At 36.5% G+C, this 72,089-nt stretch overlaps 1 pseudogene; it reads left to right on the top strand.

Annotated features, from left to right (window-relative positions):
• Window positions 1-26,725: 26,725 nt before the first annotated feature.
• Window positions 26,726-43,502, top strand: LOC130041261 (60S ribosomal protein L32-like; annotated as a pseudogene).
• The last annotated feature ends 28,587 nt before the right edge of the window (window positions 43,503-72,089 follow it).

The raw sequence follows: 72,089 nt of genomic DNA, 5'->3' as shown, positions 1-72,089 counted from the left end.
AGGATTGGTGACTTTATTCAGTCTTCTAATACCTTTTCCTGAAATTCCTTCTCAGAGAGTCTAGATTTAATGTTTGGAATAGTGTCCTCAGTCTGGATCTGGGGTCTAGGAGATTGCTAATCAACCATACTTGGCCTTATGTTGTCTTGAAATTCAGTATTGAGTTTGCCCCTTTTCTATTTAATTCATTAAGCTTCATTTTTGTTTTCACTCTGCAATATAGCTACTGAGAGTATACTGCCCACACAGCAGAGCCTGGGAAGCTCCCGTGGTGTTTTCGATAAGCCAAAAACAGTAACAATAACATGTCTCGTTCCCCTGACTCTAAAAGAGCCTTCAATACAGAAACATTGGGAAAGATGAGTAAGAGAGGTTGCTAAAATCTCAGGGCTGGGACAAATGGAGATGTTTCTGGCATACGCTCGAGAAAATCAATGAACAACGGAATGACAGTGATGACAGGGGTGATGACTCTGATATATTTAATGTTTGCCTGATTATTTGTGAATTTAGAAGAATTTAAAAAGACCCTTCTTTAAAAATAATTTTTCTACCCTGTACACAGACTCATAAAAAGATTGTACAAATTAAATGCCATCCCAAATGATTCAGCTTATATATCCTCTAATGAATGTGCATTCTATTGTTTAAATGTAAATATAATTTTTTCAATATTTTAAAGCCATACATAAATAATGACATGTAAAATTGGCCATCTGTACAGCTGATTAACTGCATAATTGAACTATAAAATGAACCTTATTGCTAAAAATTTCTTAGGATTTATTAAACCAGTCCAGATTATTCATCCTACAGGCCTGAATATTACATATTCTATAATAGCATACAAACCTGCTTAAGAAAATACTAAATGATAAAGAATAGATAATATAACTAAATTTTAGTGACACCGCACACATCGAGGTAATATAAATCTGAAATATCTATCAGACTTCTTGAGATTTTTATAATGACATTTTTGACAAGTAAATAATAGAATTCCAGACAGATCTGGGTGCACTCAGATTTGCATTTATCAAACATGTATCATATCATGAGATGGTCTCTCCATTTACATTAGCAAATATTAAAGCTAATGAGTTTGATAATTATAGACAAACTTTTTTCTATGCCACTGTCTGTAGCACTGACCTCCCGTTGTTCATCAATTTGCTTGAGCAGGCTCAGTAATGTCTCCTCTGTGAGATTTTTTGTTTCTGTGTCTGGTATATCGAACACATCACTGGTAGCTTGCTGAGCTCTCCAGAGGGGCGGAGGAATCGAACCTGACTAGACTGCGCTGGCCGTGTGCAAGGCAAATACCCTACCTCTGTGCTATCGCTCTACCCCCTTTACCTAAAAATTAAAAATATCTCTTGCCTTATGGGTCGCGAATTTGAAGGACTCAATGAGATTGCAACCTTGCATGCAACTGACACAGGTTTGATTCCCGCATCCCATATGGTTCCCCGAGTCCTCCAGGAGTGATCCCTGAGCACAGAGCCATGAGTCAGCCATGTCATCAGCAGAAGAGAACCACGAACACCACATATAAGTATAGTAAGAACAGAGTCTTCATCTCCACAAACTGGGATGGGTGCTGTAGAGAATGCGATTTTCAAGTCCAGGAACCAAGAAGCACAGCAGTTTTTCTTCTTATCTATGCCATGGGCTATTTTTCAAATACAGAAATTTTGCTTAAAAATAGTAATGCTGTGGGGCTGGAGTGATAGCACAGCAGGTAGGGCATTTGCCTTGCACACGACCAACCTGGGTTCAATTCCCAGCATCCCATATGGTGCCCTGAGCACTGCCAGGAGTAATTCCTGAATGAAGAGCCAGGGGTAACCACTGTGCATCGCTGGGTGTGACCCAAAAAGCAAAAAAAAAAAAAAAAAAAACCTGAAAATTATGCAAATTAAGGTAAATACTGTGATATCTCTTTCAATTTTGAGTATATTTCAAATAGTCTCTTTTTGAAACACATACATTTAGACTCATGAAGATAGTTCAATATTGGTGTGGTGGTCCTGGTAGTCCCCGGCATGCCTGAAATAAAAAAGAACTGCATTGTCTGCAACTAGTCTTAAACTTCAGATCTAGTGGGCTATTTGGAAGAGCCCCTTGGTCTCATGAGCACTGTTTGGAGTCCACTTCCTCAGTTGGACATTTACATAAAAAATCAAGGAAGACAGAAAGGGAAAGAGAAAAAGAAAAAGAGATGAGAGGTTTAAAATATAAAGAAAATGAATAGTAAAGTGACAGATATAAAACTAGTCATATCAGCAATAATGTTTAGTATTATTAATTTGTGGTTAAATATTAGTTAAAAGTATTGATATAAAATCTTAATATTGTATAAAATTATTGGTTAATTATTATCTCCAATCAAAAATGCTGGAATTGGAAAACATAAAAATCGAAAGATCCAATTATATACCTTGTAAACTAAATATCATAAATAAAAATTAACACATCAAATTAATCAATCTTAAATGAATCAATTATAGCTTGATTTCTCTCATAAATATTTTTGGAAAACCTTAGAAAACCTTAGAAAATTAAATTAGTGGTATCAAAACTGGAGTTAAAATGATCTCATATATCTAAATCACTTTTGACAAAACTGTTGGGCAGAGTTTCAGAGAATAGAACTCAGAACCCCAAACATTTGAGGTATGTGCTTCATCACTGAATTATGTCTATAATCCCTATGTTGATTCTAATATTTTTGGAGAGTCCAACCTGCAGTGATCAGGGCTTACTTGTGGCTATGCAGTCAGGATCACTGCTAGTCGGGTTTGGGGAACTATGTGTGGTGCCTGAATTGAACCAGAAATCTGGTACAAGGCAAGTGCCTTATACACTATACTATTTCTCTGGCCTCCTAATTCTAATTTTTATATTCTCTTGAGTTTCTTTACTTTATTTTTAAAAAAAGAAATCGTTTTCTTAAAATATGTGTAGTATTGAAATAGTCATCAAAAAAGCTGGATTAAATGCTGTTTATCAGAGGCATTAACAAAATAATCTGTTGTTCATGAAAACTATACAATGATAAATTGTCTTTTTAATTGGAATATATGACAATTTTAAACTTATTGTTATAGGTTTAGTAACTCCAAATACAAATGAAGCACGATGATAAAATTAAAAGAAAAATTAGAAAATGTAACAAAATATGTTTAGGACTTAGGGAGAGCCTTATTCCCTACAGAAACTTGGGCAACTTAAGTAAAAATGAGCAAGACTTTAAAGCTTTGTGTTTAAGACTATAAAAGAGACCAAGTTGATATTCATAGAGCATCAACCCCAAAAGAAAAAACTCACACTCACAAGGAACAGAACTTAATAAACATTTTGTGCAAGAAAATATGAATTCTCAATATGTATATAATAATTGGATTCCTACACCATGGTCTTTAATTACAATGAAGTTAAATTAGAAATAATAATTAAAAGCATTATAAAATTCAAAGTTACCTGAAAATAAACATGCGCACTTTGAAATAATCAATGATTCAAATAATAAATCATAAGGGATATTAAGAAAATATTCTGAGTTGTGTAAAATAGAAAACAAGTATAAAAATTTACAGTATCTTGAACAACAGAGAAAATGTACAACTGAAGTACAGTTATTATAAAAGAAATCCATCTCAAATCTGTAATCTATATATTAATCTTAAAAATAAAAATCAGCACAAATTAAACAGAAGACATAGCATTAGAAAAGAGAGAAATGATAGAAACACAAAAATAATAGATGCTAAATCTTTTCATAGAAATCAATAAAATCGGGGCTGGAGCGATAGCACAGCAGATAGGGCATTTGCCTTGCACGCGGCCAACCTGGGTTTGATTCCCAGCATCCCTTATGGTCCCCTTAGCACCGCCAGGGATAATTCCTGAGTGCAGAGCCAGGAGTAACGCCTGTGCATCGCCAGGGGTGACCCAAAAAGTAAAAAAAACATAAAACAAAAACAAAAAACAATAAAATTAATTTAGTATATTTACTTAAGAATGGGGTTGGAGCGATAGGAGAGTGGGTAGGTTGTTTGCCTTGCATGTGGCCAACTTGGTTTCAGTTTCTCCGTCCCTCTCAGAGAGTCTGGCAAGCTACTGAGAGTATCCCGCCCACACAGCAAAGTCTGGCAAGCTACCCGTGAAGTATTTGATATGCCAAAAACAGTAATATCAATTATCAGAATGGAGTCGTTAGTGGTGCCCACTAAAGTAAATCAATGAACAATGGGAGGACTAAGTACAGTGCTACTTAAGAAAGACAAAAAAAAAAGGACAAAGAGTGGCTGAGTACAGCAGTTGAATGTTTGCCCTGCAAGTGGTTGCCCCAGGTAGAATTCCTGATATGCCATATGGTTCCTTGAACTAACTCCCTCGGAGTGATCTCTGAGGAAAGAGCTAGGATTAAGCCTTGGGCATCACTGAGTGTGGCACAAAATGCAAACAAGCAAAAAAGTTGACAGTAATCACAAACAAAATGATAAACTCAGAATACAGAATGAGATGAAAAATGGAGGTTGTCACTTGTAATTTTGTAAGGTTAGCACTAGTAAACTGGAGAATTTCATCACAGACGCAAACAATGGTATTATTTTGTGAACTTATTGAAAAAACTAAAAGGTAAATAGAAGTAAAAAAGTCTTCCTAAAACAGGAAGAGGTTGGTATTAACCTAGTACCATAACTAGGAGAGAAAAATAAAAGTAAAAGATAATGACACAGGACAAAACCTATGGAGTATAGCTCTTTAATAAAAGTGCAGAAATCTTCAACTGTTAACAGATAGGTTTAGCACAGAGAAAAGATTCTATACCATGTTCAAGAGGAATATATCTCAAGAACGAGTGGTTAATAAAATATCTAAAAATTTACTAATGTAATCCACCTACTAATTACTCTTAATCTTTAAATCACATGATCATGTCCATGAACGCAGTTGCATGACAATTATAACAAATCATGAGTAGAAAAACTTCCTCAAACTGCTATAAAAATAAACGAAGTCATATCACTATAGCTTTGTTCCTAATTTTTGAGGGAGAAACATTTGGCATTTTCCAACTGAAGTGAAAACTTAACAATAAACTAGCAAAAGTGGTGAAACACCAACATATTCCCTAGTGAAAACAGGCAGAAGTAGGGGAAAGGAAAGGATTCTTATTCCCTCTGCTTGTATTCAACATAACACTCACATTTTCGGGAATACAACTAGACAAATAATCACGCAGAGGAAGAAGGAGATAAATAAAAGCCTCCCGGCTGACTGTGTTTATTTGTGACCCGATCTTATAAGAAAAATCACTGTATCACTGTCATCCTGTTCATCGATTGCCTCGAGCAGGCCCCAGTAAGTTCTCCTTCATCCTTGCCCTGAGGTTTTAGAAAGTGCCACATTCCAGGCTCTTTCAGGGTCAGGAGAATGAGACCCATCATGTTACTGGTTTTTGGCGTATTGAATACGCCACAGGGAGTTTGCTAGACTCTGCTGTGTGGGCAGGATAAGAAAAATAATTATGAAAAGTAGACTTTAAAATGTTTTAAAGGTTTATTTTATGTTGATCCTTGTCTGATGTTGTGGTTGTTGTTGTTATTCTTGTTGTTCTGGAGGGCATCCTCTGTGTTCAGGGCTTACTCCTCTCTCTATGCACAGGGATCACTCCAACAGATATCTGGGGACCATATTTTGTGATCAAACTGGGGTGAACTGCATGCAAGATAAGCACCTTACGTATATGCTATATACTGGCCAAACTGAGAATTTTGAATAAGTAGATCAAGAATTTGTATTTTAATTTCAATATATGAACATTGATATTTACGCATTGGTAACAGACATGTAAAAACAGAGGAAGTGATCCTATTCATAATAGTGTAGCACTGTTCTCCCGTTGTTCATTGATTTTGCTCAAGCAGTCACCAGTAATCTCCATTGTGAGAGTTGTTACTGTTTTTTGGCATATCAAATATGTCACGGGGAGCTTGCTAGGCTCTGCCAGGCTGGCAAGATACTCACAGTAGCTAGCCAGGAAGAATCAAACCCCTGTCAGCTGCTTGCAAGGCAAATGCCCTACCCACTGTGCTATTGCTCCAGCCTCTCCCCCAGCCCCCCCCCCCCCCCCATAGAGTGGGGAGATTGCTCAGGGGAATGGACAGAATTAGGGAAGTTATAACATACAAAAAAGTGAAAACATACAAAAACATGGATGATGGTGGGGATGACTCATGTAGAAACCCCTCTGGGCTTGCTCACTGAGGCTGATCAGAGCTAAATTCCCACCTTCACAATGAGACAGGCAGACACAGGCGTGACAGCCAGGTGGCCCTGGAACAGAAAGCATTTTGGGAATCTGAGTTTTCTCAGCCAAGCACTTAAGGGACGCTAGAGTGGTCTTAAGCTGCTAAAAATTACGTTGGTGTTTGTTTAAGTCTTTATAAGCCAATGTTGAGGCAAAGTAAAGAACTGGGCTCAGAAGGGCTCTGGCTGTAGTTTGATTAAGCGGAGAACTTTGTCAGCAAGGATTTTATAGTGTTCTTTCAACAACTACATAAGAACCACTGATGAGAGACAATTTCTGAATCCTACTCAGGATTATTAAATTAAAATATGTTGAGGACAAAAACGTATTTTATATTTAGAAATCTCCCTGGCTGATTCACTTCTAAGTAAAAGCTTGAAAAATGCACTTGGAGGGTGATCCCAATTTTGGAAATGGATATAAAATACAATTTTCATGTTTCTTGGATAAAAAGAAAACTGTCTCAAATGAGCATGTAAAATTATAGTAAATGTGTATAAATGACTTAATATGTGTTAGACTTGCTTTAAGAATTTCACATGCATCAAGTCAATTACATATTACCTTTAGAATCTTCACTTACTTATAAAGAAAACTGTGCAGAGAGGCCAGGCAATTTAAGACCATAAAAGAGTAAGAATTTAACTAAAAAAATTAAGCCTCCAGAGAATCTAAAACATTATATTGTATATTTAAACTAACATTCTTAAGAAATGTGTCTATGGATATAGTAACACAGACTGACGTTTACTGTCAACTGACTTGTCAAGAAAAAAGAAAAAATAACTACATGCAAAAGCAGGACCGAAAAATAAAAATGATACCATTATCCTATATATTATGTAGAGAGAAAAAAGTTTAAATTGTATACATGAAAATAGTAAAAATATTGATTAGTAAAAATCTAGTTCATCTAATCAAGAAACACAAATGTGCGACATTTACATTATTAAAAAATAAAAAATTATCAATTGAATATAAATAAGCATTATACATACATTAGCAATTTTAACATATTATTAGAAAAACATAAAACATCAAAGTTGAAAGAATTACAAATCTCCACAGCACTACTTATTATAACCATTAAATTCATTCCTTTAAAAAATTCCCCAAATATACACTTTTGAATGTAAAAAATATAAAATATAATTGAATACAAAATTTTGCATTTTTAACATTATCAATTCACACATATAATTAGAAATATAATAGTATTTTAATTTGAATTTTAATAATATTTTAAAAAACCTGACAGGGATATTAGAAGCCATTTTTCATGTGAATTGCAAAATTTAAATAAAATAATTACACATCAAAATCAATAATATCAAAAGTGAGATTAAAATTGAATTGAAAGATATAATTATCTTAACTTGAGACTTTATATAGCTGTCAAAAAAACAGATGGATAGCTTATGAAGATGTAGTATGTATCCACAGTGGAATACTATGTAGATGAAAGGAATGATGAAATCATGCAATTTCCTGCAACATGGTTTGAACTGAAAGACATCATTTTGAATGAAGTAAGTCACAAGAGACAAGCACAGGATGATTGCTTTATCTATGAAATATAGACTATTATATGAGGAAATGTAGTATAGTAAAGGGGGGACACTTAGATCAGCCCCAATCCCAATGTTTAAAGACCAACAGAGAAGAATTCAAGTGGTGGTGAAGAGAAACTGTAATGAATTAATAGGCATTGGAACTTCAGTTATACTAGTGATATAAGTGAAGGGCATAGTATACACCATTCTATCTATCCATACACCCAAAACACAGATTCAACACAACTGTAAACATGAGATGAGTGGAAATTTATCTAATGAATTTATTGTTTAAATGGCAATCACTGAAACTTTGTAGTGTGCCTGTCAAGTTGACTGGTGGGTGTTGGGGTGGGGGGATGGGATGGGAATCTCTTCGGAAATATTGGTGATAGGAAGGTGACATTTGTGGAGGGATTTGTGTGTTAAATTGCTGAATGCCTAAAATGCAACTGTCAGTAATTTTGTAAATCATGAACCTTTAATTAAAATTAAATTATAAAAGAATTATTTCTGCAAAATTGGAACAATAACATAAAACTGAGATTTAAAAACATTTAGTTACTATAATTGCTGAATCAGCTAATATATTTCTATTTGCTTTTTGTGTCAAATAATTTCAATATGTTTTATTGATTAATATTTCTTTATTTTTTTAATTTTTAGATTACATTTTATTGTGCTTAGTACTTAATCCTGGAACTATTCTCGGAGATCACTCCTAACAGGATTGGGGCACTGAACTGCTAGGGACTGAACCACAATCAGTCATGTGGGAAGCAAGCACCCGACCTCATGTATTGTCATTCTGGTGTTAAAAATACTCAAGCAAAATGGCCAAGATAATTGCCTCATAACTTTCTTAAAAACATACCTTACTAAGAAAGATTCACATTTTTAATCTTTTCATCTTTGAATAGATGAGTTATGAAAAAATGCTTTCTAAACTGTTGGATAACATGGGTTTGTCCTTGCTCCTCCCTCAGGAAGCATAGGTTTATTGAGTTACTCTCACAACAGTGCCCCTGAGGCATACCTTGTTCCATCAAGGCACTAATAATCTTATATTGCTCTTCTCTTTCCTTTATGTCATTTGCATGGAAGACACAGGAAGACAGCTGGTCCTACCTATGCTTGTATAATATGGGAGTTAATTAATTCCAAATAATATTTACTCCTGGGCATCCATCATATTTACCTGACTTAAGTCTCACTTGAGTTTACTTTCTAACACCCTGAAAAGGAAGGTCCTGACAAAAGAACTGGATGGACCCAGGGCAAGCTGTAAGTTACCCTGGCATGGAAAGTGGACAAGCTAAGTGCCATAAGTAATAAGTTATGAGCCTGGTCATAGGACAAACTCTGCCATGACCCAAAAACAAATAACTGAATAAGGACTCTGCTGGGGTTAGGAAAAACTAACCTGGCCTAAGGACTGGAGTCTGCGATATAAAGAGAGATGTCCCTAGGAAGAGTCAACCTTTAAGATTAATATATCTCTTACTGTGTTCTTACAAAATGACTAAAAATATCATAAGAAGTTTACTATGATTGCTTAAATGGATTCCTAGCTGAGGAAAGGAGAAAGTGATACACCCTGGATGGAGTTCCGTCCTTGAGTAGATCTAGTAATCTAGAGTGCTGAACCCTCAGATGAGATTTTGTCCTTGAGTTAATCTCCTAGAACTTCCAGGAAGGAGTGACTTTCCCTTTGTTGTTATAACAGTGTTCAACTGCACCTATGTGTACCTCCATCTTCAAGATTTCTATATAATTATGCTGTAAGAAGAAATAGGGGGATATAATTGTGAAGAACTTTGAGTTCTGAGACTAGGATGATGGAACTATGATGACTGGGACTATGACCAAAATTATAACTACAATTGTGCTATAAAAGGGGAAATCAGACTATGCTGGGGAGGAGAGAGGAAAAAACTCACTACCAACAAGCCTGGGGCCCAGGCTCTGTTTCTCCATTCCCCGGTTCTTCATCCCCCCCGTCACCATCATCTGTCCTGTGGAGGTGGCTCTCAGTCAAATGCTCATGTCCCTATGTGCCCCCACACTCCTTTTGAAACTCACAGGAAGCAATAGTCTTCCAGATTAATACTGCATTTAACATTTGTCTAGGTGATAAAATTGTGAGAAAAAAATCCTGTCATCAAAATTATTTATAAACGGAAGTAGTCAAGAAAACTCAAAAAAATAATTTTTCTTTGCTTTTAGCATTTTTGATAATATAATTTTAGCCAGAGTATTCTCAGCCTCACACATGATATTGATATCACCAGAATGATAAGATTAACACAGACTTTAACCAAAAAATAATTTTGTTGGGGCTGGAGCAATAGTACAGCAGGTAGGGCATTTGCCTTGCACGTGGCCAACCCAGGACAGATTCCCAGCATCCCATATGGTCCCCCGAGTACTGCTAAAAGTAATTTCTGAGTGTATGAGTCACCCCTGTAACTTTTTGGGTGTGACCCAAAAAGCAAAAAAAAAATAAATTGTTGTATAGTAGAAAACATTAGAATGACTCAGGTGATTCATATATTCAGTGTGGAGAAAAATCCATTTTTTTTTATATTTTATTGTCGTCATGTTTAAAGTATAAGCTTTATTTCCATTTGTTTGCCAAATGAAAATTGACAGTTAGATTTTTAAGGATTTAAAATTATTGAAGTGCCGGTTGCTATATTGAAACATGTGTGAATCTGCATGTATTTTTCCTTTTAAGTATTTCATAATTTTCTACTAACTTCATGGTAGACATGGTAGTCAAAAACATCCAACATTTTTGAGACTCTTAGAAATGGAAAGTATTGCCAAAGACTAAAATTAAATGCCAATATAATATCGGTGCATGTGCATGTGTGTGTATATGCATGTGTAAAAGGATTTATATAAATTGCTCCTTGTCCGTAAACTTAGAAGCAAATTGATTGCTAAATATTCTAGTATTTATGTAATTAGTTGGTGAGCAACTGATCAGTAGTTTTTGAAGTTAGAAATGGACTTCATTTTCATTCCAAAAGATTAAGTTACATATCAGGTCAAAGACAATAATGAGTTTCACCTTTTTCGTTATCTTTTTATGAGTGTGATGAACTTGAGACATTAGCCACCTTCTGGCTTATTAAACTATGTTTTGGGACAAGTTTACAGCTTCAGAGTGAGTGGAGAAAGATAAAGGTAGTATTTGAGCTCTACAAGGTAGAACTTCTTTTTGGGTCATAACAGAGTTTTTCCCCTGGCCATGCTCTTAACTTATTATACTTATGGCACTTACCTTGTCCCCTTTCCATGCCAGGGTAGCTTACCGCTTGCTCTGGGTCCATCCAGTCCCTTTGTCAGGACCCTCCTTTTGAGAGTGTTAGAAAGTAAACGCAAGTGAGACTTAAGTCCGGTAAATATGATGGATGCCCAGGAGTAAATATTATTTGGAGTCAATTAACTCCCATGTTACAAAAGCATAGCGCCAACTGTCTTCCTGTGTCTTCCCTGCAAATGACATAAAGGAAAGAGAAAAGCAATATATAGGATTATTAGTGCCTTATGGAACTGGGTGTGCCTCAGGGGTACTGTTTCAGGAATAACTCAATAAATCTAACCTCCCTAAGGGAGAAGCAAAGACAATCCAATGTTATCCAACAGCAAAGGTAAGCAATTTGTGATAATAAGAGAAATTTCAGAATATAAGTCTGTGCTATAAGAAGTCAGAAAGCAAAATGTGTGTGTGTGTGTGTGTGTGTGTGTGTGTGTGTGTGTATTTAGTAAAGAATACTATTGATGCGCAGAAGATATTGATCACTCAGTGTTCAGAATTGACCACTGGCTGCACTTTGGGGACCATATGTGGTCATGAGGATAAACCAGGATTAAAAAAAACAGTTTCTATTCATAGAGAATAGAGAAATAGTGATTATTATTTTGAAAATAAGAATTAGAAAGGGGCAGGATGATAATCACATCACTTTTGGCAAAACTAATTTTAGCTGATGTTGCTATTTACAAAAAGACAGACAAGACATATAAGTATTACATCTCCTTGTCTATAATAAATAATACAAGTATTCAAAATTTGCTAAGTTGATTCCAAAACTAGACTGCTAACCACAACATTTTCCAGAAAGCTCCAGAGTCAAATATGCTCTTTTCTGTTCATTTAACCAAGAAATAGTTTCTACTGAGACTTGTCACACTTCACTGACTTGCCGTCACTGCAGTTGTTCCTCCAATTATAAGTAAAGGATGCTCCATGGATTCCAGCCTAACGCTGCTGACTGTTTAGTGTGACGCACAGACTTTCCTATGGAGTCCACACGATGAGGCTTTTGTTCTGAAAGGGCTTTCTTCCTTCAACTGGTCATTGCCTGTTCTACAGACCGTTAATGTCATTTTAGTTCTATTCCAGATTTGAATATTTTACCAAATCTTTTGTGAGCATTTAGTTTAAAAAATAATGTCAATTTTGAAAAAGAAAAAAATTTACTCAAATTGATTGTGTTTAAAATGCAGAGGTAAGCCAATTAGTATACATTGTAAAAAATTATCACAAATTTTAATAAAAGTATTAGTACACAGAGGACATGATTTTTCTATATTCAAATACATTGATATAAACCAAACTGTTGTCTACAGTATTTTTACTAAAATAATATGATTTTAGCTTTTTTTCAAATATTATACCTTTTATTTCTCTGATAATTTAATTTATTTTTTCTGTGAATTTTTTTTAATGAAAGCATTATTTTTATTAGTGTGGAGAAAGGGGAAAAGAAGACTTGTTTTGTTTTTGTTTTATAGCCACATCCAGCCTTGCTTAGGGTTTACTCTGGCTGTAACAGGGGTCATCATTGAACTGCTCAGGGGACCATATATAGTGCCTGGAACCGAACAGAGGTTGTCTACATTCCAGACAATGTTTAATTTCTGTACTATCTTTCCAACTTTCAAGTTTTAGGCATGTTTAATATAATTCACAATATTAAAATTGTCAAGTAAATAAAATTGCACAGTTATATCACAACTATTCAAGAAAATCCCCCTATAACGGCACTGCGATTTACATTCAAAGAAGAAAGCAAGCATAAAATTGATTTATAATTTTTAAAAAACAAATACCCTTAGTCTTAATATTTGCCAAGAGGATAAAAGTCAAACAATTTACATAGATTTTCATTGTATTTGAGCATCTTGACTAATAGTTCTTTTTTTATTTATAGTCGTAGCACTGTAGCACTGTCCTCTTGTTTGTTGATTTGCTCAAGCGGGCACCAGTGATGTCTTCATTGTGAGACTTATTGTTACTGTTTTTGGCATATTGAATATATCATGAGGAACTTGCCAGGCTCTGCAGTGCAGGCAAGATACTCTCAGTAGCTTGTCATGCTGTCTGAGAGGGACGGAGGAATAGAACCTGGCTCAGCCGCATGCAAGATAAACTCCCTACCCGCTGTGTTATCACTCCAGTTCCTTCCCTGTAACCCTCCCCTATAACCCTCCCCTTTATTCTCCCCCATAATCATCCCCATAACCATCCCCTGTATCCTTCCCTGTAACCCTCCCTGTAAGCCTCCTTATAAACCTCCCTTGTAACCCTCCCCCACAACCCTCCCCCATAACCCTCCCTGTAACCCTCTCCTGTAACCTTTCCCTGTAACCCTCCCCTGTAAACCTGTAAGGAGGGTTATTTATAGATATTGACTATAAATTGATAGAAGTATACATTTCCAATTTCAGTAGAATAACAATAATGATTTTTAATATTTGATTTTCATATGATTAAGTGATGTATAAATATATAAATGTTTCAATTAGAAATCTCGCAAATATTCAAATGTATTAAATCATTTCACCAACATCTACATGCATTTCATGGTGTAATTGTACTTCTTACTGAAACAACGTTTAAATTTACTTGGCTATAGTAAATAGTATTTTTGTTGTAATTCTTTTCAAAGTTCTTCACTTTCAGAAAATGAGGTATACTTTTATTATTAGTAAATAGTTTCATTTAAAATATGAATATGTTAAATTAACTTGAAATGTTTTTATTTATGGTTTAAGCAGAGATTAAAATAATTTACTGCTTTAAATGAAAAACCAATGCATCTCATGAAGAATTTTTTTTACGATTTTGAATTGTCATGTAACTATTACTAAAAAATGTCATTATTGCACACTTATTCTTACTCTATTAACATATATGCACCTAAATATCAGTATCCTTTTATTTTTTATTAACTAAAGCAAAACTATTTTCTTTGAGCCAATTTATTTGGAGTGATGTGAGGAGAGAGATGTTTACATGAAAAATACAGACTAAATCCAGATATATTTTATCTAGATTTAGTTCATTACTTTTAATTTATGCATTTGAAATATATATGAACTAAAACTTTAAATTATTTTTCATAATAAATATTATTCCAATATTTGTTTGCTGTACTGAATTCTTTATTTTTGGTACAGCAGGTGCATCATAAAGAAGTATTTTAATTAGTAAATAATATAACCTATACTAGATATGTGCATGTATGCATACTATTGTATATAAATAGTAGATTTAATAGTGTATATTGTATATAATCCTATGTAATATATATGGATGTATGAATAAGGCACACATATATAAGCATATATATGTATTATAATGCACTATGTAAGACAGTAATGTCTCTAATATAAAGCTTCTCTAAGTTATAGGTACACCAAAATTAGTTCTCAACCAAATGACACATCTGTAATTACAGGATATAACCCTGTGACCCTTCTAATATATTTTAACGGTACTTTTTAAAAATGGGCTGGAGTGAAAGCACTGCGGGTAGGGCCTTTGCTTTGCACACGGCCGACACTGCTGACCCAGGTTTGACTCCTCCACTCCTCTTGGAGAGCCTGGCAAGCTACTGAGATTATCTCACCTGCAAGGCAAAGTCTGGCAAGCTACCCTTGACGTATCCAATATGCCAAATACAGTAACAACAAGTCTCACAATGGAGATGTTACTGTGCCCGTCTCTAGAAAATCGAGGAACAACAGGAGGACAGTGCTACTTTTTAAAAATAGATCATTTAGATTAAAAAAACAAATAGTTAAATGTATTCATTCTATTCAATTCGCTATGATAAAATCACCTCTAGATAATCACTCTGTTGTAGTTTTCCTGTTTTATTTAATGTTCTTCACCGGAGCTGAGCCACATCTGTCTGAGATCACGGCTTACCCCTAGCTCATGGCTCAGGCATTATTCTTGGTGTGGTTCAGGCAACTAGATAAAGTACTAGAGATTTAACAGATTCACTATGTGCAAGGAAAGCGCCATGCCCTCTGCATTGTCTCTCTGGTCCCCTGATAACTTCTATTACAGAACTACAGCTGGTGTTCTGAAAAAGTTGAGTGGACCAGATTATTGCCTTATAGGTGATATACCTGTTGGATCCCCAGAACCATATTTGGTCATCTGAATATTAGCTGGAGTGATCCCAGAGTGCAAAGCCAGGAGTAAGCCCTGAGCACACACCCCTGCCCCCCAACTTCCACCCACAATAGAATCAAACCTCCGCCCCCCCCCCAAAAAAAAGCTTTATATCCATGGTTCTCACGTGATTCAGTGATGCTTTGCCTTGCTTCAAGGGCCTTTTTCCTCGGGTAACTTTTCCCATTGAAGGAAATGCCTCATCTTGCAGAAAACCACTGGTGTGACTCCTTACATGAGCATTTCCTAACTCCTACTTCAATGTCAAAATAAATATCTTCTTTTTGCCAAGTTCTCTCACTTTGCATGATCCCTCTACTTTTCCTGGCTGTTTCTAGATTTCTTTCTTACTTTTTTCTTCTCCTAGTGTAAAATATCCATAATCAGGGCCAGAGCGATAGAACAATGGGTAAAACACTTACCTTGTACACCTTGTACTCGGTTGACCTTTCAATCCCCTGCACCATATATGGTTCCCTGAACATCTCCAGGATTGATCCATGACCACAGAGCCAATAGTACATCCTAAGTATCACTGGGTGTGAAGCCAAAAAAAGAAAAAGTATGTGTGTGTGTGTTGGGAGGGGGGAGGTGAAGTGTCATAGAAAACATACTACATTTTATAAATTCTGACAATACTCCACAATATGTTATTCGCTACATTCAAATATGAAGCATGTTATAGGGGCAAAAAAATTCACATATTTAACTGGTTAAAAAAATTCACATATTTAACATGCTGCTTTTAAGTTAGATTTTCATCTTTTGTAACACTGCAACATCACAGTGTGTTTTAAGTATTCTTTATGTATTGTTTGGGGAATAGTACATTTTCTTTCTGAGTGTAAGGCTAAGCAAACAATAACTTTATAGTATCAATGACACAATTAGGGGACTGCACATATAATTCAACAATTACCCTAGATAAGATTGATAACATTGACTACTTTCCACCCCTCTCGTAGAGCGTGGCTACCGAGAGTATCACGCCCGCACGGCAAAGCCTGGCAAGCTACCCATGACGTGTTCGACATGCCAAACACAGTAACAAGTGTCACAATGGAGACGTTACTGAGCCAGCTCAAGCAAATCGATGAATCACAGGAGGGCAGCGACAGTGACTTACATATTATCCAGGACCAAATTGGTTTTATCTTTATCTACAATCACTTTACTCCCACAGATACATAAATGTCTATTTTTGCTTAATCTGATAATTTCAGAGTATTAACAGTATGTGTTTTGTTCTCATATGCCAGAGGAAGTTTTGGCACAAAAAGCAATAAGAATATATGCAGAATATTTTTGATAGCTTTCTAAGTGCATACACATCAAATAACATGAGTGTAGTAATTTTAAAGATACGGACATTGAAATGTACATGTTTAAAGTACCATTAATGTTCATTTGAGCTACAACTAAGTACTCAAACTAGTTTTACTTGTATGTAACACAGTGTTTGAATTATAAGATCATGGTTTGATCTTACAAATGGAGAGTTCTAAAAAGCAAACTTCTAAGTCATACAATTTATTAAAATAGAAGTAATTTGAAAGAGTCTGTTTCTTGTTAGTCTTTAAATATGCAAATAAGAAAGGCCATTCAATTCTTCCATTTTTATTTATGCCATTTCCAGATGGGAACAGAACTACTCATTGTAAATTCATTTCCACTTTCCAGCATCTTGACTTGCATCTTAGCTTTTAAATTGATGCTTAAATATTACAAATTGAATTTTAACTATTTTAACTAATCCCAGCCCAAGATGTTATAAATTTAAAATATCCTACAAGGAAGTATTGTCAAATTGTTGCCTTGTGGATTTTGTACTTATGGCTTTAATAGCCTTTACATCAAAATGTATAATAGATTTAAAAACAATAACTCAAATGTATAATAGATTTAAAAACATTAACTCAAATGTATAAATTAATTGTTTCACATATAGTCTTACATTTCACCTTGAACTGAAATATTTTGGAGCTCTTTTAAATGCTATAAAAATGAAGTAGCTATTTTCATTGCTATTACTTTTTAAATAAATATCATTTTTTTATTACAAGCGAGAAGTATTTAATCTTTACACACAGTTTTGGAGCAGAATTCTAATTACTTGAAAGAGCTTCTGCAGATATTTTGTTATTACATACTATTTATACATTTCTTGAATGAAATTCAGAATTCACAGGACAAGAAGGAAAATTAAAACACTGGAGAATTTGATATTATTTGTATTTATTCCTTTCAATCTGTTATCTAAATCTAATCTGAAAGTATCTTTTTTTGCCAATATGATTATTTATGATCAGCCAAAAAAACCCTACTTTGTTTAATATCTTCACTAATTTATTCAGACATTATTGAGTATTTTCTAAATGTCAAATGCTATTTATTGTCTCTAATTAAAAACATAGAATGAAAATATTTCCATTGGGCATAAATATTTCTATTGGACATGCATCTATCTTCTAACCTTTATTCTAAATCTAATTTTCAGCTAAACTTCTTGAAAACTGTCTCTATTTGCATTTTCAGTTCCTAATTACATTATTCAACCCATTTCCCCATGGTCACTATAGGTCAACTAAAGATAAAGGTGAACTAACATGAAATTGGATGCTGTTTATATTAGAGTGAATTTTGTAAACTAGAAGTTGTCTGTGGTACTTCAGTGAGTAAGAATGTCTCAAGACCCTATTTCTTTAATATCCTAAGACAATTTTCTGTTCATTAAGCATAGGGCACCTTTGTGACAAAAGGTCAGTAAACAATCAAGTAACAAATTATAGTCAAGTTCAGTTACGTGAGTTAGTACATAAGTTCATTTCTAATAAATGCATCATTATTGGCACATTCAATATGGTGGGAAATAATTGTATAATTGTGCTCTCATTCCTCCTCCTTACCATCAAATATATATATAGATATATATACATACATTCCTATATTTTACAGAGTATGAACATATACATATATATTCCTACATATACATATATACATATATATTCCTATATTTTCTCAGTATAAATTATAAAATAATTTGTGGTTGCCTCATATCAAAGTTGCTCAAGGTTTACACCTGAGCTTAAGAGGGTCACTTCTGGCAGTGCCTGGAACTCCTTATGAAGTGCCAGGAATTGAGCCTGAGGAACTTCATTTAAGGAAAGCATCTTTCCCACTGCACTATCTCTATGAGTCCAAATCAACAAGATTTTGTCGTTGATTTGTAAAGTTTTTCTTCTAAAATTAGAGTTTGCGATCCACCCCAAAAGGGCTTTTGTTATATGTTGTGAGCAAAGGGAGAAGAGACTTGAGAACTTCTGCGTTCCCACTTTTGAGGAAAGGTGGCCAAGACATCAGACAGAGGATAAATCATAAATACAAGCTGCTTTTATTTCTAAAAACATACTCTTCCTTATTAATATATGAAATGATCTAAGAAGCCTGGTTAGAGTATGATATAAAAATGTTAGACAACAAATTGAAATTGAACGTGATTTTTGATTATGCTACACAAAAACTACACTGGTCTCTTAAATGCTTGATATGCACTCAAAGTGATTACTACTGCATTTTGTGCTTTTTCTGTTTGCAATATGAGTAATAACATGCATTTTTCTCTATCCTGTTATAACTATAACTTATGTATTTTCAGTTTCATTTGGTTTTAAATATAATTTTGAGTTTTTTCTTTATATTCTTTTTTGAACTGCTGCATATATTTAAGACCAGTATTTCTTGCAAAGTATAAAGTTTTGATTCATTTGATTACCTTATACTCTTATATGATATACTTCACATATCATATAACATATGATATATGTTGACATCAACTGAGTCATCAGGAGTGATAGCACAGCGTTTAAGACATTTGCCTTGCAAGTGGCTGACATGACTGACCTGGGTTCGAATCCTCCACCCCTCTCGGAGAGCCCGGCAAACTATCGAGAGTATCTCACCCACATGGCAAAGCCTGACAAGATACCTGTGGAATATTCAATATATCCAAAACAATAACAAGTCTCACAATTTGTTGTGAGACATTACTGGTGCCTGCTTGAGCAAATTGATGAACAATGGGAGGACAGTGCTACAGTGCAATATATTTAATGTAAAAATAATACCTTATGTTTAAGTTTTACTATGCTCTATCATTTTTCTATTATAAATTAATTATTATTTTTATTGTTTCATATTTTTACTTCTCTATGACATAAACAGAATATTTACCAAAATTATAATATTCTTCCCCTCATCTGATACAGTAACAAAAACTCTGAATATTCTGGTAACCACTACTTATACTCCACATCTAAAATTAACATTACGAGGGGTATGGTGCCGCCAGCAGGTCAATCTATACCTGTGAGGCAAGTGTATCAGCAGCATGATGGTGCCTTCAGATTTCCAGATACCCCAAAATTGCTACTGTGCCTTTGGCCAGACCCCACAAACTTGGGGCAAAGTTTACCAAGAAAGTAAATGGTCAAAAGTTAGATATGTGGGAGACACACCCACAAACCACCTTGGGCTCAGCTATATAATTGGAGGCATGGCCTCTGTGGTTCCTGATCCAACTGCTTAAAGGCCATGATCCCAGAGACTCAGAAACAAATCTTGAAACCCAATGACTTTTGGCAGAAATGTGTCAGGTCCCTGCAGTAGGTTACTGGCGCTGGGCCACCCAGGTGTGAATAGGTTTCGTGCCTTGGCTTGTTTCCCCTGGCGGCCTGGTGGCCATCATTCTCCAGAGGCCACTGGACAATCAGTTTTGTACCTACAGTGACGAGACACACGGGGCCTCATGGGATGGGGTAGATCCAGCCCTTTCCTCCCCATTCCAACGAGACCCCGAGTTGCTGCCCACGAACAGCCTCTCTGGCTGCAGATCAAAGCTGCTTAATGGCCATGATCCCAGAGACTCAGAAACAAGTCTCGAAACCCAGTGGATTTTGGCAGAAATGTGTCCGGACCCCACAGTAGGTTACTGTCTCCAGGCCATCCCAGGGGGGGAAAGGGTGCTGTCCCTCTGTCTTGTCCCCATAGGCACCTTGGTGGCCATGATCTTCCAGAGGCCATTGGACAGTAAGGATTGAGTCCACAGTGACGAGACGCGCAAGGCCTCATGGGATGGAGGTGGAGCCAGCCCTTTCCTTCCCATCCCAAAGAGACCCTGAGTCACCACCCACAGATGGCCTCTCTGGCTCTGATCAATCTGCTTAATGGCCATGATCCCAGAGACTCAGAAACAAATCTCAAACCTAGGGGCTTTTGGTAGAAATGCGTCTGGACCCCGCAGTAGGTTACTGTCGCCAGGCCACCCCAGGAGGGAAAGGGTGCTGTCACTCCACCTGCTCCCCCGGGCAGCTCAGTGGCTTCCACAGGACATTGGACAGTCAAGTTTGGGCCCGCAGTGATGAGACACACAGGGCCTCACAGGATGGGGTTGGAGCCAGCTCTTTGCATCCTACCCCTGCTAGACCCCGAGTCGCCATGCACGAATGGCCTCGCTGGCTCCTGATCAAGATGCTCAACGGCCATGATCCCAGAGACTCAGGAACAAATCTCAGAACCCGGCAGATTTTGGCAGAAATCCCTCCAGATTTAGTTGTTAAAATTTTGGAACTACTGCAGCTATGCGACATCATATGTTATTCAAAACCAGCAATATAAAGCAAATTGTCTACTGTTGCCTTTTTGGCAGATGTGAGTGTCAGGGTATTATCACAAATAATTATGGTGGGTTTGGTGTCAAAATATTGAATGTAATAAAAGTAGAGAGAGAGTAATGTGGAAATCATTTGCCCCACAGGTAGCAGGAGGGTATGGGATGGGGTATACTGTGGTTTTGGGGGGTGGAGAATGGGCACTGGGGAAGGTACAGGTTTTTCATTGTATGAGCGAGACTTAAAGCCAAAAGCTTTGTGACTGCTCTCATGGTGATTCAATAAATAAAATTATGAAAAATGAAAAAAAAGTAAGGTGGAGTTCATGCCCAATTCAATCAGCCTAATCAGTGGCTGAATAAATAGCAATGCCCCTACATAAATAAATACAAAATTGATATTACATATAAATAAAATAGTTACTTCACCGTGAGATGGATAACTATACTATGCAGACACTACTCCTCTGTAATGAATTTAGTATTAAGTACTTTAAAATCGATTCTATTTTACTTCCATCTAATGTGAAAAATTTTCAAGGGATTTTACTTACTGTTTTTGGTCATGCAATAATATATAGAATTACTTCAGGATTACTTTGTATTAATTTTCTGAAACCTGAATGTGTGATCAATTAGGAGCCATGAATTCTCAGTGATGTTATTTACCACCGAGTGTCTTGAGACATATATTTGGTTTCCATATTTATATATTATATTCCTACAATATCATCAACCTCTCAGATTTCTGAAGAAACCTAATAACAATGTGTCATCTAATGACTTTCAGTAGCATTCAAAGTTTTAAATTTATGATTTAATGTTTTGTTTGTTGTTTTAGCTTGTTGATTGTTTTGAAGGCAGGATCTATGTCTTACTTCTGGATCTCTGTGCAGGGGTCACTGCTGGAAGGACTCAAGGTATAATATGTGTTTCTGGGAGTCAGAACGAGTCTGGTTGCATGAAAAGTCAGCTCTTATATTATAAAAATCTTTATCGATAGAATTGATAGGGAATATCTTTTCTCTAGCTTGAGTAGATAAATAATTGACTTGTTATTAATAGAAAAGTCTGTTGTTTTAGAAGTTAGGAAAAAGAAAATTTACCAAAATTAATTTTGTTGAATATTACAATCTACTACAAAAATAGGCAGTGACTTTTAAAAAAGTATTTGTGCCTAATTTATAATTTACAAGTTATATACTATATATTTTTTTCCTTTTGTCTACAGAGTCAAGAAATCTTATGAATAAGTCAATAAGTATAGAGTATGCAATTGTATTTTCTAGCAAACCATAATATGCCAAAGTATTAAATAAATGTTTCCATATAGACACATATATCTAAAATTGCTACAGCTCAATATACTTATTTATTAAATGAGAAATGCAAAAGAAGGTTCATAATTGGTCATAATCAATTTTCCTTTGTATAGACTCAACTGAAAACTTTTGAATGATATTGCTCATAATCAAAAAATGAATGCAAGCTTGATTATCTAGGGTTTTATGAATCCTATTTAAAAACACCATAATATAATCATGAAATGCAATTCAACTTAAAAATTATAAAAATAAAATTTGAATACAGGTGTAAAAATGATAATATGTTCAGAAAGTTATTTATACGAGTTTCAATTTTAAATACTAATCTACCTATGCATTTATGTTTGCTCACATTTTGTATACTTTATAAAAATTTTTATTCAAAAGTAAAAAAGTAAAAGTAAAGGCCCTCCCGTTGATCATCGATTTGCTCGAGCGGGCCCAGTAACGTCTCCATTGGAGACTTTGTTGTTACTGTGTTTGGCATATTGAATACATCAGGGGGAGCTTGCAGGCGAGATACTCTTGGTAGCTTAACGGGCTCTCCAAGAGGGGCGGAGGAATCGAACTCGGGTCGGCCATGTTGGCTGCGTGCAAAATTTCTTATTCATTATTTTTACGTAGTTTTCAATTATTGTTGGATAAAATTGATGTCTGGGTATAATATGATGAATAGGAAAATATGTTTAGCTAGAAAATAAGTAGAAATGTAGATGTGGAAGATGTTATATATGTGAAAAAATGTTTGACTAAACATTTTTTGAGCTCTGTTAATATTTGAAGTTCACAATTATTGCCTATATGTTAGTCATTCCTTTTCATTTGTTGATGAATATTGATTGACCTATTAGTAATATGAGTAGCCTTTAGTAAATATTTTGAAACGTGAAATATTTTTCCGTGTTGTGTCCCTTTAGTTATTAATTTAAAAGAAGATGATATAGTGGTAGACTAGTTATAAAACCAAATGTTTTACTTAATATATTGTTATGACTAATATACAGGTATGTATAATATTGCATACCAAATTGATATATATAACCATATGCGAAGATAAGTATATTTATAAAAGTTCTGCAAAATTTGGATATTCTATTATTAAATTATAAAAATAAGTTAAAGAGAAGTTATAATTCCTTTAAAATTCTTTGCTTTTTGAGACAGGAAGTACTCAGAGGAAACTCCCAAATGAGTGCTCCAAACAGTGCTCTGGTGACCATCTTGTGTGGGGGATCATAGGACTTCCACCTGCAAAGCATGCACTCACCATATTTGGAGAGTTCTTTAACCCAGGGGAACCTGAAAAAAAAATATTGAACCTTGTGATAATTATTTCAGTAAATATACACCCATAATATATATTTTTTGTGGAAAAAAAATTTAGTGTTTTTACTCATAAAGAAATCTCCCACGAATGATTCTGTTTTACAACATCCATCATAATTAATCTTAATACATTAAATTAACTTAATTAAAAGTTGTATGATAAAATTGCTTTATTTCCTTCCCTTATTGTGATATACTTTTCTTGGAAGAAAATTGATACATAACTACAGTGAAAGTTATAGTTGTTTTCAAATTTTGGCTTATTTGTTTCTTTGATAATCTTTATTTAAATGTTTCTTATTTTAACTTTGCTACTAGAAATAGTAAACGAAGAAAATTATACAGACAAAGTTTACAGTATACCATGAAATTAAATAAATTCCCTTTGGATTCTTCCATTTGAGATTAAGATTTGATATGCATTTTACTTTCCTTAAAAACTTTCATATTTAAAATAATATACAATCCTATATTTTCTGAGTTTACATAGTCTTTTACTTAACCAGGACAAAACTACACAATTGCCATTGCATGTGGTAGACTGAACAAAAGAGCTTATAATAGCCTAGAAATTAAACTAAAAATGCTCATTTAATCAAATAATTTATGAATATTTAGAGAAAATATTCTCTCTATAAGAATAATATTTGCATGTTAAAAAGTGCATATATTTAAATAAAATAGCTATTCCTCTGAGGGTTTTGAATTTACCATTTTATTCTATTTTAACAACACACACAGACATACACAAAGAAAATCTTGTTTCAGAATTTAAAGTGACTGAATGAGTCCAAGTTGAGATTTTGGAAATGCAGACATTTTATCATCAAGAATGAGAACAAAATAAATTAGATGTACCCATTTCAAACACTTAAGTATAACTTATCCTTAATAACATTTCATTTGCAATGAGGACTACTATTTTTCTTGAGCACCTTATTTTTAAAACATTAATCCCTTGTCACTTTTCTGGAATGACAGTTACAGTTCTGATTATGTGAGGAATGAAGAATATCTGGAAAAAAAAATAGTAGTTGGCAGCCAAAGATATAAAAGATAATTGCAAGAGAATTGTGAAAAGTATCTTAGATATCATCACCTTCACTTTTTTGTCCTCTTCCCTCAATAATTAACATGCTTTGTAGTGCTTGGAATGTTATTCAATAATGATTTGTTGAATTATTGTGTGGTTATTGCATTTCAAATTCTGTACTAGATGGTAACATAATCAAAAAATAGATTGTATATTTCTACAAACATAGCTCTACTCAGTAAAAATTATTTAGGAATATAATATCAAGAGAAATGAAGAGAAATGAAGAAAGAAAGGAGATGGGATATAAATTAATCTTACAATCTAGGTTTTTAGCAGACAGCTCCCAGACCTTTTTCCCGTGTACACATATAGAACAGACAACATATATATTGAACTTAGGATTTGGATTTTTAAAAGTAATATTCATTCAATTCAGTTTGCTGAATCCCGGCTGTGCTATTATCTGAAGCAGAATCATGTACAAAACACATTCATAAGCTAATGGGGTGCAAATATGCAAAAGTGTGTCTTATAAGGGATAATAAAACCCATGGTAGAGGAGAGGAATCAGAATTGCACAAAAACTATTGAATAAACTTCAGTTTTTCCCTATGAAAAGTAAAGTTGCTCATATGAGAAAAAAAGTCACTTTGAAAATACACAAACTACTATTCATATATTGGATTTTTAAAGAAAGATTGGCAATACACTAATTGAAAATAATTGAGGGAGAAGCTTTGGTTTGAGTCAGAAACAGACACCAGGAAGTTGACAACTCTTTGAGGGTTGCTGTGAATATCAATAATTGTATCCCTCCCGAGAGCATGGAGAGTTCATGAAGCATTTTGAACAGGAAGTGACATAATTAGATTTCTATTCTAGGAAATATATTCTGGTGATAGTAAGGGGTGGCATTGCACCTGGAACAAACAAACGTTTTATTTATTTATTTACTGAATCACAGTGAAATGCCAGTTATAAGGTTGATTGGGTTTTAGTCATATAATGTTTCAACATCTATCCATTTACCAGTGTACATTTCCCAACACCAGTGTTCTCAGTTTTTCCCCACCCCAACCCCTCTGCCTGTTCCTCTGATACACATATTTCTCTCTCTTTCTTTCTCTTTCTCTCTCTCTCTCTCTCTCTCTCTCTCTCTCTCTCTCTCTCTCTCTTTCACTTTTGGGAATTGTGCCTTGCAATACAGATACTGAAAGGTTATAATGTATTACCTTTTACCTACTATCAAAACTCAGTTCTTGTCCAGAGTGATCATTTCTAACTATTATTGTCATTAGGTAAAGGTAAAGGCCCTCCCGTTGATCGTCGATTTGCTCGAGCGGGCCCAGTAACGTCTCCATTGGAGACTTTGTTGTTACTGTGTCTGGCATATCAAATACTCTCGGTAGCTTGCCGGGCTCTCTGAGAGGGGCGGAGGAATCGAACTCGGGTCGGCCATGTTGGCCGCTTGTAAGGCAAATGCCCTACCCGCTGTGGCATATCGAATACGTCACGGGGAGCTTGCCAGGTTCTGCCGAGAGTATCTCGCCCGCACGGCAGAGCCTGGCAAGCTCCCCGTGACGTATTCGATATGCCAAACACAGTAACAACAATGTCTCCAATGGAGACGTTACTGGGCCTGCTCGAGCAAATCGATGATCAACGGGAGGGCCTTTAGCTTTTATTGTCATACTGGTCCTTTCCTATCATAACTGCCCATTGACCACACACACTTGTGTTGAGATCCCAAACAATCACAAGCTTTCATGAAAGTAACAGTTTATTTCTGCAATGATCACCTGTCTGCTCCTTTCCTTCTCATGAAGTATATCATTGTTTTTCTTTAACATACGTATATCCAAAGAACAGATCCATCAAGTTTACACCAAAATTTTTTTTTCAGAATTCCATTAGTAATTTATAAGCTTCTTCTGAGGTGATGTTTTGTTTTAAATATTATCCATGTTCTTCTATCCTCATTCAACTTTAAGAATTACTGGAAGATTGGCTGAAGTGGTAGTATGGAGGTAGGATGTTTTTGCCCTGCACATGGCCGACCCAGGTTTGCTCCTTGGCATCCCATAAGGTTTCCTGTGCACTCCAGGAGTAATTCCTGAGAGCAGAGCCAGTAGTAACCTCTGATCACTGCCAGGTCTGAACCAAAAAGTAAAAAAAAAAAAAATCACTAGAAGTAGTATTGAGAGATTAAATAGGATTAAATAGCAGCTCACATTGAATATCAGATTAACAGACACTAGTTTTCCCATAGGGAATAAAGAATGATGTTAATTTACATATTAACAGTAAACAGTATATATTAACTGGTATTATTCAAAGGATGAATAGTATCAGAAACTAGGGAGCCTAAATTCACATGAGTATGCCTATTACTTAACACATATTTGATTCTGCATGTAAATATAAGAATAAAATGAATAGGGGCTGGAGCAACAGCACAGCAGGAAGGGCATTTGCCTTGCACACAGCTAACCAGGGTTCGATTCCCAGCATACCATATGGTCCCCTGAGCACCGCCAGGGGTGATTCCTGAGTGCAGAGCCAGGAGTAACCCCTGTGCTTCTCCAGGTGTGACCCAAAAAGCAAAAAATAAATAAATAAATAAAATGAATAATTTTATACTTGAATTTATATTTAGGACACTTATCCTGTGAATAACCTCTGATATCTTAAATAGCTTGTGATGAAGTAATACTCATAATAAAAGAAGACATTGAAGCCATAAGAGACAAGATCCATTGTCTGAGAGAGATTAAAGTACACAGATTATTCAGCAAGTCATATTCACTGTTTGGATAGAAACTGGTGCCCAGGTAGATCAACTCATGAGAGCCACTTAGAAATCTTAAATCTCATATTTGTTATAAGTATTCTCGGTGACCAATCTTACCCCCATCCATCTTCCCATCATCCCTCTCTCCTGCCTGCATCCTAGTATAATCAGGAGCTCTGAGTTTCTGTGAAAGATGGTCCTTGAAACATCCACCCGCTATCCTTTCTAAACCTTTGTGGGAATAAGATAAATTATGTTCTGAAAGGGTCATTGTTATATTCAAAGAAGATATTTCATTATCAAGTTGAACTTCTGTTAAGATCATCAGGAGAGGAGAAATGTCAGATGAGGTTAAATTTAAAATATTTTTATAAATTGAGACCAGTGCAGTCTCCTGCCCCCGCGCCTGGCTGTTCCTCGCCGGGGCCCCTTGGAGGGGAACGGGTTGAGCTTTCCTCCCCACCCCGACCAGGGCTCTGGCAGCCAAAGACCTCCAGGACCAGCCACCACCATGCTGAGATCACTCTCTGCACACATGAAGGTACTGGCAGAGGGACAAAGCCACACGGGTTCCGGGACCGAGATCTCCAAGCCTACTCGGATTGGAGTCGAGCATCCTCCACCCAGATCCTCCAAATTCCAGTAGGCGGGGGTCACACCCACCACCTGGCCCCCTGGCGCCGTGTAATCCCATCAACAGCCAAGACTCAGAGACTATAAAATCCAGCTCCCAGAACATCTTATCAGGACATCTTTTTATGACATCTTATTATCTCATTCCTACTTTGGACAAACTTGCAGTCTATCGAATGTAGCCTGCCCACAGGGCAGAGTCTGGCAAACTCCCCGTGGCATACCAAATATGCCAAATACCAGTAACAATGATGGGTCTCATTCTCCTAAAGAGCCTTGAATATAATCTCAGGGCTAGGATGAAAGAGACGTTACTGGGGCCTGCTCGAGGCAATCGACGAATAACAGGATGATGAATGAATGAAATTGAATCTATTCCAAAGAGGAAAATTACTGATTTCTAATAGGACTGTAGGCTTTAGGACTGGGAGATAAATTATTTATTTAAACATTCTCTTCCTGGGCTGGAGCGATAGTACAGCGAGTACGGTGTTTGCTTTGCACCCAGCTGGCCTGGATTTGAAACCCAGCATCCCGGGCACCACCAGGAGTAATTCCTGAGTGCAGAGCCAGGAGTGTGACCCTGTGCATCACCAGGTGTGACCCAAAAAGAAAACAAAAAACAAAAACCAAAACAAAAAACCAACATTCTCCTCCTATGACTGCTAAACTTAAACCAGTAACAAATCTAAAGGTAGCATCTATTTTCAAAGTTGCTATCCTTTTAACAAAGTTGCATTACAAGAACTTTAAGGAGATAGAAGGATGACTCAAAAGACCACATTTCATGGTTAGCATGTTATGGCCCTGGGTTTAATCCTCTGTATCATGTGGTTCCCAGAGAAATACTAAGAACAATTCCATAACATATATCTAAGGCCAGCTCTAGGGCTGTCTGTGTGGTCCCCAAACAGAAACAAAAGCAGGAAAACACAAAGGTTATGAAGTCATTCTTTTAAGTAATTTCAATATATTTTCCAATCTTCTAACTGAATGAATGTGAACAAAGAAAGCGGCTATTAACAACTTGTATTCAAAAAAAATCATTTTCCTTAGACTAGGTTATCCCTTTTCAGCTGCTGAAATCCAGGAAGTTCACATGGCAAATACTATGGAGTCTGTCTTGTCCCATAGCACTTCATTTTAGGCAACATTCCAAGCATAATAGATATGACATTAGCAAAGCTGTTTTTCTGAATTTCTAGAATAAACATGCAGATTCTAATGGGCACGATTATTTATTAAGCACAAATCTAGCTGCAAACTTTACAAGCTTTTTTTTTTTCAAAGTAGACCCAACCTGGGAAGACTAATAACTCATAATGGGAAATGTTTTAAATTTACACTTGAAAATGACTATTGTGCTTAATGAAGCATGAACTACAGTATAATTTTATAGTATTGTTCGCACAAGGATGGATCACAATTGATTATAACTGTATTGCAAATACTAGTCCCCTCAATAAGTTACAGTTCAGTGCATCCATGAGTGTGTGGGAATAGATCCATGAGACTGGAGTCAGATAGGCAAGAAACAATGCTCATTATATGGAAGCCTGACAAATTAAACCAAATAAAACATTTGTTTCTCACTGGAATATTTCCTTACTACTACAATTTATAAGGCCACGATTTCCTATTTAAAAAAAAAATGAGGGGCCTGGTGGAAATATTGAAAGAAAAACCTTTCAATTACATTATATATGATGTGTGCATGATAAATGAACTCCCCTTTTGCATGCATGTCTATGAAATAACCTATAAAGTATCTTAATTTCTAAAAGGTTAAATAAATAAATAAGCAATACCTTGGTTTTGTTGATATTAAAGTGATCAAATAACCATATGTGATTTTATTGTTAATAAACATGGGGTTAGTCTCATGAAAAATTTCAAAGGAGCTGTTATATTCATGGCTTTAGTTCACTGTCACTATCACTGTCCTGTTGTTCATCGATTTGCTCGAGCGGGCCCAGTAACGTCTCCATTGTGAGACTTGTTGTTACTGTGTTTGCCATATAAAATACGTCACGGGTAGCTTGTCAGACTCTCCTAGAGGGACAGAGGAATCGAACTTGTGTGGGTGGTGTTGACTGCATGCAAGGCAAACGCCCTACCCACTGTGCTATCACTCCAGCCTGAGTCACGGCATTGTGGTGACAGTGGCTTTAGTTAGTAATTTTAATTTTGTGTAATCAACATGGTAAAAATTAGGCTTTGAAAATGGAATCTTGAGGAAAAGGGTAGCATTTGTTATTCTAATTATGTATTTATTATTAACAAATTAATAAGCGATCTCATATTTAAGACATTGAGCATAATATTTTAGAAAATTTTAAATGGTTATATAGAAGGTAAAGTTTAACTGAATTCCTTATTTCATTATTTGACTTCTCTTAAACCATTAATTGGAAACGTTTAAGCTAAGTCAATTCAGTTCTAGGATATACATATATAAAGTAATTGCACAAAAGCTGTATTATTTTGATAATTATAATTGTTGCACATGTTAAAAATGACTCTCTAATAACTTTCTTGACACCCAAAGAACAAATACTGGATTTGAAATGCTTATTTCAGATATTGATCTTAATGATGAAAGAAAAATTATATCGAACATTACAACCATAAGATCCTTTTCAGGAAAGCATGTATTATACTCTTTTGTTACTTCTGTAGTCTGTTGTCTGACATATGAGTTTGTATATATATACTACAGAGTCAAGTAAACAATCATCCCTACATTAATGAATGCCGTTCCCAGAAGCACTGCCTAACATATTCTCCTCAGGCAATCTCTTGTTTCATTAGATCAGCAAGGATGTGCGTTCTGGGTTAATTCATGGAGGTTTACAGCATCTGACTTTTCTATCTAAGGGTTCTAACCACTTGGTATATTGTATTAAGTAAATATATCTATGTCTGTGTATAAGATCATAGAAACTCCGTCTATACGTAGACATTCTCATATAAATTTCAAGGTAGTATTTAGTTATTTGTTTTTGTCTACTGATCTTCTCTCTGTTTTACCAGGAAATGTTTCATGAATTGAATGTCAGTGTTGCTTCGGTGGATTACATTCCCATACACATCTTTTAAAAGGAAAGTAACTCCTAGTCTTGTAACTCTTTGAGAAAAAAGTTAATTCTCTGCACAAAGGATACAAAACCTTCCAAGAACAAGTCCAATTTTTTCTTTATAGAATTGAACTCGGTCATTTTGTTTTCTAAAAGTTTAAGAGAAAAAACTCAAAACACTGAAGTCCAGTTCCTTGACATAAGCAGTTTCCCTAACTCTAACTCTAAAGCAGTCTCAAAGATTTTAAATCTTAGAGATATTTCCTGCTCCTTTCTGCTACATTCATATGATCCATACTGCATCTTGAAATTCTTCTCATTTTCCTTATGTGCACCTTAGATCAGTTATTTTGATTTGAGAGTTTATCAAGAAAAAAAATGCAATTTCCACCTAACAAAGAAATCTAAAGATCTGAATGAAAGCTTCAATCAGTGGTAGGGATATGGCTCACTGGTAAAGTTCCTCTTTCCCAAATGTGATGTTGGGTTTGCACTCTGATTCCATAATTTATATAACATGCAGAGTCAAAATAAAAAGATTAATGAAGAATCTCGGGATCTTTACTAAGAATTCAAAATTTTATTAACTCCTTATTGCCCTAAATTTGACACTCATATTAAATAGTTCAGTTAATAATTATCCCCTCTGTGTGTGTATGTTTGTGCATGTATGTATTCATATGTATATGTGTGTACATATATTTATTTATTTAAAAGGTAACAAACAGGCTCCGAAAAATTGTAGCATTAGCAAAATGCCAACAGTTGAGCAACTAGACTTTGTAAATCCATTATTGCTTTAAGAATAATTCAAATTCAATTTCTTCTTAGACACCTCTTAGGTTTGTTGAATCAGTGACATCCTTGTCTCTCTAAAGTTGTACATAGTCATGGAATAGTTAAGCAGAAAACCCTTACGCTGGTGTTGCCAGAAAAACAAAGTGCTTAATGAATGTCATGCAGAGAAGAGGGGCTGCCAAGGTTGCTTTCCAAAAGAGAATCTCTTGTTGCATTTGACCATAATCCTGAAGATGTCTTTTTTCTGCCAATTTTGGAGAAAGAAATGGTCCCCTTCGATACCTAAATTAAGTCAATATACACAGCTGTCTATTGAAGGAACAAAAAATTCTAGACTTATGAAAATAAATCTGAATAAATACTACTCCAGAGATAATTCTATGTGTCAACGTCTGTATTTAGGCACTTCATCACTCTTATTGTAGCTGATACCTGTGAGACTAAGAACTACAATAGCAATAGCTAATGCATATAGGGCTAACTGTTTTTCATCCATCCCAAACTATTGGGATACACAAACATAACTGATGCTTTGCTAATCATCAAATCCACCAGAGATATTAAATCAACAGCTATTTGTGTAGAAAAACAGGGATGTGGGTAATGACTTTGAGAAGGACATGAGAACATTAGCTCCTATGTTCTGCTTTCCTCATTTTTGTAATAACTGCACTAGTGCAAACAATGGATATTGGTGGTAGAAATGGAACTAGCCATGGATTTTCTGTCAACAAAAGCAAAATATACACCTCTTCATGGATAAACTCAACTGAGTTTATACAACTTTGGGATCAAAGAGAGAGTAGAGAGGTTAAGATGCAGATCACGTTAAGTGCCTGACCCTAGTTCAATCCCAGTAACCAAATCTCCTGGGGTAACACTGAAGGTCCCGGAGGACCACTGGAGTGGCTCAGGTAACTCCCCAAACACGAAGTGTCAGACACAATGCATCCTTCAGCTCTTGCATTGAGCCATCATTCAGTTAACAAAGTACTGCCAGGAAGTACCCATTTGGGTACTCCCATTTGGGAGTCCCCCTTCAAAACACAAATAATCAAAAAAAAAAAAAGGAAAGAAAACTATATAACTTGGATCCTGTATATTTGGTCTACAAGCTTCCATAGTAACTATGAGCTATATGGTCTTTATAATATGTTCCTTAAGTGTGTGTGTGTTTGTGTGAGTGTATGTGTGTGTGTGTGTGTGTGCACACATGCACATCTAGGACAAAGATGGACACTATTTTACTTGAAGATATTTTAATATAATGAATATATTTAGCCTGATAGGGCATATGCAGACATATTCTTTGTTATTGCCATTATTATAATTTAATAATTACTATAAATTACTTTTGCTGTGTTTTTCTGTTGTTTTATGGCTTTCAAGACACCTTATAGAATGTAAATCCCTTCTCTAATCTTTCAGTACTACTACTCTTAACCTTCATCTCTTAGTTACTCAATTCCAGCGTGCAGGAATTTTTATTTAGTGCTATTAATCTTTATGAAGCAAGCTATTTCTAAAAGACAGCTTCACAATGGTCTCTCATAGGACATTAGAAGAACTCCCAAACCAAACGTTACTACTGTCATTACTGTGTTTCACAGTACAAAGTGCAGAGGTTTCCTCCCAGTCTGGCTGAACTGGTCACAAATACCACATGATTGATGTGATCCCTAAGGTCCTAAAGTACTTAACTATTAGGAGAGAAGTGGAATGACCACTCTATAATGTAAATATGTTTGTTAGATAAATTAAAGTGAATTACAAATGATTTATTTAGCTTTTTATACTTGTTTTATTGAAATGGTTATGAAAATATGCCTAGGTATAGGGAGATAGTAGAGCTCTTGAGTAAACTGCATGCAAGATAGTAGAATTTACTTTTAGTCCTTAAATTCAAAATATAGATTCCCAAATCAAAATAAATAAACAAGCTAAGAAATATACACTCTCACTTGAAATCCAGTGGATTAAGTTCAACTCTAGTTTGCTTTTGTTAATCTTCTTTCTTACTTCAATAACTGGTCCATGTTATCTCTGTTTTGTTCCTATTTTTGGTGGGTTATGTTTGATTTTGTTTGGTTTTGGGTGCACACCAGTACTTTTCAGTGTTTACTTTGAGCTCTGCTCTCTGGGGCAACTTCGAGCAGAGCTCAGTAAATCATTTGAGTCTCAGGTTGGCTGTGTGCAGTGACTTACCTGCTGTACTATCTTGCCAGCCCCTGTCCTGTCCCTTTTGAGGCCACTTTGGACTTGGATTTAAGGGAAGACAGTAGAATTACTGCAACTTAACAAGATGTAGGCAGAGTGACTAAATGGGCATTTTTCATCATCCCCATTTGGAAGGGGGCATTGTGGTGAAGTCTTTCAGCAAGGGAACTGTGTGATCAATCAATGTCTAATTTTCTCTTAAACTGAAAAATCATTTCAAATACTTACTGTTTTCATGGTGTTGTATTCGCTTTGCTTTTGTGCACTTATATTAATCAAATTATAGTAGAAAATAGGTAGCCATGGACTCTGGCCTGACTTTTGAGTTGGCAGAATTTCAGACTTTAAAGTTCATCTCAACCCACAAAGATTAAATCAAGCCCAACCAGACCTTTTCAAGTGCAACTTGAAAAGTATAAGCAAGTATTATAATTAGTTTACTGATATTAAATTATAGGGCGTTCGCCTTACACGCGGCCAACATGGCCGACCCGAGTTCGATTCCTCCGCCCCTCTCGGAGAGCCCGGCAAGCTACCGAGAGTATTCGATATGCCAGACACAGTAACAACAAAGTCTCCAATGGAGACGTTACTGGGCCCGCTCAAGCAAATCGACGATCAACGGGAGGGCCTTTACCTTTACCTTTACCTCAGCATTGTTAATTATAGTCTCTTTTTTTAATGACTAGAGCCATGTGCATTATATTTTGCCAAGAGCCAGATTTCTCTCTCTGGTATTCCCATACTGAAAATATTTCCTTTGTTTCATCTATGGCTGGACTGTAAAATGTGGTCAAGAATATGTCATCTGTTGTCAGCACTACTGCAAAATTAGAGAATAATTTGCTCTCAGGTGTTTAAAAATTGGACCCAGTGAAAAGCTATAATTATCAGCTTGATCATTCAAATTTGATTAGAATATTTTCCTTGAGTGACACTTGATTTAACTAGATTGTAGTCATTAAACAGGAATGTTGGCATTTTACACATGTAGGCTCTAAATTCCAATCATTTTATAATATTATATGTATAAGATTTTTCAAATTTGCTTAGTCAATTTTTAGAAAAATGTTCGGGGATTGAGGGTTGACTCTAAAAATCATTAAAGATTGAATATTAAAGTTCTACTTTAGATTTGGATACTAAAATATTTAACCTGATATTCTTGCATTTGATTATTCTGAGAACCATTTTCTAAAACACACATATTTCCAAAAGAAGAAAACCAGTTAGGGAGTACATTTCAAAATATTTCAAGAATTTTCGTGAATAAAATTTTTAAAATCTAATAAGGAAGTTAATATGATTTATAAGAAGTAAATAATAGGGCCAAGGCAATAGTAAAGCAGGTATGGTGCTTGCCTTGCATGCATCCAATCTATATCCGGAGGCTAACAGAAGTGATTGATACCTGAGTGCAGAGTCAAGAGTAAACCCTTAGCATAACCAGGTATGATCTAAAACAAACAAAAGTGAACAACCAAAATAAAAGAAGTAAATAGTAACACAAAAAGAATAACAAAGCATAGATCATTTTCAGGAAAATTAAAAATTAAAATAAAATGAGTGACTAATCATTTTCCTTAAGACACAAATACTGGAGACACAAAGATAGTATTAAAGCCTGTATTTTGCATGTGAGAGATGAGGGTTTGAACCCTGTTACTGCATGATTTCCCCAGGAAAACTGTCAGGAAGAACCTCCACCCGTCGCCCCAACAAGCGCATAACTAGGAATAGCCCTCAAACAAAACTAGATGTGCCCCCCCTCCCAAATTAACAAATTTACTCGCATTAGACAAATGTAGCACAGCGGTAGGATATGCAGCGGGACCAGTCGAGCCGGGTTTGATTCCTCAGCCCCTCTTATAGAGCCCAGCAAGCTACTGAGAGTATCTCGCCCACACGGCAAAGCCTGGCAAGCTACCTGTGACATATTCATATGCCAAATCCAGTAACAACAAGTCCCACAATGGAGACGTTACTGGGCCCGCTCCAGTGATGAACAATGGAAGGACAGTGCTACAGACAATGTGAAGGATTTGTTACAAATGAGAAAATGTACCTGACAGCACATTGTGATGTTTTTAGATATGCGTACCTGGTCTCTTGAGAGAAGATTCACAGTCTGTAAAAATATTTCTGAAGTCAGCCTTTCTACTAATTAGAATTAGAATATCTAATCATTAGGAGAGTCATAGAAATGGAAAAATATAACAAGGAGCAATGGTAATCAGGGCTGTGGGTATGGTCCAGTTTTCAAACACAAGCTTTTTACAAAGGAGGTCCTGAGTTCAGTCCCTAGAACCACAGACAGAAAAATACCATAATCAAAGTGTTGACTGTGCGCCCACCAAATAGAATTTCCTAAAGTTTCTATCAATAGGGAAATTCTCCTAAAGATTATGAGTTTTAAGTACTGTAAATTATTATTCCGTTATTAAAAAGAGTGAGATACTTTTTCATGATTTGATAACCAAGTACAATTTCTTAAATTAATGTGTAAAGCACAGGCAGATATTACTATATGGTTCCTTTATGTTAATAATTCATATATTTGTTCAACATTAAGAAAATTATTTATTTTTTCCACTAGTAAATTATTTTTATTTTATTATTTTTTGTTTGTTTCAGCAATTCAAGGGTCCCAACTGACTTGAAAAAAGCATATTCAATGGTAGATTGGGTAGTAACCTATTTTTTTTATTTGTTTATTGAATCACCGTAAGAAAAGTTACAAAGATTTTAGGTTTAAGCCTTGGTCACACAATGATCAAACACCCTTCCCCTCACCAGTAATTATTTTTTACCACCAAGAACCCCGATATAACCCCCACCCCTCCTGATGCCTGTGAGGCAGATGATTTCTACGTAACTCTCTCTCTACTTTGAATACATTCATTATTTCGACAAAAGATGCACCATTATTGTTTGGAATTTCCCCCCACCAATCAGAACTCCTGAAAAGCCATTTGAAATAATTTGTTTTCTGTTGCTGGTTATGAAAACCATATGATGTTGTGCGACAGCAATAGCGGCCACGCGATTTTGGATTTCTGATGTTTTATTAAGTCGAGATGCAGTGACCTCTTACAACTCTACTCGGCCATGCACCCACCTCATCAAATCACATAATGAACATACTTTAGAGTGTAAGGAAACAAATGTATTGGAACAAGCTTTCATAAAACTAATAGAGTATGCTCCATTTAGTGTCTACAACAATTCCTCAGGCTCAACAATATTTTGAGTTGTAAATGTGAAAGAAAAAATTACATGAAAATATATGTTAGGAACGTTTGTATATTGCATCATTAAATGAAAAAATAAAATACTTGCATCTTTTTCAGATAATGCGTATTGTGACTAATTCAGCAAATGCCCATTTTAAGACCCACAATAAGAAGTATTGTGCTATGAAAGATACTTATGGCTAAATATATATTTAGAAAAATTATATCAATAAAAAGAAAGTGTAAAAAAAGTATTTTAAGTTTTACATTAGCAACATTATGTTTACTAAGAATTCAGTTAATGGTATCTTTTTATTACTTTTATTATTTTTGGTTCATGCTTTATATATACAAATGAAGGCAAAATATATCCATACGCTTAATCTAATAGCTATTCTCATTTACTTGCCTTCTTGAATTACTATTCAATTTGAAACATAAAAAGAACATTCAAACAATTTTGAAAAACATAACCATTTGATGTTTTGATTGCCTTTGATAGTTTCAGACATTCTTACTATTTCTCAGTATTTGTGAAGTAAATAGCAATCACAATTGATTCACATTCTTTGGCTTAAGTAAACTCCAAATACCTTAACTATGCTATGTTGTTTATTTAATGTAATTCTACTTAAGCTTTTAGTTTTCTTCATATATCCCCTAAGAATCTTTTAAGTCCCTGACTTCTCACAGATTTAGTAAGGCATTTTAAAATGTGTATTCAGAGTTTAAAAGTAGCAACAAAAATAGGATCTAGTGTATTATGAATATCAAAACTTAAAAATGGAAACTATTATGCTAATGCTTTAGATTTGGGAGTTGAAGACAAGTAGCTTTAGAATTTCACATCCACCAATACTATTATATACATGAACAAGTTTTACAAGTTTGCAATTTATTAATCACCTCCTTATTAATTGTCTTCTTTTTAGTATTAATTTCTTGTTTAGCAAGTTACTTGTTATTATATTATAATATAATATTATGTTTAGTGGTCTTTTACTAATCACATATTTCTCTAGACAATAATTTATCTTCATTATATGTGTACATGTAATAGATAAGCATGGATTAATACATTAGATGGATGGATATCAGACACGGTCCTCCTGTTGTTCATCGATTTGCTCGAGCGGGCCCAGTAACGTCTCCATTGTGAGACTTGTTACTGTGTTTGGCATATCGAATATGTCACAGGGAGCTTGCCAGGCTTTGCCATGCGGGCGAGATACTCTCGGTAGCTTGCCAGGCCCTCCGAGAGGGGCAGAGGAATCGAACTCGGGTTGGTCATGTTGGCTGCGTGCAAGGCAAACACCCTATCACTGTGCTATCGCTCCAGCCCAGATGGATGGATAAATAGCTGTATAATATGATATACTCAACTACAAGTATAGGTTATATATGATATATAAATTTATGTGTATATGTACAAAATGATAAATAATATTTTGGGGAAGGGGATGTTTTGTTGTTGTTTTGGGTCACAACCAGCAGTGCTCGGGGCTTACATTTAGCTCTGCATTCGGGGACCACTCCAAGTGGTGGTTATAGGACTATATAGAGAACATGGGAGTGAACCTGAGTTACTTACATAAAAGGTGAACTCTATAATAATTCGATTATCTCTACAGTCTCTGAAATGAGAGATGATTCATAATATTTCTGTTACCATAAATATTTTTAAATATCTCTTGAATCATGAGTACACAATTGTATTCATCTTATAAATTTAATCCAGTACTTGTAAAGCATTAAAAGTAAATTTTGACAACTTTTTCTCCTTTATAAAATGGATTATTTTCCTTCACGCCCTACCGAGGTCACCAGTTGGCCCCCCACGAGCGGCACTCTGGCACGGCCACGGCCCCAGAAGCACAAGTGCTTAACGCAGAAAACCAGCAGCTTGGAGCATAAAAGCGAATGGACTATGTGTTAAACCGTGCCAGCATGCCTGCCCGGAGGGGAAAGGGTGTTGCCTCTTTCCCCCTCTCCTCTCTGGAAAGAAAGATGGCGGCTGCACGTGAGCCTTGTGGACAGCAGGTTTGAGCCGGGGATGGGAGGCGGCAGGGACCTCATGGGAAGGGGGGCCGTTCTGTTCCGTCCCTCACGCCCTACCGAGGTCACCAGTTGCCCCCCACGAGCGGCTCTCCAACACGACCATGACTCCAGAGCACAGAAACCAATCTCTTAACTATCTAACTTTTAATAGAAATACTTCCAGGGTTAATAAGCAAAATAGCAGAAATCCAAAACCGCGCGGCCGCTATTGTGGCCGCACAACATCATTTAATTCTTAAACCCAGCTGTAGAAAGCAAATCATTTCACAACGCTTTTTCGGCATGTGTGATTTGGGGGGAGAGGGGGTCGTAAACTCTAAATAATAATGGTGCATCTTTTATCGAAAGAATGAATCTAGTCAAAGTAGATAGAGTGTTAACTAGAACTCATCTGCCTCACAGGAATTGGGAGGGGTGGGAGGTGGGGTCCTATTGGGGTTCACGCTTAAAAATAAGTATTGGTAAAGGGAAATGTGTTTGATATTTACATGACTGAGACCTAAACCTGAAAGCTCTGTAACTTTTCCCACAGTGATTCAATAAATAAATAAATTATAAAAAAGTAAATAAATAAAATGGATTATTTCTTCTCTAAGCCATTGTCACTCAGATATCTGTGGGTGAATATTTGCTTACGTTCAACAATGTTTGTTATCAATTATACTTATATTTCACATTTTCATAAATTAAATACAGGTTTTTCACATAAATGTGTAACTAAATTCACACAAAATGCATACAAATTATCACAATTAGAGTTTACAATTTCCTTTCAATAATCTATCAGCTAGACACTGATTTGATTCAATTATATTTTTGTTAAAGTACTCATTTTCAAAAAAACAATATCCAGGAACTAATTTTCTTAATTTGCAAAAATTAAAACCAAAGAAATTATCTCCACTGAATATAAACTAATAATTGTTAATTATACTCATTACTCTTAAACTCAGGGGCATCTAATTTAATTATGCATATTCAAAAATATTTGAGAACATCAATTAATATTTACTTGATTCTCATGCATCAATGTGATGTCTTTGGTAATGGACCATAATCTTGTAAAATTTCAGCAAGTTTCTTGAAATAGTTGGTCTGTGAAGCAGACTATAGTGTGAGTGAATGACTGGGGAGTTTTTCCATGCTTGGTGAGAAAGACCAAAACACTCAAAGCACATCCTAAAGAGAACTTTTGTGTTCTTAAACTGACTTTTAAAATGAAAATAATCAGAATCTGATTAAATGATTCAAGTAACATTCTTCTTGGGCTTTGAGTGTCTACAATACATTACAGTATCTATAGTATCTTTAATGTTCTATTTAGTTGGTTTTCACATGCTTTCCCATAGAAATAATATGCTTAGTATTCAAATTACTATGAAAATCTCTCACTCCTGTTGTCAAGTGTGTGAGTTATGTTACTATGGTATTGTTATTTACAGAAATATACAATTTTACTGACTACTTTCACCAGTAACAAAACATTTGTCAGAAAACATGCATGGCATAGTATGGTGCTTTTATTAATGGAAAACATTTTACTATTTTAATAAACTATTTGAATACCAGATACCTTTAAACTGCTGAAAGGTGAACTGGAAAGATTTGATATCGGTATTTATACTTTCTTTTGTAATTTTGTAGATAGGAAATTTTGAAACACAAAATGGTATAAGATTACCAATAAGAACCCAGAAACATGGTGGCTTTCAATTTTAGAGACAAAATTGAAACATGTAAATTGATAAATTGAAAGGAACATCCCCAAAAGCATCTATACCCACTTGTGAAACTAGCATATGGCTTTGGAAATACAAATAATGTTTGGTAGATCAATGGCAAGAAGTGAGCTCTATTAAAGTACTGGATCTTGTCTATCTGACTCTACTCATTACCCTGCCATAATTTGCTACTATTGCGGGTTCTATAATTCCTTCTAGTTTGTTATTTTATTTTTAATTAATAAAGAAGCAGTTATTGAGGGTGAAGTAAGATTTATGTGCATTAAAATGTATGAAGTGCATATCATATCTTGTGGATAACTGGTGCTCAAAATATATTATTTCCGTCTTTTCAACACCATACGAATCACAAATCACAACCATCCTGTTATTCGTTGATTGCCTCGAGCAGACCCCAGTAACGTCTCCTTCATCCTAGCCTTGAGATTATATTCAAGGCTCTTTAGGAGAATGAGACCCATCACTGTTACTGGTATTTGGCATATTGTGTACGCCACGGGGAGTTTGCCAGACTCTGCCGTGTGGGCAGGCTACATTCAGTAGCTTGCCAGTTTGTCCAAAGAAGGAATGAGATAATAAGATGTCATAAAAGGATGTCCGGGAGCTGGTTTTTACAGTCTCTGAGTCTTGGCCGTTGATGGGATTACACGGCGCCAGGGGGCCAGTTGGTGGATGTGACCCCAGCCTACTGGAATTTGGAGGATCTGGGTGGAGGATGCTCGGCCCCAATTCGAGTAGTCTTGGAGATCTCGGCCCCGGAACCCACGTGGCTTTGTCCCTCTGCCAGTACCTTCATGTGTGCGGAGAGTGGTCTCAGCATGATGGTGGCTGGTCCTGGAGGTCTTTGGCTGCCGGAGCCCTGGTCGGGGCGGGGAGGAAAGCTCAACCCACTCCCCTCCAAGGGGCCCCGGTGAGGGCAGCCAGGCGCGGGAGCAGGAGACTGCCAACACCATACAAAGAATATCAAATCCCAAAAACCACTTTTTCATTTGATGAAACAAAAACTATGTGAAACGTGTGAGTCTGCCAGTAATTTCTTCTACAGGAAAACTTATTTGTTGAATTTCCACTGTTTGTGGATTGGAGCGATAGCACAGCAGGTTGGGAATTTGTCTTGCACGTGGCCGACCTGGGTTCGATTCCTCTGTCCCTCTCGGAGAGCCTGTCAAGCTACCAAGAGTATCCTGCCCGCATAGCAGAGTCTGGCAAGCCTCCTGTGGCATATTCAATATGCCAAAGACAGTAACAAGTCTCACAATGGAGACATTACTGGTGCCTGCTTGAGCAAATTGTTGAACGACGGGAGGACAGTGCTATAGTGCTACTGTTTGTAAAGATTTGTAAAGATTCTTAACATATATGTGCATATTTATAATTATTAAGTCAGGCTATCAAAATCATTAAGCTATTGTTTATACAGATATCCAGACTACAAATTTTATGTTTACAAATATTTTCTGAAACTTCCATGGGAAAATATTAATTTGTGTGGCATTGCCTAGATTACTCATGTCAACTTGATAATTGCATTCTCTTTTCTAAAGCTAAACATCATTTGAGAAGCCCTTCATTAAGGCCTTGTGAATCATGATGCCTGAACTTTTTAAAAAATTAATAAATGTTTAATAAGAAAAAGGACAGATGTTTGAATTAATTATTTAAAAGCATTAGGAAAAATATCACAATGCAGTTTTCACACAACAGTGATATCCTCTCTTATATGTCTCTAATACTCAAGAAACTGTGACTAACCCAATCTTTATAAGAAAATTTCCATCCTTTCCCTTCTCTTCCTCGCCACTTCTGATGGAGGTGACTGCTGTCTCCTGCTAGAAGGCACCAGGACCACCCTCAGAACCCTCGTGAAGGCCAAGATCGTCAAAAAGAGGACCAAGAAATTCAACAGGCATCAATCTGACCACTATGTCATGATTAAGCAGATCTGGCGGAAGCCCAGAGGCATTGACAACAGAGTGCTCGAGGGATTCGAAGGCCAGATCCTGATGCCCAACATTGGTTACTGGGGCAACAAGAAGATAAAGCACATGCTACCCAGCGGCTTGCAGAAGTTCCCGGTCCACAACATGTAGGAGCTTTAGATGCTGCTGATTTGCAACAAATCTTATTGAGCTGAGATTGCTGACAATGTCTCTAACAAAGAATTTCAAAGAAATCATGAAAGAGCAGCTCCACTGGCCATCAGAGTCACCAATCCCAATGCCAGGCTGCACAGTGAAGAGAATGTATAGGCAGCCCTTACATTGTGTTAATAAAGTGTGTAAAGGTGACAAAAAGATAAAAAAGAAAATAAAGTTTCAATACAGGCCAGGAACTTTGTACTAAGATGAACCTGACTAGTTCACCTCTGCGTAGCCCACAAGAGAAAGGCAAGAGCTGAAGAAGCGAAAGGGAGAGAAATAGAAGAGGAGGGAAAAAATTCATCATGCTTGACTTAATTATAAATATCAGATGCATATTATAAAAATATTATAATATAAATATTATATGACTGGGCTGGAGAGATAGCATAGAGGTAGGGTGTTTGCCCTGCGCACAGCCAGCCCTGCCAAGCTGGGTTCGATTCCTCTGCCCCTCGCAGAGAGCCCGGCAAGCTACCGAGAGTATCTTGCCTGCACGGCAAAGCCTGGCAATCTACCCAAGACATATTCAATATGCCAAACACAGTAACAAGAAGTCTTATGATGGAGCCATTACTGGGCCTACTCGAGCACATTGATGAACCACAGGAGAACAGTGCTACAGTGGACAGTGCTATTATATGACTTATATTATAATTAAAAACTCCCTGGGTATTTTGAGATGACCAACCCAATATATTGATGGATTTATCCTTTTCATTTAATAATATGTCATGGAAGGTAATTCTAGTTCTGGTGACTTATAAATTATTATTGTTTTTAGTAGCACTGCCGTCCTGTTGTTCATTGAGTTGCTAGAGCAGTCCCAGTAACATCTCACAACAAATTGTGAGACTTGTTACTGTGTTTGGCATACCAAATACATCATGGGTAGTTTGCTAGACTTTGCCACGCTGGCAAGATAGAGGGGCAGAGGAATCAAACCCAGGTCAGAATACTAATGTGTTTATGTGTTTGGCATAAGTTCATTAGTACTCTGATATTCACTGATTTTTATAGTGCAACTCAGCTCAAAAATCTTCTCATATCCAACTTCTTTAAGAGTGGTAGTTGCAGAAAATTATATTAGTAAAGATTATAAGTTAGTTTTTGTGACATGAAAGCATTAAATGATAAATACAAAAGTAAACATATGTGTTAGTATGATAATGCTGTTGAGTACTTAATAAAAATATAAATTATATATTAGCAAAGCGGGTATGGCATTTGCTTTGCATGCGGCCGACCCAGGTTCGATTCCTCCATCCCTCTAGGAGAGCTTGGCAAGCTACCAAGAGTATCCCGCCCACAGAGCAGAGCCTGGCAAGCTCCCTGTGGCATATTCATATGCCAAAAACAGTAACAAGTTTCACAATGAAAACGTTACTGGTGCCAGCTCTGGCAAATCATTGAACAACAAGAGGACAATGCTACAGTGCTATATTTGCAAGCATATTGATAATATTTGCTAATAATTAGCATTGAACCAAAATAATAAAATTAGGCGGTATCATTTTGAATGACTAAAGGTATCATTTTGTAGTTCGGTAACATAGTTTTTGCTTTATTCTGTGTGACTACTGCTTCCTCAGTGAATTATTCATACTAAACAACAGTATATTCCTGCAATTGTCAATATGATACATCTGGCTTGGTGAGAGCACTACAAATTGGAAGTATAGACAAAACCACTAAAAATTATAGAATTTACATGATGGAATAAGCCATGTGCAAGTTGTTAAATTGTTAACCTAAATACATATTTTACTTTCAACAAATCATAATTAACATACTTGTCTACCTACAGCATGCCTGAAAAAGTTCTGAGCCATAAATGTGTCTGAAAGTTTCATACTTCCATGAATTATTTAAGTGGCCTTATTTTAAACAGAAATAATTTTAAATAGTAAATATTATCAACTTTTTATTCTTTTAACAAAATTCAAAAATTTAGAATTTTAAATAAAGATAATTCACAATATATTTGTTCCACATCTGCTTTTTCAGTATTTATTGGCTTTTTTGAAGTCCATGCAATGTGCAACTTTAAGTGATTTTTTTTTAATTTATAATGTGTGAGTTCAAATATATATGTAACAGTACTGAACAAATACTGATTAGTCTGTGTACTGTCACACTTGGTATCATAGCTTGTTCTCTCAATGATCTGGGTACTAAACATGAAAAATCAAGGTGCTGAGAAGTTATTTGTCTCTTTCTGCTGTCAGCTGTCGTGTTTCCAGTCATCAGGATCATTATCCTAGTCTTGATCTCATTATCACTTGGTTGTCTTTTCTGTGTCTTCACATAGTAATTTCCTCCCTCTTGCTAGGATCCAGTTGTATTAGAAGGGATTCACCCTCATAAATGTATCTTTTATTATTAATATCTTCTGCAAGAATTTTATTCAAATACAATCATGGGGTTTGCTCAACATATCTATGAGGAGACAAAGTTTAATTCATAAAAAACTATAAACAATATTACCTTATGGTTGAATAGAAGATAATGACTTTCAATAATGTCTAAGTTTGTAGAATTAAAAAGGTTCTCTTTTCAGCAGATTTTTTATAGAAAAAGTTTATATATATCCTTGTAATATTTTTAATCTAGAAAGAGTATATAATTTGTTTTCCCTTTTATTATGGTTTATATTCAACTACTTTGATTACTTTGACTAAAGTGATTAAGTAAACCAATTAATTTTAAAAATGAAATTCACAACAGAATAAATTATTAAAATATAAGAAACAAATAGTGAAATAATACTGTAGAGAAATTCAAGAGAAAGACATCTTACATGGTGATGCAAAGTAACAAAACATGATCACTAGAAATCAAAAATAGAAATCAGAATGAGATGCTCACTCAAACCAGTTTTTGTTATATTCACAAAAGATAAAAATAAATGGCAGAGAGTATATCCAATCTATCATTTAATGGCTGATGGATCATTATACCAATCACATCATTATACTAAGTATGTGATTGGTATGGATGTGATTGGTATGTGACTGGTATGGATGGTCTCTCATACCAGTTACACTAATAGTAAAAATAACAGAGATAAAAAATAATGGAAATATTAACACTTTATTTTTGGGAAGTTGCTGCATTTTAGTTTGGAGGGTCACATCTGGTAATGCTCAGGGGTTTACATTTATCTGTTCTCATTTTTGCTTTCATGGGAGAAATTTTCAGGAACTTCCTAGGCTTTTTGCACCACAGGAAGTAAAATCTCTGCAATGCATGATTTGAGTATAGAGAACAATAGAGAATTAAAGAATAAAAACAAGTTAACGTAACAACTTTTGTGACTAGATATCAGAAATCAAATGAAAATTACAAATTATAAATGTCTGGCTCTGCACTTGGACTTCACTCCTGGCAGTAGTCAGAGGGCCATATGGAAAGCTGGGGAGCAAACCCAGATAAGCAGCAAGCAAGTCCAGCTCCCACGCTCTCTACTGTCTTTCGGTCCCAAGACCCTTCTACCTTGTGAGGAATTCAAAATAGCTACGGGACTGTGAAAATCACTATAAATTCCCTCCATAAACTAAAAACAGAACCACCTGAGATAACTTACAAATAACATTTCTTAGTATCACTTGTATCACTTGTCATCCCATTGCTCATCAATTTGCTCGAGCGGGCGCCAGTAACTGTCACTATCTTGTGCTAGTGTAGCCCAATGGCATCTGCTCATAACAGGAACACAAAGAGCATCAAACCGTTTGTTCAGGTTATTGATGAAGAAGTCCTACCATCTCATAGGTGGGGGGCCAGGCAGTTTTTTGACATTCCTTGGAATCCAGTTGGTAACAACTCTAGTCCAGCAGTCATCTCCAAATTGCACTACATGTCCGGTCCATCTGACTTTTGATACCTTGGCAAACAATACAGCATCACTAATCTTTGGTCTTCGACAGGGGTTGGAACACTGGATTACTTCTTGCACTTGAGTGAAGCATGATACTCCAAGCATAGTTCTTTTGATTCCTCTTTGGGAGACCCAAATAGCATTTTCATTCTGTTTTCGTAGGGCCCAGGTCTCCGAGGCATATGTTGTGCAGGAAGAACGGTGAAATCGAAAAGATGTTCCCGGGGCCAGAGGTTCTTTATCCTCTTAACCACTTCTTGGATACTCTTGAAGGCATTCCAAGCCGCTGTCTTCCTCCTGCGCAGTTCTGGTGGCAAGTGGTTCCTCATGTTGAGTTCTCGACCCAGGTAGATATAGCTGCTGCATTCGGAGATGTTCTTTCTGTTGAGAGCAAATGGAACGTCAGCGACTAGTTCATTTTTCATGAGCATTGTCTTGGGGAGATTCAGCTGCAGTCCGACCTTTCCACACTTACAGTCAAAGTCTGCCAGCATTTGTGCCGCTTGGTTAATGTTTGCTATTATAAGAATGATGTCATCAGCGAAGCAGAGATGTTGTTGCGGACTGTCTACCTTCACTCCCATTCCTTCCCACTCCAGTCGTTACATGATTCACCTCAATGGTTCACTGCCTCATCGTGGCGGGGGTGGCAACGGTTCCAATGGTGACATTTCTTAGAACAAAAATTTCTTTGGAACAAAAATATTTGAATTCAGCATCAGAGACATTTGTAGCCCCATATTTATTATAGTACTTGCGCCTTAAAGACTTCAAATAAATGTCCAATAAATAAAGTTTAAAAAGTAGCATATACTTACAATGGAATATCACTCAACATTTACAAAGAAAGAAACCCAGGCTTTTGCTGCAACATGGATGTAACAGGAGGTCATTATGATAATGAAATAAGCCAATCACAGAAATAGTTTAACATTTTTTGAGGAAGTTAAAATGGTTTGAGGTTTCTGACATTACAGAAATAAAGTAAAAAAAAAAAATAGGCACTGTAATAATTTGGAGTTTCGTTTTAAATTTTCAGTTTTTCCTGCCAGGAGTGATCCCTGAGAGCAGGGAGTACACTCTGAGCACTGCTGGGTGTGACCTCAAAAATCAAAACAAATAAATAAATAAATAAATAAATAATACAGTTTAAGCCTAATAAACCGAATAAGTTTTAGAGTTATGACATACAATGATATTCCTGTAGTCAACAGTACTATAGTGTGTGCATTACAAAGTCATTATGAATGTAGATATCATGTAAAGTCTTGTTACTGAAATCATTTTTATAAAAGCATTAGATAAATACTAGGCAAATTTGGGAGAAATTGTAACACTGATACATGGTTGATAGATGTAAAATGATACCACTTAATAAATCTACTTGGCAGCATCTTCCATCCCTCCAAAATATATCTTGCAGCAATCATTTATTAGAACACTTGTGGAGATAAAGGCCTGATATTTCAGATCCCAGTATAAGTGGTTGAAAGGGTCTGCTTCACTAAAGACAAAATCATTATTCAGCCCCTCATATATGTTTTTCTTCAAGTTGATGGAGGCAAATAGATAGGGAAGGGCCCCTATGACAATAAAATTCCTTGGCAATAGTAAAACTAATAGCTCTAGGGCCCTCAGTACCCACCCGGTGAGCACAGTAAGACCTGAAAAGATTCTCACCTGGTACCAGGAATAGACCTAGAGGAGGCTGGAAGTTCCCCTTCTCAAGAAACTACAGCAGGAAGAAAGACAAAGACCAGAAAAGGAATATCAAAGAAGATCATCTACCACTCCCAACTCTGCCCCCTTGGCAACCACCCTAGCAATGTGCCCTTACCTAGTTAAAGGTGCCCATGTGGGGCACCTTGGAAACAACCTTATAAAAGCCACCTTGAACAAAGGAAGCATGTGCATATGATGCCTGGGCCCACATGCTGATTGTGTCTATACATCGGAGCACATGTAGCACCCACACCTCCCCTCTTGAGATATGGACTTCCATAGTTTATATCTAATGCTGGGATATATGTAGGGGCTCTCTAAACCTTTGGAGAAGCCTGCATTTTCTCTTGTGTTACTCACTCTTACTTCCACCTCCTAAAAGCCTCCAAATAAAACCTATTTTAATTCACTGCTTGTCTTTTCTGACATTCGTTTCACAAGACAGGACAAAGTACCTGGAAAACCTGGGTAAGGCCTGAGACTGACTTTCCAGACTTTATCAGTCCTAGCCTCCCCTGGTGGTCCCAGGATATCAGAGGCAGATGGGGAGAAAGTGACTATTTCTCTCCTCTCTGCCTCGCATAAGCCATTTGTGGGATCCCATTGTTTTCAAAATATTCAGAGAGCATAAAACTAGATGTTGTAGATAGTAAATTATCAAGAAGTGAATAATTTGTGAATTAATATCTAAGTAGAAATAATATATGCTACTACTCTTAGAAAAAAGTCTTATGCAACACCATAATATTACCTATTTTATCCCAAAACATAGAAGATTTATTGATAGTATAATATACGATACAGGTCGGGAGTATTTAAAAAATATATACTGCATATTTTATTAAATTACTTTTGTTATTATATGTATTTTCACTAAATAAATACATAAAATTTATTTGTTTTATGGACCACATATAGCAGTGCTCAAGGTTCACTCCTGGAACTATATGTGATACTTAATAAGACTAGTCTCTTGCCCACCATACAATCTCTCCAGACCACATATAAACATTTTTATAACAATTCTACCTTTAACAAGTACCTAATTTTTTAATGAGATATTGGATAAAATACCGTTTCACCTAACTTAAGACATAGATTTGAGAATATACAAACATAGAAAAAATTTTTATAGGTAGATGCATACATAAAAAATTGGGCATGTCTGCATGTATATTGCCATCAGTATAATATACACGTAGAGGATCACTTGTTTTAAGGATAGTGTTCTCTAGCACTACATTTTTTTCCTATTTACTCTCTAAAGGGAATTATTTCGTGAAACAACTCAATAACCATAGAAAAAATAAGAATATCCATCCTCCAAGGCAAATTTGCTATTGCCAAGTAATTTGATAAAATGTATGCCCCTCATTTTCCTCTAGACTGTGATAGAAATGATAAATAATTCTGCACCTGCTTCACAAAGGGAGGCTGGAGGGGAGGAATTGAAAATTATCTCTCCTGGTTTCTCCTAGGGTTCATGGCACCATTTGGGATGGAGACACTAGACACTTTTCACAAGTACCTGAGTCCCATGCCAGATATTTGTTTTAGTGAGAACTTTTTCCAGAGTAGCACAATAGAATCCATGTGGTGGCTCATTCCTTGTTGCATTTTACACAGGAAGAATGAAAATTGAGCACATGCTTTCAGGATGTACCATGATTATCATGATACAGCTAGCTGTGGATTTTCCCAACAGCTGTAAGATCACAAGTTCAGGGGAAGTTAGATAAAATGTCCTTACATTTTGGGTTCACATTCATGAGAGTCTTATTTCAAAGGGCATTAGGGCTAGCAATGGAAAAGAAAAATATCATACAATAACTTAAAAACAATGACCTTTGCTCAGCAGTGGAAACCGTCATCTCAAAAATCTGACTAGCTTGTATCTCACACCAGCTCCACACATCATAAACATCCAGTGAGTCAATTCTCCCATGTAAATAGGCTGCAGATGCAGAGTTAAACAATGGGAATGATTTCTAGTGATGAAAGGTTAGGGAACCAGCCTGGATAGTTCATTCTATGCAATTGTCTGCTGTATCAGCCATCTGCTGCAATACACAATTTTGGCACTAGCCTAGAGGATTTACCCGCTAGTCCAGTCAGGAGACACTTAACTTCTGTGACACTCATAAAACTATATAGGAAATGCAATTGATTGCTTGTAAGCCTTTAACAATATATTTGAAGTTTAGAAAAGTTGCAGTTGGGAGCCTTGTTCTTTTCAGATTGATTTAAATGCTCGATGTTGGTGTTTATGGCTTCCTGCTGGGTTATAGCCATGGAGTACTCATATAGAAGAGTTCTGAAATAGAAAAAAATATGGCCACAAAACAACAAAGACTCCTCACTTCTCACATCAGTGGCTTTCTGGTGAGGGGTTTTCTATTTTAGGTTATTGACAAATTTTGTTTTTTCTGGGCTGACTTGTAGGAGGACCACAGGCTTCTGAATTTGAATTCCAGAAGTGAAGCAAATTTGAATAAAGAGCAAATTTAAGTCACATATATGACATCCCCAAAATATTCACTTAGATTAGGGAGAGGAAAAAAAACACAGAGAAAGAGACAAAGACAGGTAAAAGCAGTAACAGAGGAAAAGGGGGAAAAAAGGAGTTTGACTATACTTGCTACTCGTATACCCTCGACTGAAGAATTTGAGATACCTAATTCTCCTATGTTTTAACATTTAGAATCAACCAGCGGATTTTATCTGGAAGTTTTGTGGACAAATCCTTTGGACTTTGTGGGAGATGGTGATACCACCTCCTAAATATAGAGACAGAATTTTACATCTGATCTGATTTAAGAAGAATTGAGATTGTGGGGAAAAAAAGTGAATTTTCCTCTTCCATCCAAAAGCTTTGACAATACAAACAGATAAGCACACAAAAAAATAAATGGGTAAATATTAAAAATGCTGATTATCAAAAAATGGGTTTGTCAAGATAATACAGTGGGTAAGGTGCTTACCATGCAAATGGCTGATGTCTGTCCAACCCCCAGTAGCTCTTATTGTCCCCCCAAGACCACCTAAATACAGAACCAGATGTATACCCTAGGCACAACTAGATGTTACCCATTCCAAAAAAAAATTATTTTTATATAAAAGGGGAAGTAGGACTTGAACAGATACTTCCTGAGTTTTAGAATTAAATAAGCTATTATTTTACTTGTCTATAATCATTTATTAAGAAATATATGATAGGATGTGTTTTATTGCTGACTCTTTTGCATTCAGCATATTAGAAAATACCAATGAATGAATAGAAATCAATCATATCCTTGAGGGAACTCTTGACCCCTATCTTTTATACTATCTTGATTCAATGTCTAAATCTCTCCACTCAAAATTTCTTATGCATCTTTATCAGTATTTCACATTCATTACAACTGTGTCAAAGTTTTTATGCCATTTACATGTCCATTATATGTCAAAGAAAGGACTACAATAAGAATAAATAATAAGTACCTCAAAATCAGTAAGCCGTGGGAAAATTTTTTGTTTGCAAAAGCTACTTTTAAGATAGCTAACTTTTAAGATAGCTACTTTTAAGATTCTTCAAATTGTAGCTACTTTAAAAATAGGTTGGAGCCATAGCACAGAGGGTAGGGCATTTGCCTTGCATGCGACCTACCCAGGTTCGATTCCTCCATCCCCTCGGAGAGCCTGGTACGCTTCTGAGAGTATCCCTCCCCCACAGCAGAACCTGAAAAACTCCCCATGACATATTTAATATGCCAAAAACAGTAACAACAAGTCTCACAATGGAAACGTTACTGGTACCCACTCTAGCAAATCAGTGAACAACCGGATGACAGTGCTACAAGACAGTGCTACAGTGCTACTTTTAAGATAGTCTTGCAGTCATAAGGCCTTTTGTTCAATCCCTGGTGCCATCCATATGCTCTAAGTGTGATGCTTCAATTCTGCTGTCTGGATTCTCAGTGCTACCATGAAATATAGAATTTATAACATGTAGGTATTTATTTGTGAGCACTACATTGGGAGCATGTAACTTCAAGTGTGACTTGTCAAGGTGCCACAGCCAAATATGCAAGCACTACAGACAAGTTTCACTTTTATCATCATCACATAAATAGAAAGGAAGGGAAAGGGAGCGGGGTGGAGTGAGACTTTCAAGTCAACCACAATTCCTTGTTATCATAGGAAAAATAGAAAAGAACTCATCTAAGATAACATAGCATATCGATAGTATAGCATTTAATATTCTATGAGAATATTATAAAGAATTAAAACCAATGACCTGAGATAGCATTAAAGCATCTGTAGAAGAAAAAGTTAAACAGACCTAAAGTAAGCTCAATATCAATGAAGTACAAAGAAAGAAAATTGAGCAAATTAGCATTAATGCTGCATTTGCCCATCAATGAGACTTATTCTTTATAGAACAAACTTTGAAATATTCTAACTCTTGCTGCTCCTATCAGAGCTCTCCACACTTCTCTCTATAGGATATAGAGATTATGTACACTTTCATTCACTTACCTAAGTCACTGCCACCAATTTTTATTGCCATATAGATTTATCTAAAATTATTAAGCTGACTCTGTTATAAATAATGTCACTGTACAATATTTTAATATAAGTTTCGTTTCCTTTGGCTGAATAATCTTTCGAGGGCTTCCATTGTATTTATTTTAATTTTTTGTAGTCATCATATCTTCAAGAGCGTTGAAGAAATAACTAAGAGGACAAAGAACCTCCAGCTACAAGCACATCTCTTCGATTCCACTGTTCTTCCTGCATTAATATATGCCTCAGAGACCTGGGCCCTACGAAAACAGGATGAGAACGCTATTCGGGTCTCTCAAAGAGGAATCGAAAGAGCTATGCTTGGAATATCACGAATCACTCAAATGAGAGATAGAATCCGGAGTTCTGATCTCCGTCAACGCTCAAGAATCAGAGACACTGTCTCATTTGCCAAGGCATCAAAAATCAGATGGGCTGGACATGTAATGAGGTTTACAGACAACCGCTGGACTAGAGCCATTACTGACTGGATTCCACGGGACGTCAAAAGATCGCGTGGACGCCCATCTACAAGATTGTTAGACTTCTTCGTCAAGACCCTGAATGATCTGTTTGAGGCTCTGCATGTTCCTAGAACGAACAGATGCCATTGGGCTATGCTACCACGCAACAGGGATGAATGGAGATGTTACTGGCACCCGCTCGAGTAAATCAATGAATAACGGGGGATCAAGTGATCATATGTAGACTATTTAGGCATCACTTTTTCTCATCACACCAATCAAAATAATTGACCACAGGCATATTTTAGGAAGTACATTCTTCTCCTCCTCATCTGTGGTATTGAATCTAGCTATTCCTCTTGTGAGGTTAGTAGTTATCTAATGCTCTAGGTCTACCCTGCCTCTGTGTTATGGGGGAGGCGAAGGAGGGAGAATGGGGAAGGGAATAACTTGATAGCAAAATTATTTTGCATAACTATTTTTACCCAGATGAAAATTTCCATGTCCTCTCTTTCTTGTGTTTAGTTTGATAAATGTCATTGGAGTAATATATAATAATATTTAATTCAATCTTGAATGTGTCCATTTTATCTTGATTAATGATTAACATCCTTTAAATTGCAGTAATGTGCATTAAAACACATAACAGAGAACATATAATCTGTAAAGTCAAGTATTTGCAATCTTCTCTCTATTTTCACTAATTTCTTTGCCCCCACTACTACTTTATTTCACATCGTTTGAGCAGTTCAGACTTTGTTCATCATAGTTGTACTTTCTAATGGTTTCTCTGCAGGAAACTTAATTCCTGTTTAATAGTCCATCAGCCGGATCATCAGTCATTTAATTCTGAAAGCATTTCTCCAGAAACTTAACATGCAAGTGAAAATGAAAATCACTTTCTCACAAGATACTAGCATACTTCATTAATAATATTAAAATTCACAAGCTTTAGAAATCTTACAATATATTTTATTTTTTTATTAAATCACCATGAGATAAAAAGTTACAGAGTTGTTCATAATTGAACTTCAGTCGTACAGTGTTCCAACACCCATCCCTTCAACAAGGTATGTTTCCCACCACCAAAGTCCCCAATTTTCTTCCTATTTATTTTTTGTTTTAAATTTTTTCATGCTCAACTATAAGTTTTTTTACATAGGGCCAGAGCAATAGCATAGCGGGTAAGGCCTTTGTCTTGCACCTGGCCAACTCGGGTTCGATTCCTTTGCCCCTCTTGGAGAGCCCTGCAAGCTACCAAGAATATCCACCCAGCATGGCAGAGCCTGGAAAGCTCCCCATGGCATAGTCGATATGCCAAAAACAATAACGAGTCTCACAATGGAGACATTACCAGTCCCAGCTCAACCAATCAATGAACAATGGGAGAACAGTGCTGCAGTACAGTGTTTAAAATAAAAGATGAAAAGTATCTGTTCCCAACTCTAAATTCATTTACAGAAGATATAGTAAGTCTTTAATGGATGTCATTGGTAGCTTCTCAGAAATGTGATTTTAAGTGAAATGACATATTTATAAGAGTAAGTCCATGAATAATACCAGCATGCTCAGTGTCAGCTTGTTGATTTCCTCATGCCATTGTGAATCAAATTTAAACAAAATATTATTTGAGAACCTGCTATATTATTATTGATGCGTGGAAACATTTTTACAAGTCTTTATATAACATATAGTACTTGCAAAATAATACTGTTGCAAAACAATATCATTTGGCAGGACTGGAAAGATGCATGGCATTGCCTTGCAGGAGGCTAATCCAGGTTCAATCGACCAGGAGTGATCCCTGAGCACAGAACTAAGAGTAAGCCTGATCATCACGAGGTGTGACTCAGAAACGAACAAATAAGAGTAAAATAATAAAAATGATAATAGTACTATTTTGAACTTGTTTTACTATTTTAACAATTCAGTGCTGCTTTTCTGGATAAATACATATGGAAAAATTATTTCATTGTAGTAACTTGATTATATACTATAGATACATTTATAAACTGTAGCACTGTAGCACTGTCCTCCTGTTGTTCATCCATTTGCTTGAGCGGGCACCCGTAAGGTCTCCATTGTGAGACTTGTTGTTACTGTTTTTGGCATATTAAATATGCCACAGGGAGCTTGCCACGCTCTGTTGTGTGGACGAAATACTCTTGGTAGCTTGTCGGGTTCTTCGAGCAGGGTGGAGGCATCAAACCCTGGTCAGCCTCATGCAAGGCAAATGTCCTACCTGCTATACTATCACGCTAGCCCCATTTATAAACTAAGATGCAGAAATAAAATGGAGAAGTAGAATAGACGTCAATACTGATCTAGCATTTTGCCTTCCTCGGAAGCAATGTGAGATAAAAATAATTTTTATCTCTATGGTGGAGGCTCTCCTGGACAGCTCTCTCTCGCCCGCTGCATTCGGTGCTCTCGAGCCCCTGTGTATGGACCAGATTGGGATGGCTCCTCCTTTGTGCTCTGCATCTGTGTGTACTGCTGTGCTTTCTTCTGTCTGTCTCTATTTCTAACTCTGTCTCTGTAGTTTCTCCTCTGGTCTCTTCTGATCTCTCTCTGGAGCCCTTCCAATTCTCTCTCTGAAGCCCGACCTGCTCTCCTTCCTGACTCTGCTCCCTGGATTCTGAGCCGTCTGGAGAGCCCGACAACAGCTCATATCTTCCCATCCCTGTGCGCATGTGGATCCCTGAGAACAAATACAGGAAGAAGGAGAAAGGGTAGGAAGAGGAGAAAGAAGAAGAGGAGAGAAAGAAGAGGAGGAGAAGGAAGAGGAGGAGGAAGAAGAGAGGAAAAGAAGGACAAGGAGGAGGAGAAAGAGAAAGCGAGCAAAGGAGATAAAATGGAGCTATGGTTTTCTCATGTGACGTTTGCGTACTACGGGGAAGAATCAAAGGAGTCTCAGTTTTAGGAAAACTAATGCCCGGTTGGATGGCCTTTTTTTTTTATCTACACACCTCCAGAGAGAGGTAGAATGGAATGTTCTCAAATAAAAAAGCAGTGGGATCAGCTTTAGGTTGTGCACAGATACTATTAGGAATAGCACTGTTATCCCTTTGTTCATTAGTTTGCTCGAGCGGGCCCAGTAACGTCTCCATTGTGAGACCTGTTGTTACTGTGTTTGGCATACTGAATAAGTCATGGGTAGCTTGCCAAGCTTTGCTGTGCTGGGGAGATACTCTCGGTAGCTTGTCGTACTCTTGGAGAGGGACAGAGAAATCGAACCTCACTCAGACAGGTCGGCCCCGCACAAGGCAAACGCCGTACTGTGTGCTGTCACTCCAGCACCAGAAGGAGTATACAACAAAATACAAATTGTTTATTATTGTTGTTTATTATTATCAATTAAAACGTTTGCCTACTTATAAAGGCAAAGCTTGAATAAAAAATCTATTGAGATTTGATGAGTTGGAAGGTCTATGACTGAAAGTGAGACACAGACATTTGCAATGTTACTTTCATGCTTGAGATTTTTTTTGTACTTCTTTAAATTAAGTTTTAAATAGTCAAACCCAATTCAAATGTGCAAGATTTCACTCTCTCAGCTTTAAAAGAACCCTACAGTTTTCTATTTTTTTTCCTGGAAAATAAAGAATGGAGGAACTGGCAGCGGAACCCAAGTATGAGAGACCCGGGGTTGAGATGTCCAAACCTGCTTTGATTGGGACTGGGCCTCCTTTACCTAGATCCCCCATCTTCCAGTAGCTAGGCTTTACACTCACCAACTGCCCCCGGTGCCTTGTAATCCCATCAATGGCCAAGATGCAGAGACTATAAAAGCAAGCTCCCAGAAGCAAATGTGGCCGTGCAATCTCTAATTGTCTAGTTCTTGCTCTCGGACAACCCAGCAAGCTACTGAGAGTATCCTGCCTACAAGGCAGAGTCTGACAAGCTCCTCATGGCGTATTTGATATGCCAAATCCCAGTAACAATGATGGGTCTCATTGCTAAATCTTGCTAAAATCTCAGGCCTAGGACAAATGGAGACGTTACTGGTGCCTGCTCGAGGAAATCAATGAATACTGGGATGACAGTGATACAGTGATCTCTATGGTGAGCATTTTATAATAATATTAACTCCAAAAATTGTTGATGATTGTAGCTTGGAAAAAAAGAAAACATCCTCACTGAGAGAAATAATATTATCTTCAATAGAGCCCCAACAGTATCAAAAAAAAAAGAGGAAAAATTTTTGCAAATATCAGTCATAAATTAAGTGGCATAATTTGGCCTTGATTTGTGAATCAGAGAATTGCTGTGAGCTATAATGGATTTCAATTGTACTTTCAAAATTACTCATATTTCTAAAGAGTATTTTTCGCCTCCAAATTGTGATTTCCAGCACATAAAATGTTGATAAAATCTAATATGATTAATGTCATTCTTATTTAACATAAAACCACCAATATATAAGAATTCCTTTATCCTCTATTTCAAGTTTTGCTATTGGTTGTTACAGAATTACATAAGCTCACCAAGCATGCAACATAGGTATATGGAAAGGAAATCTTCTATTGTGGTGATAAATCTAGAAGGTGTGGATTCTGGTTCTCCATGAAGTAAAACACTTTGTACCTTGTGGAAATTTGCATTTTTGTTCATATATCATTTGGTTTTCTTGTAAGGGCAAGTTAAGACATATTATGCAAACTGCTTTTTTTGCTGTTATTGTATGCCTTTTTAGATTCTTCCAAGATTTCTTCCAAGATTTTTTTCTGAATTCCCTTTATCAAAGACAAAGGTTTAAAACAAGGGATTTTATTTCCTGAAGATGATATAATGTGACATTTACATTTTGCCTATTGTAACAAATAAATGGTTTAATCTTGACTGAGAAAGAGTGACCTACTTTTTCACAGTTCTCATTATTATGAGGTGGTCTTTCATCTGTTGTGATTGTATCTTTGTTGTAATTGAGATCATGCTCTTATTAATGACTATAATGGAAAAATACAGAAGAGATATACTATTCCCAGTTAGCAGTGATAAAATTCATAGAGAGCCAAAATCACATTCACTGCTTGATCTTTCCAGAGCATTCAATTTGCCCTCACTGACAAAAATTTAAATCTTAACATTGAAAGATCCTGAAAAGTGTGTGCCACCAGATTGCAAAAGAGATGCCAAGGTAAAGGAAGAAAATTAGAATTTCACCATTGAAATGCTAAAAACATGCTTGGTTTTCTAAGAATAGGCATCCCCAAAGCATGCAGCTGCCAGCATTGCTGCTGACAATTCATAATTATTTTCATACGATATCAATATCATGATCACGATCACGATCATCCTGTTGTTCTTCGATTGCCTTGAACAGGCACCAGTAAAGTCTCCTTCGTTCTAGCCCTGAGATTTTAAAAAGTGCCATATTCAAGGCTCTTTCAGGGTTAGGAGAATGAGATCCATCATTGTTATTGGTATTTGGCATATTGGGTACGCCACGGGGAGTTTGCCAGACTCTGTGTGTGGGCAGGTTACATTCGGTAGCCTGCCAGGTTGTCCAAAGTAAGAATGAGATAATAAGATGTCGCTTCTGGGAGCTGGGTTTTATAGTCTCTGGGTCTTGGCCATTGATGAAATTACACAGCTCCGGGGGGATCAGTTGGTGGGTGTGACCCCTGCCTACTAGAAGATGGAGGATCTGGGTGGAGGATGCTCAGCCCCGATCCGAGCAGGTTTGGAGATCTCAGCCCCGGGATTCGCATGTCTTTGTTCTCTACTTTAATGTGTGTGGAGAGTGGTCTCAGCATGGTTGTGGCTGGTTCTGGAGGTCTTCAGCTGCTGGAGCACTGGTCGGGGCAGGGAGGGAAACTCAACCCACCCCCCTCCAAGGGGCCCCAGTGAGGACAGCCAGGTGCGGGGTAGGAGACTCTTTGCTGTTCTCTTCTTATCAATATCATATGAACTTATTTGTTTAAAACTACTAAATCTGATGTTAGACAGGTTTAAAGTAAATCCTATGCATAGCCACGTGGAATTACTGGGCGCATATTTGGACGTGGCCAAACTCTGCTGGGTGTGTACCTTGATATTCCTGAGCAACACTTAGTGGCCCAGTATAGAGCACTGTATGCTGTGAACAGCCCTCAGACCATCCATTGAACCACACGGCTGAATAACTGAGACTCACTGGGAGAGGCCTCAGGACAAATTGAATGCTGCAAGGGAGGACTTCTAAAGCATAAGTAAATAAAAGTACTATGGTTTATTAATGCTTCACTTGATCACTTGATCACTTGACATCCCTTACTCATTGATATGCTCGAGTGGGCACCAGTAACATCTCCATTCATCCCTGTTGTGTGCTAGTGTAACCCAATGGCATCTGCTCGATCAGGAACACAAAGAGCCTCAAACCAATCGTTCAGGATCTTGACTAAGAAGTCTGACCATCTTGTAGGTGGGTGGCCATGCGATCTTTGACGTCCCATGGAGTCCAGTTAGTGAACCCTGGTAGTGAATCCATAATACAGCTCACAGAGGATCCTAATATATTGAGTTTGAACGCCCTGTTTGGTTAGGGCTTCGATGACTGCTTCCAACTCAACAAAATCAAATGACTTCTTTAAATCAATGAACGTTATACAGAGCAGCATCTTGAACGCCAGAGAAACCTCAATGAGCATGGTTATCTTATGGATATGGTCAATCATGCTGAATCCTTTTCAGAACCCGGCTTGCTCCCATGGTTGTCCTTCATCTAGTGTTCTGGCAATCCTATTCAGGATGACTCGAGCGAACAGCTTGTAGTGACAGACAACAGGCAGATTGGGTGATAGTTGCCAATGTTGTGGGTGTCTCCCTTCTTGTAGAGTAGTACAGTCCTGCTGGTTTTCCATTGGGACAAAATCTTGCATTCAAGCAATTAGCATGGGAAGAGCCAAGCCAGTGTATTGATGAGTACTGAAAGTAGGTTCTTTAGGTGTTCAGGTCTGACCTTGTCTGGGCTGGGTGCTGTTTGCTTCTTTACCAACATAATGGCATCTCGGTTTTTGGAAGGGGGAACATTGGGAATGACATATTCATCCTGCGGAATCTGGCATGTGGGCAGGTAGATGTGGCTATTGAAGCGATCTGAGTAGAAGTCATGGATAATCTCCATTGCCCTTCTGGAAGATGTTATAGATACCTTAGAATGTCAGAGGGCAGTCATCTTGGTCCTGTAGTTGGAGAAGGACAGGTGGGCATTGTGAATGCTTTCCCAGCTTCTGCCGCATCTTCCAGCACTGCTGCTCTTCTCTCTTTGAGGTCTACTTTGATCACTTCTCTGCACTGCTTTGTGAACTCGGACATTCACTGGCATTTGCCTGAGGCTTGTACCAAGCCACTTTGGTAAATGAGCTCGAAAGTTTTCAAACGCAGGCATCTTTTTGTGGCTATCTCTCTCGGCATTCTTCGCACAGTCATGGAGGTGCTGAACCAGTCGATTGTATTCCTCGTCAATGTTGTCAAAGAGAGCATCTTCCTATGTTGCCGCAATAGTGCAAAAAGAGCTGGGTTGGTGGTGATTCTCGGAGTTCTCTTCTTAAACTTTGCATCCCTTTCTTCCTGCTCTATGAAGTAGACTTTTGCATAAAGGAGATGGTGGTCCGATTCCGTTTGGAATTTTGGGACAACAGTGATATCAGTCAGGCAAAACTATTGATTGAATATGATGTGTTCAATTTCATTTTGGAATGGTCCACTGGGAGACTCCCATGTACAATGTTTAGATCCGGCCTTCTGAAATTATAAGTTACCATGGATGGTCTTGGTCTACATGATGAACTCAGACAGTCTCTCACCCTGTTCTTTCCGTTCTAGGTCATGGGTATTCTTTGGCTGATCTTGTTGGTTCTATCTTGGCACTAAAATCACCGACAATGATCTTGTAGAGGGTGTGGTCTTCTTTATAGAAATTCTGCAGCTCTATGTAGAACTTCTCAATTTCTCCATCATCATAATTGGATGTTGGTGTGTAGATAACCAAGACAGAAACTGCCAGCAGTGAGCCACATCTATTCAAGTGTAATAGTTCGATTCGAGTTGTTAGGCATTTTTAATGAATAATAAGAATTCAGTTTTTCTGAATGAAACAATAACTTCTTTTAAGGTTATCATTATAGTTCACACTTCAACAATTTTTCATTTTGTATTATCATCATCATCACAATATCAAATGTAGCACTTCCTACCACTACCATTTTATAATTGACAATTCCCTCCTTTCTTTATTTCTTTCTCTTCATCTCTTTCTTTCTAACATTTTTCTTTCTCTCTCTTTTTCTTTTTCCTTCCTTCCTTCCTTCCTTCCTTCCTTCCTTCCTTCCTTCCTTCCTCCCTCCCTCCCTCCCTCCCTCCCGTCCTCGCTCCTTCCTCCCTCTCTCCCTCCCTCCCTCCCTCCCTCCCTCCTAACCTCCCTCCCTCCCTCCCTCCCTCCCTCCCTCCCTCCCTCCTTCCTTCCTCCCTCCCTCCCTTCCTCCCTTCCTTCCTTCCTTCCTTCCTCCCTCCCTCCCTCCTTCCTTCCTTCCTTCCTTCCTTCCTTCCTTCCTTCCTTCCTTCCTCCCTTCCCTTTCTGCCATCCCCCCTCCTCTTTTCCTTCCCTCCCTCCTTTCTCTTCTCTCCCTTCCTTCCTTCCTTCCTCCCTTCCTTCCTTCCTTCCTGCTTTCTTTCTTCTTTCTTTCTTATTTCTTTCTCCTTCCTTCCTTCCTTCGTCCCTTCCCTCCGTGCCATCCCCCTCCCTCCTTTCCTTCCCTCCCTCCCTTCTCTACTTCCCCCTTTCTTCCTTCCTTACCTCCTATCCTTCCTTCCTGTTTTCTTTCTTCTTTCTTTCTTCTTTCTTTCTCCTTCCTTCCTTCCTTCCTTCCTTCCTTCCTTCCTTCCTTCCTTCCTTCATCCCTTCCCTCCGTGCCATCCCCCTCCCTCCTTTCCTTCCCTCCCTCCCTTCTCTCCTTCCCCCTTTCTTCCTTCCTTCCCTCCTATCCTTCCTTCCTTCCTTCATTCCTTTCCTTCCTTCCTTCCTTCCTTCCTTCCTTCCTTCCTTCCTTCCTTTTACTTTCATTCATTCTTTTCTTTTCCCTTTATTTTTTCTTTTAATCTTTCTTTGTTTCTTTCTTTTTCTTTTGTTCTGTTATGATGAAAGATTGTCTGTTAAGTTTTAATATTAATTATCAAACTGGGTTCTAACTCAAGATGAATTTCAATTGCTTTAAAAATATTTTTCTGCATATGGACATCAGCGTATCATGTATTTTTATTGACCCATATATAAATAATCATATGACACATTGTAGTAATCTATAATGTTTATGAATTAGTCATAATTAATTTTTTATGAATTCCAGTGTGTTATAAAAATCTATAATAATCTATCATAAAGTTAGAGGTACTCAGTAATTTAGAGAATATTTCACCCCCCTTCATTCCATAGAAAACAGGAATATGTTTGTATTCTAATAATATTATCATTCCTTCTTCCAAGCCCCACAGTAACCAACTCAACAGGTATTTGTGGTAAAACTACTACAAGTATTACTCTAATGATAGGAAAGTTCAAAAGAGTTAGTCGAGAGTTGAACTCTAGGTAATGCAGGAGAAGTACTGCTTTGGGAGAGCAAATGGGAAAGGTCTACTATAGAAAATGGGGAGGAAAATAAAAACTAGTGGTTATTTTAGTGCTAAAATATGATTCCTACAGAAGAAGTGCTATGGAATAAGAAATAGAATATTTGGCACGTGGTGCCTGGTAACTATGGAATTTGTTAGGGTGTCCTGAACATAGGTAACATGTAACTGAACATGACGAGGTGGCAGAGCTATGTCAGTATTTTAGAAGATGCTGAGGACTAGATTAATGAGAAAACTACAAGAAGGTTAAAAATCACAAGAGACAAAATAAAGGAGGCTTGAGACCATTTCTGGGCTCAGATGATGTTCTCTAGGTTCTTAATAGAACACCTAAAGCTGATGGCTCCGGATGTGGGTGGGAAGTGACGAGCAGAATACAGGGTCAGTTTTAAGTTAATTTATAAAGTTTTTAAAATTAGATGATTCTCACTCTAGAGGACTATATGGAAATTGTACATCTGCCTTACTGGCATACAAACGACTTATATTAAATACATTAGTAACTTACCATACTTTATTTTTTGCCACACCTGGCAGTGCTCAGGGATTAGTCCTGCCTCTGCATTCAGGAATCACTCCTGGTAGGCTCAGGAGATCATATGGGATGCAGGTAATCCAACCCTGATCTGCTGCATGCAAAGCAAGTGCCTGACTCTCAAGTATTATCTCTCCAGCTGAAAGTAGCTTACTATACTTTTATATTATTTTGCTTACCAAAGCATTTTCATGTAAAATTCACTGAGAATAGGACCTATAGATTTATATATAAATGATGAGAATAGACTTGATAGTCACTGTCACTGTCACTGTCCTCCCATTGTTCATTGATTTGCTGGAGCGGGCCCAGTAACATCTCCATTGTGAGACTCGTTGTTACTGTGTTTGACATATCAAATACATCACAGGGAGCTTGCCGGGATTTGCAGAGCAGGCGAGATACTCTTAGCAGTTTGCTGGGCTCTCTGAGTGGGGCGGAGGAATCAAACTCAGGCCGACTGGGTCCACCTCTGTGCTATTGCTACAGCCCAGACTTGATAGTATAGGGATTGAAACATTTGATTTACATTTGTTAGGGCCCAATTTCATCCTTGGTGCCAATGACAAGTGATCCACTGAACACCCCCAGGAATCATCGAGAACACAAAACCAGGAGAATACCAGAGGACAACTGGGTATGATCCGACACCCTCCTCCCAGTAAAAGATAGAGCATGCATATGGACAACATTGTATGTAAATGTGTCCACAGTGATCTCTTCCTCTTATCTTGACCAAGTTCTATGATCATTTAAGTGCCTGCCTAAAAGTTTTCTAAAGTTTTGAAAAATGTTTAAATTGTATGAACTAATTTTTATCCCAGGGATTTCTGAAATAACTAAGCTGCTAAACCCAAATCCTTTTTTCTTGATTGGATTGACTTTCTCTTTCTCAAGTCTGTTACCATGGTTATTAATTTGCAGAGATTTACTACCATTCACATTTACTTTTGATTGCCTATAAAGTTGGCTTTAGGAGGTGATCATATATGTCAGAATTAGAAAAGTTTTCCCCAGTGACTCCATGTTAAAATTCTTTCCCAAGTTTCCTTAATTTCCAAACTTATAAAGATGTATAATAATTGTTACGATTAAATACTTTTAGGTATTTAGTATCTTTGAAATTAGTTCCAGTTGTAATTTGTAGTAACTAAAAACTAGGCCATGATATTAGTTCTCCTAAGTCTTGCATTTCAAATGGGCTCTTTCCAGTTGAAGATCACTTCCTACTTTTCTTCTTGATTTCCAAGAAACAATGACATGTTGTTCATATGCTAGTCACTAGATGAGATATTGGAGACACAAAGACCGGCATATGCTGCATGTAAATAAGATCCACTTCCTGCTAACAGAAAAAAAAATATTTAAGGAACATGGCTTAAAGTTTATTGTTGTTTTGTGTACATTTGCCCTCACTTGTTTTTAAAACAGAAATAGAAAACCTTTAACAGTGAAACATAAAGTAGATTCATTCAAGGATAGAACAAATGATGAGGTCTGAACCAGCAGCAAGGAGTCAAGTGTGGGAGGATGAAAATGAGATTATAGGTCGGAAGGCATTGAGAGCTAGAGTCCATGTGGGTAGCTGAGAATAATTGTTCTAGAGTTGAGTCAATTCTCCTGCAATTCTTTTTGAAGAATAAATAGCTTTTCAGACAGAACAAGATTGTTTCAGCGTTATAACATATCTAATCTCTTTAGAACTTATTAAAAGAAGAAAATCACTTGCTGCAGTGGTGTGTTTGGGGTTTGGTTTGGCGTTACTGTCATTCCACCCAGCTTCACTCTAGGAAAGCACTCACAGCCAGATGTTTTCTCAAAGAGACACAAAGCAGTGGCCTTTACTTTGAAGTGAATTGTCCTGGTAATATCAACTGGACCCAGTAGATACTCCTAGCAAACCAGGCCCAACTTAATTTGCATGTCCTGTGATCTTAACTTCATAGATAGAATGGAAATTACAGTAACAGTAGAAACTGTGTATTTGTATTGATCTGAATACATTGTAAGATGTGTTTATGCAAACAATGTTCTATTTAAATTCAATGGTGTATAAGAAAAATGAAATCTATTAGATATGCGATATTTGCTTGAAGATGAACCCATCACATACATTCAAAAACGTATTCTATAAAGGTACAGGTTGAGAATCAGAGCCTAAATAGATTCTGTAGTTGTTAATACTAGGAACAGTATAAATGTCTTCAGGAATAGAAAAATATGATGGTCAGCCAAGTTATGAAATCATGTTCCATTCTCTTTTCTCTCCACACTTAGCTCCATAGCATGGAAAGTCTAAAAGCTAAACTTGATGATTTTTCCAGATTATGTTTGAGATTCTCTGAATATATTGTATTTTTTTCAATTAGTTTCCATGTTCTTTTCCTTATTGGTTGAGCTACTTCAAATGAACATCTCTTACCATGTTTGGTTTGCTAACATATTTTGTTCCATATAACAAGGTTAAGGATCACAACAAAGCATGTTAAGAATGAACCTTGTACCCCAAGATACTCAGTCCTGGTAGAAATGCACATCATCTAACCAACTACCTACTGAAATTCTTCTCTGTGAGATTAGGTACAAACCAGACATGCAAAAGAAAAAAATATTGCAATTGTCTGATGAAATGAAATTAGCCTGATCTCCATCTTTCATTAAATATAATAATTTGAATGAGTGTGTTGCAAGTGTCACTCTTTCCAGAACTTGTCCCCTCAAATACTGTTTTAAAATATTTTTCATTTTTATTAGAATTTAGAAGCATTTATCTTTCTCCCCAGGGGGACTATTAGGCAAAGCTGGTCTTTGTTTCCCCCCCTGAATTTATTTGCCTTAAATTCCTGTGAGACAACATTAACTGTAATTTTTAAAATCCCTTTTTTGAATGTTTGTTGACACTGCACTTGATGGTCTACTAACAAGAGTCAGGATGTATGGTCGGTATAGCTTTGCATTTAAGTTGATATAATTAAGAAACTGATTATGACATTTTAAACAAGTATGTAGTAAGTAGAGGTCATCCTGTGAAGTTGAACTTGAAGGAAATTTCAATATTCTACCCAACTGCTTTCAGAAGGCTGGTAAGCATGGCATAGCCTCCCTAATCCAGGGCAACCTGGCACAGGGTCATATAAGGGATGCAAAGACAAGCGTAACGTATGTGACTGCATACACAAGGGTGAATCTCAGCCGATCCATGTGGAAAAGAAAGATGTAAATAATATTATACTAAAGGGGATATGAAATTCTCCAGTAAACTTTTAAATGTCGATATTTAAGCCTGTTGTTGCTTATCTACTGCATTGCAAATCCCCACTATTTCTCCTAATGGCCTCTGGAAGTATATTATAATGAGAAGCACATTTTGCTAATCCGCATTGTGATCAAATTACTTTTGTCAGTGACTTTCATTTAGCAATTATTAAATATACAAAGCCTAATTTGATAGGTAAAAAAATGTTCATTTTTAAGCCACCCTGATTGTCGACTGTCAGCCACTGATATAGAATGACTCATTGTAGGAACACAATTAGAATCTTAAAATACTAATGGAAGAGTGAATAAATGGAATTCAAGGGGCTTTCAGATCCATTAAATACACTAAAGCATACTTATAATGTGCCTACACTCAATACTTTTCTATACAATAACTGAAATAACTGAAAATTGGAAAATCCTGACCAATGGCCCAGAAAGCACTATTTTCTGCATTTAGAATTTTCTCTCTTCTTCATTCATTGCCTTTCAAAGGAGTGATATAAATTAATTTGTTTCCAAAAATTTTGTGCTTTTCTGAGCAGGGTGAGGGGGTGTGCTAACCAAATCAAGCTCGTAATAAAAATTAGTCTGCTAGAAATGGGAAACAATGAGGCAAAAATCTCACAATATATAAACCCCTTTTCCTCTATCAACATTGGGGATAAGGGTATTGTTTCTCAAATTTCTGCTGAATCCACAAAGATCGAGAAAAAATAATAGCTATCACTAACTCTCACATTCCAAAGAGAGGTGATGGATATTTCATGCTTGACTTAATATAAAACATAGTGGAGCTATTCCTAATGACCCTCAATTTTTATTAACATCTCTCACCTAAAGAAAGAAAAGTCAAAATTTAAAAGTGAGCCAATAAACAGAATCAATAAGGAAACGAGTTCTACATAAGCCACAAAAATTTTTTTTCCGTTCATCTTTCTGTGGAAAAATAAAAAGAAGTGTCTTACAGCTTTTAGACTATTCATTTAAAATGTTTAAATTACAGATAGTTATCTTTGTTGTTAATTTTTTTTTCCTTTTTTGGGGGTGGTCACACCCGGTAATGCACAGGGGTTACTCCTGGCTCTGCACTCAGGAACTACTCCTGGTGGTGCTTGGGGGACCATATGGGATGCTGGGAATCGAACCTGGGTCAGCCGCGTGCAAGGCAAAACCCTCCCCACTGGACTATCGCTCAAGTCCCTATTGTTAATTTTTATAGGACCTATACCCAAAGTGCCAAGAGTTTAATCCAGGACTTTGATTATGCAAAACACACTTTCTTTCCTATATGAGTAACATCCCAATCCTATAGATACATTTTAGAGGAGATGCCTGTAATGGGAATTCATAAATTACAAGATGAAGCAAGGTTCCTTTCAAATCAAAGAAAATCTGGCTTCAATGTTATCTGAGGACACAGTAGAGTTTTCAAGGAACTGATACTCACCACCTCACTCTCCCTAATCATACATACTCAAAATTCATCCTTAGCTACAGTATCCCTCATCAACACATCATCATTAAAGTTTATGAAAACTGTATGATGAATCTTTAAATTGCCTCCCCAACCTAAAGAGAAGGACTAACACACTAGGTGCCAAACTTACAGCACAGTGTAATTATAGCTGTCCTGCTGTAAACAGCATAATCAGATATTCCATAATATAGAGGTGTAGGCACACTTTGTGACTAACGCAACTTTCTGAAATCTACTGTGGGACAGATAAAGTGAAATTTGGCTTTTGCAATCCTTGGTAATAAATGTACCCTGTTTCCCTCTCAGAGAAAATCCTAGAATATCTCCAACAAATGCAAATGTTGTCTTTTAAAAACAGTCTCAGGTAATAGCAAACATCTGGATGGGGCTGTAATACAGGGAAAGGGCTAGTAACTCTGAGTGCCTGGGAAGTTATGTCTACCTGGATCTGAATATTAAAAAAAAGTTCAACTTTGGAATATTCATTTGGAACTGTTCTTCATAAAAAAAACAGAGTGGGAGGGCTGGAGTGATAGCACAGCAGGTAGGGCGTTTGCTTTGCACAAAGCCAACCCAGTTCGATTCCAAACATCCCTGAACACCACCAGGAGTAATTCCTGAGTGCATAGAGTCTAGAGTAACCCCTGTGCAGTGCTGAGTGTGACCCAAAAAGAAAAAAAAACAGAGTGGGAGGCTGGGCTAAAAATAAGGTATACACATATGTATATATTTAAAATTATAGTAATTCTCATACCTTGAAATGTTTAATAAGTGGTGTAATTTTTTTCAATTTTTTAAAAATGTAAATTTGTTATGTTTATATGAAAATTTTATCATGTTTATATGATAAATTTGTTATCATGTTTATGTGAAAAATCTTATAATATAATTCATCTAGGTGATCTAGATAGTCGTCTTAAGCTCAGTTTCAAATGAACCAATGGGTCAAAATCAAAGTTTGTAAGATTCAAACAGTGTCAATTTTTTTGGGTCAATTTATGTATAGTCTTTTAAAAATGCATATATAAAGAAATGTTGGTTACAAATTATCCAACTATGCACACTAGTGTGCATGTTTATATAAATGTTTTTTTTCTAAAGAGAACAGTTTAAGATGTTTAAGTTTAACAGTTTAAGTATTTAAGATTCTAAACACTTCCAATAAGTATTTTTAAAGTGACTGGTCAGCTGGTGCTGTAAAAACATATATTAACATACATAAAGGAGTATATTGAAAAGGTTTGCTAAGACTTATAAAGTGGCTTGTTGATTGGCAGAAATTCCATCCAAGAATTTTTTTGGATTTCATATTTAAGCATCTATGAGTGCATTTTAATAAAGTCTATAGAGGTTATTCACTTTGCACTTTATCTCAAAGAAATTATGCCACTAAATTATCAGATCATTCATTTCGAATCATGATTTAGGCACCTATGTAGATCAACTAATTTTTTAAGTTGCAGCTAATTCATAAATGAATGAAAAAGTACAAAGGTATTACCCTTCTAGCACGTACACTCTAATGAGACTAAATCATAGGATAGAAGGATAGATATATGATAAAATATAAAAATTAGCATATAAGATTGGACAACAAGGGGAGAACTGGTTAGGAGGAATAATATCTCAGAATCTTGCATTATGTTAGAATTGTGGATGGTGTGAAAAAACAGTTCAATAAAGAAAGTATCCATTTTCAAAATAATGAGAATGAGTACAGACACTCAGAAAGAAAACTCTCACCAGTTGCTATTGAATAATTTGGGCTCCATGTTAAAATTGGTCTGGATAAACTATATTCATCCTCCATCATTTGGGTTTCTTTTTAATCTAATTATCAGTATATATATTTCTCAAATAACCTACCCATCCTCACTTCCACCATAGAAATCAAAATTGTTTGCTCCCTTTTCTGAAGAAATAGAAAAAATTATCATCATAAAGAGATATTTTAGCATGAATTCAGAAAATTAATGAAGTATTTGAAAATATAAATTAGATATTACTTCAAAGAAAAACATTTTCTTCATTCAATTTTATAATGTTATCATCATGAGATGGGCTGGAGCGATAGCACAATGGGTAGGGTGTATGCCTTGCACGTGACTGACCCGGGTTCGATTCCGTTCTCCCTCTTGGAGAGCCCGGAAGGCTATCAAGAGTATCCATCCATATGGCAGAGTCTGGCAAGCTCCCTGTGGCATATTTAATATGCCAAAAACAATAACAAGTGTCACGATGGAGACGTTACTGGTGCCCTCTCAAGCAAATCAATGAACAATGGGAGGAAAGTGCTATATCTTCATGTAATAATGTTTGTAGAGAAAATAATGCATACTTATGTGAGAAAATAACTGGTCAAAACTACACACTTTGGGTCAACTAAAGTCTAATAGTATGGGAAAGTGTGCAGGAATTAAGAGATAAAAGCATTGCACCCTAACAATAAGTACTATTCAAAGAAATATGTAGACTTGCATAAATTTTGGGACATTATTTGCACTAGCAAAGAGTAAAAGTGAACTTATGTGTCTTCTTAAAGAGTGTAGCATAAATAAGATAGGGTCAAAACCAAATATAGACAATAAATACTGCACACAGAAGAATACAAATTGGCTACAAAATGAAGAACTCTTTCCAATTTCAACAACATGAATGCACATAGAAAATTTAATGTAGAATAAAATGATCCAGAAAGGCCAAACACTGTACTATTTCACTCAAATGTGTTATATAGGGAACCCAAACAAAAGAATAAATTTAACAAACAAGTCAAAAAATACATATAGCATACACATTCAATTTTGTAGATCTGAAACGAGTTTAATTTAACACTGGATCTGTAATATGGGATGAAAATTGATTAGAAAAATAAACATGATCAAGTCCTAAAAAGTACAATTAACTGGTAACGAAATATGTTAACAGAATTTAAAAGAGAAAAAAATAAGTCAAATGAATTAAAAATAAAAGAGAGAAGATGGGAAGGAGGAGCGGTGAGGAGTAGAGTGGAGCGGAGGAAGGGGAGAGACAGGAAGGGAGGGAGGTCAGGGGAGTTATCTCTGCCAACTATGGATTCCTTTAACTTTGTTCACAGTATTTTTATTAAGCACACTTTTTTATGGGTAAAATGTGATGAGCTCCATTTTTGCTCTGTGTATAACACATTATTTTATTTTTATAGGTCTTGGCACCGAAT

This window comes from Sorex fumeus, unplaced genomic scaffold (assembly GCF_029834395.1).
Source record: "Sorex fumeus unplaced genomic scaffold, SorFum_2.1 ptg000098l, whole genome shotgun sequence".
Classification (NCBI taxonomy): domain Eukaryota; kingdom Metazoa; phylum Chordata; class Mammalia; order Eulipotyphla; family Soricidae; genus Sorex; species Sorex fumeus.
The sequence above is the reverse complement of the archived record's forward strand: the minus strand, read 5'-3'. Positions and strand labels throughout refer to the sequence as shown.